Raw genomic sequence first — 72,089 nt, 5'->3', positions numbered from 1 at the left:
GATCGGAGATCCTGGATAATCTTGGAGGCTGTTCTGCGTCAACTCTAGAGCATTTTGTAGGGGCAGACGTCCTATAGTAGAGATCGTTTCCCTGACTGCTGACGACAGAGCTAACACATTGCGTAAACTGCATGCAATGACTTACGTCAAAGTTGCGTTTCTGGTCTATTTCCCGAAACTGTGTAAAGCAGACTGAAACATTTCAACACATAAAATGTCAGTAATGGTTTTCCACACTTCACAAACACGTCCTGTAGTTCTGTGTAAACCCGCGGTCAGGTTACGTCATTGCTGCTGGCGTGTTTCCAGAGATTGTCTCATCCTCAGAAGTTCCAGGTAAAAAACGCCGTTCCCATATATCTCTTTCTGCCTGATACATAAGGTAGACTACTGTCTAATTTCTTCGCTTCATCGGTCCGGACCGCTGTATCATGATCTCCATTACAGTGTCCGTGCTGTTTCTAAGGGCTCGACTTTAACTGATAGGCCCTCATGTAGTAATTGAGACTCGGCGGTCCCTGGCAGATCGCCCGAACATGATCAAAGTCAAAGACGTGTGCTTTTACATGCGTTGGTCTCCACTCGCTTTACCTGGTAGGGACATGGGACAGGGTACTGCAATAGAGAAAGTTTCTCTTTCATTCTTGACTTGGTGTCAGTACCCGTGTCCCTAGAGGTTTGGTGGAAACAGCAAAGACTATTTGCTATCACTGATCCACCCATTTGAGGAGGGATTTTTTACACAAATGTCAAAATAGTAGCGAAACATAAGGCCAAGCCTTCTGGTGGGTCAACTGTTTGTAAAACGATTTCGCGGGATTTCCTCGGGGATATATTGCAAATCTGAGTTAAGACGACGCAAATGAGAAAAGTGTCAGCGCCGGTGCCGTCCCTGCCGCAACTTCCCACGCATGTTCTACATACGACCCGTTAGGTCTCAGCAGGGTTCTGGCCCCACCGGCACGTCAATGCAAACAAACTGTGAGTATAGAGAGGAGTCTAGACAGGTCCAGATAGGTTTCATCCGCAATCTACCGACGAGACGATATTCACTTTGCTTTGTGAATAACCAAACTTGACGAACGTCTTTTGAATCTTGGCAGACAACGCAAGAATCCAGACAAATAACCTAAACATCCAGATACACATCTACAGCTTAGAAATCCAGACATGCAACCCAATCATGTGCCATGGTCATCTGTACATGTAGCAACGGAGTACGAACAACAGCGTTAACAAGTTGTAGTCATATGTTTCCCCCAAAGTACTGCCAGCCAGTTAAAACAGTTTACGGTCTTGATCTCGGCCTACAGAGGACGCCGCTGCCCCTATTGTTAGTCCTGGTGATCCATCAGATTGCCGCCTGTAAAGAGCACAGACACCCGGCTGTGGGTCTTCATCTCTCTTGCCGCTTTGATCAAGTCTCTGAACCATAAACATGGCTGGCTGACAAATGTCTGGAGCAGACATGTTTGGGTCGAGTTTTCCTGCATTCAATATTCCTGAGCCGTCTGGCGGATTTCCACCAACTTTCCTTCAGCCTGAAGTTGACAGATCGAGGAAGGTTTGAAGCCTTCATCACAATTGTTAGGTTATCTTGTGGGTGAGCCTTTCAGAAAGGGTTCCCCAAATGATATTGTGTGCTGCCTACGCTTCGTTCATGTTTGCCCCAGTATCACCTACAGTGTGCTTCCACTTTGCTATGTGAATAACTTTGAATAGTTGGCTACAGTCCAAGTCCGCCGTTTCCCTCCAACAGTTTTTGGCTGGATTTCTCATTCAAGCGGACAGTGCATGCGTCGGGCCTGAATTTAGATAGTCACTTGCCCATTACTAGCCTGGCATTATGAAGACATACGTATCATTAGTTTTATATTTTCTGTTAGGCTCAATTTCTTACTAACTGAAATTTAAGCACCCAACGCAAATACTCCCTTGATTGCTTTATATTATAGCTATGAGATTTATAATACACGCACAATGTTCAATGTGTATGTGAAACCATGATGTAGGTTTTGTCGCCTGTATGTAGTTTGGATGGTTCTAACATTATACCACAAGCTGGTATAAACGTGGGAGTGGAGAGACAAATCCTTACAATAAGCCGTTCATCTATTATAACACACAACATCCATTGATATATAGGTCTACAACGTGTAATTTCATACCGCTAGAGAGACAAATTCGGCTCAGTTTTGTAGACAGACGCCCCCTTATTCAAGAAACCCGTCCTGAAATCCAGACCGGTCATTTTGACTTGAGCAGGTCTGACATATCTCGGTCACACCCCTCTGGGGGATTCATATGTATGCCAATGACGAGTGGAAATCGAACCCAACTCGCGCATTCAGCCCACACGGAGCAGCTAGCGGTAGTAAAGATCACACTCAAATCACACGGAGATTTTCTTGGCGATGTTTTCCGCGCCAGTGTAATATCCAGCCGCGAGGGTGCCAATAATGGCCCACCCGATTAGACTGAAAATGGTGCTATTATCATGCACCGTTTGATGGTAAGCGCCTCGCGCCTTTATCATCGCAGTTCAATGACTTGTGGCAGGGGAACGAACAAATCTGAGCCGCATCGCACTCCAGAGTTTCACATCACATCGCTGTAACACTTTAAACGTGTGCAAATCACAGCAAAGGTTTATCAAAAGCTGAGTCTGCATTCCCTGTAATCCACTAAGACCATCTCTCCTCCTGTTATATGCAGATCTAACCCCATGTCTTATTGGAGACCTTTGGTAATCTCAGTGTAGCAATAAGAGACGAGAGTTGTTGTGTAATTGGCAAATCGCCGGGTTCAACAACGCAGCGGATTCCAAATTACCAACTTCCCCACGAGAGTAGAATCGTAAAGAGTTCGGTTGGCAAGAAAAGTCTTCTTTGATGATTACCTATCTGCCTACGGGCCCAATCTTACCTCCTTCTGGCAATATAATCTCCTACAGATTGGGGTTATGGTGGATATCAAATTGGAAATCATAACCTGCATAACAAGAAGGGCAGCGGGTGTGGAGACTGGTAATAAGTCTATTTCGCGTGGCCGATGACCAGTGTAAGGCGTGCTTGGTTATGAGTTGCCTCCATCACTATTATCTTCCACCGTGTTTCAACGGCTCTTCTGGTCTGCCGGGCATGGACGTGAACCGTAGTTTGGAGCTGTTTGCGATTGTTTCAGATTAGTTAATGCTTCACAAAACTATCTTGCCCGGGAAATGGCTTAGAAATCAAGAAAAATGTTCGCATTTGACCAAACTAGCCCGGGGGAATTTACTCAGACCTTGTATCGGCATCAGTTCTCTTTTATCTAAGAAAGGCGTTATTCACGCAGGCTGCACAGCGCACCGAGCGGACCTCTAAAGAGCAGATAAATGTAAGATGTGAGGAGAGCCGCGTGGAAATTCCATCGCTCTGCAGCGAGGCGGCGTCCCAGGCTTCACCGCGCAGCCCTGCCGAACATGGCCAATTGCCCAAACTCTGATTATAGATCGCGGATCTAAAAGCATCGCTCGGGCCAAAGTCGTGACAGGAACCTGTAACCGCGCGATGTTTACCAGTATTGAACCCCTCTTATCTTAGAAATGCAGGGATCTTCTATACACCTGAAACCGGCCACATATAACAATGGGTGATGGCGTCTAAAAGTGGGTTGACCAAATCAATGGTGACAGGCTATTTCTGGGGGAATGAAAGTCCTGCTACAGTACATTCTCCTGTCGGTTTGAGTGAAGTCTGATGTAAAATGGATTTGACTTGCCAGGCTGTTTAGAACTCCCCACCACACACACATGTACACATGACCAGTACAACTTTTCAAGTTGCTGCCAACTTCACATTATATCGTGATTCAACATATGAAAAATAAAACTCGTTTTACGCAGACGCTAATGCCATGCATTGACGTCAGCAAGTATTGAAGTAACGTGAGATGAAAAAAATATTACCGAGGATACTTTTTCATTTGCATCTTGACAGAGACAATTACAATGTGGCGCTGCACTCAAGTTAATAACTTATTTTAACAGCGCCGCATACAAAGAGCAAAAATGAGTTAATCAATATATACAAAAATAATAACAATAATGATATAGAATAATAACGTAGTATATCACCGCCACATCACCCTAAGGTATAATTAACTAATAAACTAATAATATACAATATATATGTATAAGTACAGAACGAATTGTTGTGACGTCTAAATCTACTTGAGGGATATGTGCATCAGTCAAATATAGTTAAAAGTGCTCTGTGTCTCCGCCGTGAAATAATGTTGGAAAACTCTTATAGCTGTAACTAGGTGTGTAAAAGTTCCGGAACGACAGATATGAAACCTCTTGAGGGAGGGGGGAGGCGGGAAACCGGGGAAGTTTAGGAGCTTGGGTGTGTGATTCGGGTTCTAATATACCCGGCTTGTGAGATAATGTTAAGTTTTACCGTGTTGTATGGATGCATGTAATGGCTTGCAAGCTGTGTCGCCTTGTCTCGACCATATCTGCATAATGTGACGCCCATCAGAGCGGGAAAAACGTTAACGCGGGAAAATCAACCGACCGACTGTAATTTCTTTACCCTAGCCTTTCTTTCTGACAACTTTCTTCCAAGCCGGTCTTTCTGATTACTGCTGTCCCATAGAGAACGAAGTAATTGAATTCAAAACCAATCCCGCAAAAATCCCCCGGCGTGTGGTAATGGCCTGGGCGGGAGTGCAGCTCGCCTAGCGCCGTAGAGATGCTGAGGACCTCCCGATGGTCCAGGTACCAGGCTAAGATTTCTTCTGTCAAGGCCGATGTAGAGTGTTAACGTTAAAGCTTGGCAGATGTCAGAGGCGGGGAGGACAGTAATCGTTTGACGCATTGCATCCAGGGAATACGGGATGGGGGACTTATCCCTAATTTGAGACACTGACGCCACTGCGCCGATGTGTCACGCTATCGATGGACTTCTGACCTTGTTCATCGTTCGTTGAGCGTAAAGAAAAGTCCTGTCAGCTAAAGATAGACCCCAGAGGCCCGTTCACCTATATCTGTCTACCAGACACCTGCTCACCTGGATCTGTAGTAAGACAGGTGAGGTTCAGGATCTTGTAAAAATCTCAGTTACGTAAGAAGTACACATATAACTGAGATGAGGTCACTAACAGGCGACATGTTCAACTGCAACAGTGCGGTGCACCGCATCCAAATGTGGAAGTCATGTCTGCAAATGACAACGTTTTGCCTGATGATGAATGGCATAACGATATCCCATATTTTAGTCCATATAACAGGATCGAAAATTATATCATTCTATTCTATTAATCTTAAGTTCTATTTTTTCTCAAAAACCTTTTAAATCAGGGAGTAATTTGAAATAAAAATTTGATTGGTAAAAAAACTACATCATATTTGCGAATTGTATCCTTTACTAGTTGGTGTTTAATTCAAAAATAACGCATTCATACTAGACATGAAACAATTCAAAGAGAATTCAGACAGTGAATAACATACATTATATATACATTGTTCAAAATGCTACCAATTGACATATTCAACCATTGGAACTTTACGTGGTTTTATACCATGGCCTTTATTTTCCAACATGTTGTTTCCGATAACAGTGTTTGCTGTTGTGTACACCATATTTCAGGATTATTAGATGTGCCGCCATGTTGACCTTGGGGACGTCGGAATCGTTATTTTCCTCACGTCGCCTTGACCGGTAACGTCCGGTGCTAATGGCGGGGAGATGATAGCCTTTGTTCTGCCGCACAATGAAGCATTCCCGGTCACATGACAGATCTGCCCGATAACGCGCGAGACTTCGCGGGGCTGATACCATCTTATACTGGCGCTGAGGAGAACTATTAACGCAGATAGTCTGACAGGAACGTATGTAAGGAGAGATAGCTTCTCTTCGATAAAACAGCTTTCACACAGCTTAGATTTTATCCCTATCATAGATATTACATGTACATGCTAGATTGTACAAGTGCCCTCCCTCTCTCTGTGTTGTTTCCTCTGTGTGTGTTTGTGTGTGTGTGTGTGTGTGCGTGCGTGCGTGCGCGTGCGTGCGTGCGTGTGTGTGTGCGCGCGCGCGTGTGTGTTTGAGTCTGTGAATATGCGTGTAGCTGTGTCTGTGTACTTGCATGTGTGCCTATGCATCTGCCAGAACCATACCCACAAGAATATCTGGAAACGGACCAGAATCACTAATAGATACCCATGGACATTACCCCTCCAATAACCTAATGTTTGATCGGCAGCACCAGACATTGAAGTGACGGGTTTTAGGTAAAAAGCCGGACCCTAGAGGCCCTTTGTCTTCTGTATCCAGATAATGAAACCGGGCTCAGCTGTTGCTTCTCGGCGGATTGGGCGCTAGAATAACAACCGTATGCCGCCTGGATTTGGTTATGGCATAAAACAAACGTACCATTTCTTAACCAAGATAAACTGTAATTACTCCCATCTTAAGTTGAATGTTATCAGCGTCTTGCCATTGGCAGAAGACCTGACGTAACTGACGATATTAATGCCGACAACATTAGTTTGATGAAGCCGGGAACAAAGGGCCCCCCATTAGTCTGAATGGTCCCATTAGTCATTGTCTCTTAGAGCTCTGCCTCTATGGATTATCGATAAAACCCCTGACAGGGGAGAAAGAACGGCGGACGGTAGGAAGGTAACGTTACTGTGAGTCTATCTGATGCCAACAGGCTGCACGCAGTACTACAGCTTTCATGTAACGTTACGTGCGGCGGATCGAGGAGCGGATTCAAGCGACGTCATTGGGGAATCCTGTGGTTGCGTTTCACTGTCAAAGCGCGCGTGTGTCAAGCGTTCTCGGACATTCAGAGATATTCTACTAGACTCAAACTGTGCATCTATAGTTTAGAGGTATTAATATACTGTATTGGAAGGATTGTAACGTCACATATTAATACTATGTCTCTAATATACATGATAGTATTACATACCAATATGAATAGTATACGTAACACTAATTTATAACGCATTCATCAAAGTAATCATTGTCAGAATCAAGAATAATACAGAACAAAAACAATTTTGTGTATGGTTGGTACACGTGGGTTGGTATCACCAACACTGGCACTAGTTCCAACAATCCATGTTACTAGAAACGTTAGCTTATCCATGTATTAGCTTTCTATGAATTAGTTACGTTGCCGAATAACGATTTCTGATAATTTTGATTCTTACCAATAAGGGAAAGTCAATTTCAGGCACTCCCACCCACTTATTACTGCCGCAAACTAATATATCCTAACAGTAATTGTACTGTGTTTGAGGATTGTTTTAGTTTTCTCATACATCAGTACATGGTTTATGTCCTGAGGTGTCGGCAGATGACGAAAACAAAAGATTGCTGAAGGGTGGAAACATTAGCAACACTACCTGCGCTGTTTTTCTGACATATCTCATGGATTTCCTTTGTCTACAGGGAGACTGAGCTCAGCTTTAAGTTACGACGAACGGTAGAGTGAATCGGTCTCAACAAAGGCTGTGGGTCTGCTCATTTGTTCGGCTAGCACGGTGTAGAAAATGGAAGCGGTAAGCTCGTCTCTCAAGGTGTTTCAGGCAGCCAATTAAAGGACTCGTTTTAGGGGCGTGAATGGTTTATCATCTTCAACGGCAGGGCGAGGTGTTTTATCTCAATATTCAGATTTGACAGTCTGGCGTATCTACAAAATAGGCCAGATTTGCCAAAATTCCGCTGTCTTATCTGGATTTTTCTTCTATTTTGGATGATGGCGCATCCATTAACACACACGTGTGTTCTCAACTAGAAGATTTATCGTGCCTTGTCTCCTGGCCTTGACGAAAAGTCAGATAAGCCTGTTGTAATCGTTGATTGTCCTGAGGGAGCACGTTGTGGCATTTCGTCAACATTCCCCTGGCTATTCACGGTGGGAACGTGACGACGTCAGCGGCAACTAACAAGCCCAAGCCAGAACCAACGCCGTGCACAAGGGACCGATCTAAGATTTGATTTGCCGCTATCCTTATTCCTTATTCACGGTTACATTCGCCGAACGTATTTTTTCAAAGCTATGACAGCCAACCATGCCCTCAATTTTCTGTCGCGTAGGTCTATAGCTACCGCCCTTTAAAATGAATGAATGGATGAATGAATGATGGATGTAAGAAGGACCTTTATAGTACGTTTATGCTCTTACAAGCTAAGTAAATTTTAAAGTTCATGTATAAAGCAGAAGTAAAGTAAAATTACAGTGATATCATACTACAACTATACATACAGACTAATGTGAACTACTATGTATGAGGTTTGTACTTCTCCTTGCTTTGTACGGCAGCTGTAGATGTATGGAGCTTATTACATGGTTTGTCCCATTCCAAAATGAATACGAATGACACTCATCCTCAGTTTTATCTACATTACGATATAAAATGTGACCATGCCTTTATGAAGGCGTCTTCGCAAAAAAATCAGATGACAGTATGTCTTGTGGTAATGACTATTTACGGTTATGGCTTTACTTGAAATATCCTCTTGTTGGTCGTGGCCTTGGGGGAGGATGAGTAATAAGCTCCTTGTGATCATTTGTCATCTCTCACAGCTCATCTCAATATTTCTTCTCAGCTCCCTACCGTGGGTTCACATATTTTGGGTAACAAGATGGGTCTAAAATCAAGAAACCCGCTTCAAATCTGACCCCGATGTCAACACAATCAATGCAAAAACCTTTCATTTCATGTCGGATTATGGTGGGCACCATTAGCATGCACGAATGGATTATCTTAGATCAAAAGAAAGACCGTCATGTCGCTCCTTGGCCTTGAAGAAGTAGTGCTTAAGCTTCTTGATACCATTAGTCATCCTTACGGACAGGTCCCTAACGTCTGTCACAATTCTCAGCTGTACCTAGAGGCCTGATAGCTGTGGTTTTACCAGAATCCTATGGGTCGCTGGAAAACAGCAGAAATTGGCCAAATGGACTGAATGAAATGCCAGAGGAGTCAGCCAGTTAGCCGGCCACAGTAGTGCACTTTGCAACCCGCGGATGACAAACTGTACTCCTCTGGCATATCATTCAGTATGTTTGCTCAATTTCTACTACTTTCCAGTGACCCATTAGAGTCTGGTAGTTACTGTGATATCAGGGCAGTAACCTGACTTGCAGTTACCTGACTTGCAGTTACCTGACTTGCAGTAACCTGACTTGCAGTTACCTGACTTGCCTACTTTTAAAAGTCTCACATACAACGGAAATAAGAGAACATTTCAGACATTACTAGAGGTACTATGCTGTGAATAAAGCACAAACTTATTCCATAGGCACTTGTAGTAGAGGGGATTCATTCCTCAAGCCAAGCCTTGTATAATGTCCTTGTTCAAGCTAACCGACATCTCGTACACGCAGTCGTCCCTCAGTAAGACATCTGGAGCCACATAGTTCCCGTTTAGAACTTTTATTCAGCCTGTCACACATTTAAATCATGTATGACAGCGTGGTTGTACAGAACATGTGTAGTGACAGCAGAGGAAATGCGTAAATATCCGATGCACGGAACATTTTATCGTCTTACCTATAAAATGTTTAAACCAGGAAATGCAATTAGATAGCTGTAAATTTGTAGCCCCCTGTGTCTTAAACACATCGACCAGCACATTTAAAACATCAATTTTTCTATTTGGCACACACTTGCAAGAGTCCGTGCCAAATGGGCTTACTTGAAATCATATTAAAAGTGTAGTAGACTGTGCCAGGCTTTCTCTAGTTTCTAATAGCTATCGGCAGCGTGATGTGCGGTGTATGAAACACAACAAAGTTACCGCGGATGAATTCTCAATTATAAGTAAAATACAACTCGCGAGGGGCTAGTTACATGAAGGATTCGTGCCGTCGTGTGATGAATAGAATACGAAGTTTTTCAACTTGAATTTGTGTCTCCGTACATCTGATAATCCTGGGGGGAGAATCTTCAGGATTAGTTTATAGAGTAGAAATGTGGACATGAAACATCAGATGAAGACGGGTAGCTCTCCAGATGTCGTACTCACAAACAAAGCATTGAGTCCTGCCTGAATGTGGCACCAACATGTCTAGCGATTGTATCTTTTAAAATCCACATAATTCTTATAACATCAAAGCAAACGTATACGTACGTAGATCATGTGTAAACACTAAGGAGAAACCTGAAAAGCGCGGCTCTTGTGTTGAACATACTGTTTTCTTGGAAAGAAGTGAGAAACTCCTTACGGAAATCTTCAAACACTATCACAGCGGCTCCGGTGTTCGGCATTTATCTTTTATCCAAATATGCATTTTTCATCTTGAGGTGAAATAACTCGTAATGCCATGGTGGTAAGCAGCGTCACGTTTGGAAAGGAAAAAGAGAATGGGGGAGGGGGGCAAAAATGTGCAGGAGAACGGGGAAGATGATTATACACTCTCACGTTTTGCAAAAGATGAGGAACGACTCGTGGACAGTCCTGATGAATATATCATCTATAAGACCCGCCATAAGAAATTGTTCGTGGTGAAACAGATGATACAGAGTAGGGCGCCAGGGTAACCGATCGGTCTGCAGCAGGACTCAGGGCCCGCCCTGATAAGGCCACAGCAAGTAACTTTTATGGATGACATCAGCGCGCACAATAATTTTCGCATGATTTAAAAATAAAATTACCCTCTGACAGTGGTCAACATGCAGAAAATGGACAAAGATGCCTGTTGCCATGTTGGAACTTGGATGGCAGATAAATATGAAAGAGGAGAGAAGACAAGGCTCTGATTTGTTGTCTTGCCTTTTATTTTGATCATAGAGGTAGCAGTGATGTATTTCATTCCTCTTATGATGTTCCCACTGAATCAAAACCAGTTATACAATGATTGAAAACGTAGACAATGAGAAATGGATGTTGTAATAGTTGGCAGCAAACTATAAGCACAATATAGGTATATCATTCCTTGTTTAACAAGGTCTTGTTTTTTTGGCCCGCCCTTGTTTTTTTCGTCCTATCGCATTAGAGTTGGAGTCTGCGGAGGATATCATCCACAAAATTTACATGTTGTGGCCTCCTAACTGTAATAACTTTTAGCAGCGTTATATAAGAACACGTTCCCGCTGTGAAATAGATGACGCAGGGGTCCGTCTGCTAGCCGCGCGGCAGCCGAACCGATCCGTCTGCGCCCGGACCCACAGGACCTTCCGGCGGTTTGTACCGGCCGGCTGTTATCCGTTATTCACGGCTGGGCCCGCCTGATAAATGGATTATGAATGACGATGTAGCCTGGACGGTTAGGATCCACATAATCCTATGCATGTATGGCCGGTTTGTATGCATGATCCCAGGGTCTATCTGCTGCCCACCACTCGAGATATCCCGCTAAAATGAAAGGATGAATGGATAGATGAATAAATGCTGAAACGTGTGGCAAGAGAAGTATCCGTAACTGGTGTTGTTCGACTTTGTAGCAATCGTGACTAGATTCGTAACATGCATGTGTTTCTTTGGAGGCATCAATAAGGTAATAATCATCATTAATTTATCAACCATCATTACCGCATATGAATGACAGGACCTCCCATTTCCACTAACCAGATAAACCCAACTTAAATCATCTTGACACCATTAACATCAACCATCATTAACTCGTATATACAGTATCAGGGTCTAATTATTCTCCCATAGATCCACATTTTATATCCTTAGACACATCGGCAGGTGCAGGGTAGCACCCACGCATACCAAACTATCTAGGTAGAGTTCAATGCCTCCTACTAGTACTGTTCAGGCTTAACACATCTGTAAATCTGTAATACATAGTTTTGAACTATAGGGAACATGAATGAATAACAATCAGTGGTTTTCAGATGATGCAAACTATTCTAAACTTTTTGAATGCCTGTGTACAGTGTACATATAAAGTTTCCTGTAACCATTTGTAGTACGAGCTGTAAGTTTTTGAAATAGTAGTAGTAGTAGTAGTAGTAGTAGTAGTAGTAGTAGTAGTAGTAGTAATAGTAGTAGTAGTAGTAGTAGTAGTAGTAGTAGTAGTAGTAGTAGTAGTTGTAGTAGCAGTAGTAGTAGAAGTAGCAGTAGTAGTAGTAGTAGTAGTAGTAGCAGCAGCAGCAGTAGCAGCAGCAGCAGTAGTAGTAGTAGTAGCAGTAGTAGTAGTAGTAGTAGTAGCAGTAGAAGTAGTGGTAGAAGTAGCGGCAGTAGCAGTAGTAGTAGGCAATCGTCCGTATCCGAGCAGCCCATTAATGAGGGCAAATTCCTTTTTTAAATAACCTACAAATACAAATTTCTTCACAGTCACAGTCGCCCCCCCTCCCCAGTCAGGCCATGCATTGATCGGTTCGACCACCGCTCATCACTGAGATGAAACCCTCCACATCATCCCGATGAACTACAAGTTTCACCTGCACGCCGAACGATTGCCAATGAAGTTAACGCCTCTGTTATCAATCTTCTGAGCATCCGACACCTTTAATATATTTCCCCATAGATTAAAACGGACACGACTTTCAAAACAAATCTAAAGCTCCACGTACATCGTTGAACTCGTAATGAAATACAAATTCTCTTGAAAGCTGAGATACTGTATTAATCTATCGGCAATGCAGGCCCAGGCCAGGAAGTTGGTGTGTTAGCAAAGGGCTGTTGAGTGATTCAAATCCAGATTGCCAAAAGACATGTCTATTCTTTTGAAGATTATGAGAAGACCCGAGAAATATGCATTTGAAATTGATGATCATTGTGCGAAGTTTAGATCTTATTCGACATATGGAAAACACTTCCTTTACATCAGGCGTTTTAAAACGTTTCTGATATGAACAACTCCAGAATCTGTATCCATTATTTTAAGAGTAAGTTGAGGAATGACTAACTCTTAAACTGCAACAGAAGGTTGCAGTACGTATTATATCCTGAAGGTGTCGCTGTACTGTAGGCCGGCAGTTCAAGCGCCCCTGTGCGGCTCAGTGTATGATCGCACAACGAAGTAATATTTTCCTAACCTGTAGCAGTTTTACTGCTTTTTCGTTGATGGCAAGTCTTAGCTAGTAACGTGTTTTGAATAATAACGCGTTCAGATGCCATTTTACTTCTCTACGTTTTTTTTATTCCTATAACAGCGTTAGATGCATTAGAAAATTACACATAACCACTTGGTTGTATTACTGTGTACTGTCTTGGGGTTTCCCACAGTTCGATTCATTTCTGCTAAGTGTGTACTTGGCTGCTACCTTGACATTGAACTTGCCATTACCCCGTACCCCATCATCATATCTAACAGCCGGAACAGCGTTTAGTCCCGCACCTGTTCTGTCAGCGCGAGTGTGCTGGTCGGAGATATCACGACTTGAGGGCACCCACATGAGATGTTCATCATTGCCAGTGTGAAAAGGACGCATGAAATCGGTTACGCATCCGTGACCGTGACAGTCAGTCAGAACAAAGACTCCAGAGATCGGAAACATCACTCTCTGCCAGTGTCCCTGTGATTGAGACTGTTGTTAATGATCCTTCTCCTGACTCATAGCTGCTCCCATCATCGGTCCTATTTCATCGCAGCGGGAACAAGCAGCAGAAATATGACTGTATGACGGGATTACGTCTATGTGCGGGCTAAAGATAACGAGAAATCCCTCGTATATGCTGTAAAAATGACACCAACCCATAATTTCACCGCACAGGCGTAATTGTTACCCACATAAACATTGTAGCTCAAACATCAAACATCCTTGCGAAATCGTGACCGACCTTTCTAGAAAGTTCTGAACAAGTTCATTAAGAAGTTCTGAACAAGTTCATTAACTTCCCAACAGTTCAGTTTATTTTCGCTACCCCGTCCATGCATGCGGACCTTTCACAGGATCTTAATTTTGCCTTCCGGTCTTTTAAGTTTTCCATGATACGAACGTCAATAAGCTGAGGCCCTTCCCTGTGTCCGTACCATGCATGTGTGAAGGGCGTCCTTACATAGCCCAGAGAACACGGAGAACCTTCTGACCCAGTGTCAGCATCATTGTTAGGCTTATGACTGGCCTGACATTTGCAGGCCATCGTTTCATCCGTGATTTTTGATCCTGAGTCCTCTTCGCATCCAGGGCATGTACCCTGAACGTGTTGTACATGTCAGGCAGCTATGGGAAGCCTTCTCGACCGCCAGTACATCTTTTATGTCAATCAGACGTGCGTTAAGCACATTTGCCGGTAATTCGCACCAGCCGCCGGTAGTCTCCAGCTTTCTGTGGACCCAGACTGATGACTTTAAACGTTTTGTACATATTATTACTGTTCTGCACATACTGTTGAACATGCACACATACACACACGCGCGCGCGCGCGCGCACACACACGCACGCACGCACACGCACGCACGCACACACACACACACAAAACAGTTCCCTCTCTCTCCTTCCCTGTTTGTTTGACTCTGCCTCTCCTTCTATCTGTCCTTCCAGCTACTAAATTAAAATCTGACAGTTACCCCAGCCGTATAGCAATGTCTCTCCATGCATGCTGATAACAGGTAACGTTCCAGAAACTTATCACGACTGCCGCCTTGTGGCACACAGTTCAGACCTCTGCCCTTTAGAATAAGATAACACTTCCAGTAGAAAGAAAGATGTTAAATTTTCTTTGTAAGGGTACGTGTTGAATAGCAAGGACGTCTAAATATTGCAACACGTCTGTTATGGCCGTTGACCCTGTTCAAAACAACCGAAGAGGGCGGCAAGTAAGGGTTTGGGTTCAAATTAGCCTTTGAGGCAAAAACGAGGCTGACTTTAGCGATGAATAGCGGTTGCCTCTGTGTTCACTGGGGAGTTAGACAGGGTGTTTAACTGTAGAGGAGATGAATTGACAAAACCCGTAGGAAACGAATGGTCAGATTCAACGCCCAGTTAAATAATTCTATTTAAGGCTGAATAGATATTCCCTAAGAACCTAATTAGCAACTATCTCCACAAGTATAAGTTATGATGATGATAAATTAAAGTAGAAATACATACAGCATGACATAGAGGAGGTCATGTTCGTTCAAATCACAAGGAAAGCTCAACAACTGTACACCGAGTTCCCAACACGATGCTCTCTCCAAAATTGACAGACGAGTTTCTAAATTAAAATTGACCGGTTTATTAAGATGGACACAGACCAGACCTAATCTGTAACAAACCACGTCAAGCGTAGCCTTTTCCACTTTCTTCCCAGGCTAATCATAACGCATGATTGAAGTGCGGCGGCTTTGATGCGAAGGTCATCACGTTAAGACGAGTAATCGGCAGATGATGGAACCTTCTCGACAGTAATGGCGCCCCATCCATCATCCGGGACATGGCGGCGCAAAGCTTCATGGGTGACGGCTCCAAGCTGCATGGGTGAATGCGCATGCTCGATAGATGGGTAACCACGCCTCTACTTCCGGTAAGCAACGTCACTATAAACTGCCCCGGGATTTTAGTTATGTTTCCTTCAGTGTACCACAACATTCCAAAGCCTTTTTATGTTCCACTTTCAAAACGGGTACATCCGTTATTTCACCTTGACAAGAAGTTAATTGTGAATTATTGATGTGATTTGGTGGTGAAAGCCCGCAAATATCAGGTGTCATTTGAAAAGCAGAACCTGTAATTTGAGCCAAGGCTATAAATCAAGTCGTGACGGGTATGGCCTTGGTGGTTAGAGGTCGTTCATCATGGATACAGAAGATAAACAGTGGGCTAACTATAGCTCCGATAAAACTTACTTGAGTTTTATAACGAGCGATCGAAGTGACGGAACGGCCAGCAAGTGGTAGGCAAAAAGCGGGTGACGGTTGGCTGGTTTGCCTACCAATAATTTGCATATATGTCTTCAAATAATTTGCATCTATATGATGTTAAAAAAAAACGATCACGGATGAGAATTGATCTAGACCAGGATAAATACAGGATAAATGTGAGGAAGACACTTCGCTCCTGTTTTGGACATTTTACTGGAATATTGCAATTTCTTATGTACTACATGTTTGTAAAATAATGTGTATAACTTACTACACACTACATTATGTCCTGACAGAACTGTACTTCAATAATGGTGCCCAGTGATAACGAAAGTACAATATAATGATACCATAGCATAGTACTGTTCAAAGAACAAGAAAAGTCACCTGTTGAAAGTGGAGGATGGACGTTGTACGTTCCTCGAGCTCTCTTGGTATATCTCTCAACAAACCTTCCCGTCTATTCTGACAGTGTTATTACGAGCGACCGCCATGATGTTACGGCCAGGTAGTGGTAGCCAAAAGTGGGTGACGGTTGGTTGATTTGCCTACCAATAATTTGCACATGTCTTCAAATAATTTGCATGTGTATCATGTAAACAAAACCAGCTATTGCTCGTCAACACAAGCACCATAGCAGCAGCGCCCCCTGGCGGCATTTCGATGCCTTGCCATCAGAACGTTTTTGCACGCGCCACAATAAGTCGCCAAAAAGACAATAGCCAGTCTCAACCGTCAAAGGAGTTGTCAGATAAAGTGTCTCCTCCGAAGTCAAACTTACGAGTTCTGAACAGGTAGACTGATTGTTAGACACAGAAGCCTTTGTGTGGAACGTCAGCGATGTAATGACATGATCGATTACTTCATTTATCAGGCGTCCAGTAAATCATCTGTTCATTTGTGCCCTGTATGACTGCTGCTGCCTGACATGGCAGGCCCATTCTGCTGCCCTGTGGTTTAGTCTGGATGATGAATGACCTCTTATGAAGCGATATTGTCCCGGCAATTTCTGCCGCCTTGCTGTTTGTCATAGTTGACGTGTGTACTTTGTTTCCTATTGGAGCATATGAAGAAGAATGGCAGGGTTTGATTCGTAGCTATTAACCTGCTCCAAGATGGGCATCTTTAGCTCTTTTGTCAGTTTGGATATAAGACAGAAATAGTTTTGTATCCAGTTCTGCTTTTCCATTATGCGTACAACTTTGTAAGATGGATACGTAGGTTGACAAGAACTCCAAAAGCAGCACATGCATATTTTATTGATGTATGTGCCCCGGTGTTCTCTCCACATCTTCAGCAGTCATTAAGTCCTTCAAACTGCCACAAACAAGACATAGATAATCGTGCTAATCTGTTGCTTGCGTGATTTGGGTGGGTATTTCCAATACGTTAGAAGAGACCGAATGTCCTAGTTTCTAAGCCACGAGATCTACAGTCAATTTGGCCAGAAGTAGGCTGGGATGAGTGGGATCTGTACCGGACATTTGTCACAACTTCAGTGTGACCGTAGTGTGGAGGTGTCAGAACAAACGACATACAGGTGTAAATATTGCTGGAACATGCTATGATAATAGAGCCCTCGCCCTTTCAGTTGTCCTCTTATGGTGGTGCAACAGGGTGAAGAAGGGCTGCTCATCGAGCTAGATGACGTAAACCCTAGGTGACCGCTAGAGACCTGGTCATGTCAGTTCAGGTCAGGACACCCACACGCCGGTTACCGTACGTAGGAGGGCTGCCAGATACAGTATAAACCTTACACGAGATTTCAGAAACAAGTTCCCCTCCGACTGTGCCGCCATGTTACCGCCCGCCACGATCCCATTACTCCCCTATAATGAGTTCTACTGGATCTAAAACGGCACAAAAGACGGACTTCAATGGGCTGATCGATATCTACTATAGGCTCCTACCACGGTGTGAATGTGTGATTAGTAACATACTTCTATCTCCACGGTACGTGATATCAGCAGGGCGAGGCACATTAACACTGTCGTAGGCAATTAGAATGTAAAGGGCACCAACTAACTCTGGCATCTTTGAACTCGGAAAGTCAATTTCCCAACCTCAAGGACACAGGTAGTATTTGCAAGCCCCGTATTCCAAATCTTACTTGATGTGCACTTTGAAAAGATGACTGATGGGCAAATATGCAGTGGGATACACAAGGGAAGAGAACCTAGGGAAGGTGAAGCCCAGTCAAGGAGGAGACACGGCGGTCGGTTGCTAGGCTAAAAGTTGCATTACTAGGAAGGTATCGGGTTACAGAACGTGTTCGAACGTGGCCGCGCGGGAGTCCCAGGCCGGCCCGGGGGTAACGGGTAAAATTTGAAAATAAACAAAAGTAATTGGAGAGTAAATACTCGTCAAAATAAAATGTAACAAGTGATTATGTTAACCTTAAATGTTATTCTTCCACTGTCTTTGCTCAACTTTGTGTGAATTTGCTTCCAAATGAGATCAATTTCGGATTTCAAAAAGGGTTCACGAGAACCAAACAACTGATTTTAAGAGGCCCCGAAAATTAAAAATAAGGTTAGATTTTTGGATTTTTAGAAATATTACAGTAAATTTAAACTTTCTGTCTTAGGATTTTTTTATCTTTTAACTAAAACTCGACTTACAGTCAAAAGAAGAGCTAAAAACGCAGTGTTTTAACTTTAAATACCGATAATTCATAATCGCGGCCATATTTAAAAAATCCCTAAGACAGAAATCTGCGGAAATCGTTGCTCTTCCAAACAAGACCTCAATGAGGTAATTTGAGCGATTTTTGGGAATGGTTAAAATACCATGTTTGCACGCATGCTGTGCCACTTGGATATGGGGACCTGGATTTTATAACAGCGTCAGCAAGAATTCTGACCTTCAAGGTCACCCACGATGACGGCAGTAGCTTCGTTACATGTTACATATCCACAATAAAATCACGGCATAGATGTAATGTTTTAAAAACGGTTCATATTTGTGGAAAGGTGGATTTTTCCTGTTAGGTGGTTCCCAAGTAAAAAAGGGCTTGAAGTAGCCGGTTGTAGCGGCTTTACTGTAAATGACCGCGGGTAACCCCGGATCGAACGCCCGTTCTATTCGAATGACGTCATATCGAACAAGATTCGCGGGTTCGGGGGATTCGATCTCCATAGTAGCGGAGTGGGACTTTTGGGCCCAAATCTGACCATCGTGAGAGGCCTCAGCCAAGAGGCGAAACTTCGTGGCTAGATTGAGATGACGACCGAACACAGTGGAGAAACTGGGCGAAGGGGACCAAGTCAAGAGGCTTTTTTAAAGTGCCATAATATTATCTACGAGAGCATGCATCTTTCTACTTCGTATCATCCTTATTTACTAGCGTCATGTCATAGCTTATGCAGAGATGTTAAGAAGGTATTCACTTATTTATAGTGTCTTTAAAATCTAACTTGTCTTCAGAATATGTACATGTTTCCTTCCACCAATGACCTGCACTTTACTATCCATATTGAACACTGTCCAAATTGACTCCCACTAGTCATATGACATGTCTTTGATACTTACGTACCATGGGTACAGATAGGGATTAGGAGTCACCCCCTGAGCTCGTTATATACAGCCTACAACTGCGGCACTTCTCACTTTTCTCCATAGAAGTAGCTCTACACTCTGCCGTGTGATGTATCAGCTTAAACATAATCTGTACGTTCGTTACGCAGCTTAAACTTTCTAACTCCAAGTACAGAGAATTGTTACTCCATGGGTACTTAAAAGTACAGAGAATTGTTACGCCATGGGTACTTCTAAGTACTTAAATTTAACTTCAGACACACTCCGCTCTACTTGTACTGAAGTTCTGACATCTGAGGAGACTCAAAAACATATTTTGTCTCCATGCATTCCAAGATAGAACATATTGCCTCGATGAAATTTGGCTTACATCAGTTCCAGATTTGGACATTAGAATGGACTTTCGTTCGTTGCCAGGGGTGAAGCTTTTACTCTTAAAGCGATAATGTAGAAGACGTTAGTCATGTGCCGACTCCTTAGTGTGAACGGCATGGTAACTGTACTTCCATCAGGGATTAACATGTTGGAGTCTAACCTGCTTTGCGTGTGGAACCTTTAGTGCAAAACTGCATGAAAGGACGGCATCAACTTTCTCCATACGTCTAAGCATACGTAGCGGACACTTCTGAAACTTTCTGAAAAGTTGGTTCAGAGAAGTTCCATTTCACTTGAGGTGGAGTTGGGTAGTCGGAGCATAACAATTGGATTCATCGGATTTATGTCTCAAGTTTTGTCTACCCTGAAACAAGATTATAGTCGACAAGATCTGCAATACAACCGTGTCTGCAATAGCGTTTCCACTTTTAAAACGTACCGGCAGCCGCATAGATTTTTTATAATGCATAATTACAGTGTCGGGGTTACGCCCGGGTACTTACAGGTCCTGAGTTATAAACCAATTAAGACTTGATGTAGAGGGCAGATGGTTTGTTTGTTCATGATGATAGGTCTGATACAGATCATTGAAAGTCTGGAAACTGTGTTAAGACGTGAAGATGGCAAAATGATGTGTATGAAAGACACTTTCTGGAGACAAAGGTCTGGGAAGATCGCTAAGAGCCGGTGCATATAAGTAGATTTGTCTAGATTGGCTACCAGTAAAGTTTTTATAATCTATTTACTCACAATAGACAGGATTTTATTGGATAAGTCATCCCAGCTTTCACTGATTAATCGGGAACAATACAAATTCATGGGCACAACTTTTCCTTAACTTGGAGCGATTCACTTTCAACGGAAGATTCACGGGTCCTGCACATCCACTTTGGAGATTTCAGGGATTCAATCTTGAGACTTAATTGACTTGAGGCCGCGCGCCTACAGAAAACGTCTTGATTTATCGATTTTCGTTTTCTTACGGGCGAGGTGATCAGTCACAAACCTCTTCTGCACCGGGGCTGGAGAGGCAAAGTGAAAGTTGTTACGGCTGGCAACTAGGGCCTAATGGTCAGGGCAGGGTCGACCTTTCTCCCACTTGTACTTATCGGCTGGCGCTCCACACTCCTCCCAGACGCTGAAGAATTACCCAGACTCGGCGTGTGGAATGTGGCGCCGTTAATCTAACTTTGCGCTGAATCAGTGGAAACCTGCTACATCTGCTGACCTGTTCATCATCTAGACTTTCCAGAGGTCAAGTGAGGACTGTTTAACTGAATTAGGAGCTTCTGCCGCTGTTGAGTCAGATCTATAACGTTATCACCCAGAAGGTAGTTGACCCGACTCCTACGCAGGTGGATACTTTTGCACGCCACGCCTGGTTAGAACAACACGTGCACGTGATAGCTTTGTAAGGACCATGTGACTGCACATCTGGGGCCACAGTATAGTCGTCACATAACACGTGATCCTTAAGGTAGAGTCGGTCTCTGTTTTATTGCATCTTACATCTGTTAGAAATCATTCCCATTTCGCAGCTTTGTAAAATCAGAGTGACGTACATACACCTCCGCATCTGTCACCACAGACAAGCCCGATGAGTCCCTCCGGTCTAATCGCGGGATAATAAACCGCGATACCATCTCCTGACGCGGGTCTCCGCGATGTTTGTCAAGTGCGCCTGTCTGATACAGTTGTCACATCCGCGTCTTTATCACAACAATCTGACGTCACCCTGCCCGCGGGGAAATCTAAGAGGCAATAAAACTAACCATAAAACCCGTAATGAGAACAGTGGCAGCAAGGTCGGCATTCACACGGTGTTCATCTCATTATCTCGGTATTATCCAGGCTTCTTATATTGATAATCCCGTATCGGTTGTATCACTGCATGTCTTCAGCACGTCAAGCTGTTACCGAGCCGGCCCAGCGCGACCGTGCTTCTCTCTTTATCTCCACAATAGAATTTGTATCGGTGACCAAGCCGGTAAATCAGGTTAGATAATGGAGGGTTCTTTCCTTTGTTCGTCAGCGCGGTTCATCTCGACTTCGACCCCGCAATTTTCTCTCTTTCAGGAGAGGCAGATTGACTCTGGGACTCGCTCAGGTTCAGCTGACAATCTTCTCCGCTGAAATCCAATTGCTTTCTACTCCTTGCGGTAAAGATGAAATTGTACTAAACCGAGTCTAATCGGCCTTCGCGGTCCCAAGCGTCAAGGAAGGATGCGCCGTAATCAGCGCCTTCTATACAGATCAAGGCATTCTTAACATTGTAAAACTTTGTTAGATCATACCACAGTGCTCTGAACACGTGGATTGGTATTATTAGATAGTCAAGCTCAGTTCTGACCTTTAGATAATCACATCAACTTTGTTGTCGACACAAAAACACAGCAAACTTATCAAATTTCTTGCATTCCGTATGGCCTCTCTCGGGTCAAGCCCTGAGGCAATCAACTTGGAGGAGGGCAGGGGTCGGGACAGAGAACAGACTCGGCGAGTCTGCGGTTTGAGTTCTGATCAAAGTAAACTTGATTGTAAGATAACCCTTCAGCCCTCAGGCATCTACTGTGAGCTTATACTACGATGGACTTTGTTCACTCATCAATTCGTTAAGTTTGTGTGCCATGTTTTTGTTCACAGAGTTCGCCTACACTGATTCCACTTCGTTACTTGCTAAGACTTAAACTTAGTTTCTCCTGTTCTTAATTAGGACATCGGTCAGTTAGTTCAGAAGTTTTCCACTTCTCTCCACTCGTCGCCACGATGTTGGCTCCCTCCCAACTGAAGCCCTTCCTTTCATGTTATTCTCTTTCATCAGTGCTCTTTCTCATGTCCTAACAGTCATTACATTCTGTCTCTCGCCATTTTACTGAGAGTGCATGGTGCAGAAAATACATTTTTTTCAGATTCCTCATAGGTTGTTTTGTCCGTAAAGGTTGAAACGACTAACCTGGAGATGACAAAGATGATATATCATACTATGTTAAGCCTGTGTTATCATTTGAATGCACACATGAATCCTCTCTACAATAATGTGAAACTATGTAGCTTTTAACCTTTTTATCCAGCTTAAGTGTGTTTGAGGACGAATCGTGGAAGGCCTCTTTCGACCTTAATAAGCTACCATAAGTGTGACAAATGCTTCTGACATTTAGAATCGTGTAAGGTTGATGTTGGGTCAGTTTTCCCCACAGGTGCTCCCTGTGGCGGGTGTATACAGGTCACCGGAACAGCCTTAGGAGTTTCTACCTCAGGGTGATTAGAAACGCCTGACTGAACGGGCAGGTTCTTTTAAGATCGCAGCAGAAGAATCTACTGTGGAAGCACAGATTTACAATGATTTTGTGCATCAGATGGGCAGACATGAGCAAATCATCCACTCACACAATCACGGCTACAGATTCTCAAACGAGCTTCGAACACGTCGGAAACGATACTCGTCCTTGCAAATGAATAGAGCGGCAAGACTTGAAAAATTGCCAGAAAGTAATGCCAAACTATAGCGACTGAAGTCTTTAGAATTCTCGCGGTGCCGTTTAGATTTATCCGAGGTCCGAGTGAATGGATGTCCGGACCTTTAGAAGTAGCCGGGCGGTGATTCGTCAGTGCCCGGGCCGCCTGACAGCCCCATCGGTCACGGTAATGACCCTGGGACCGAAGCGATCAAATGATCAAAAAGTATGAAAGGGCTACAAATAACCCTCCCGGGGGCGGGCTGGTCAGCACGACTACAACAGAGGGACGGGCGAAATGGTCGCTAAAGCTGGACCCGGAGCGTGGGAAATGGTCTTCAACCTGTCAACTTTCTATTGTCAACTGTACATCTGATCATAGTTCACCGGCCGGGCACTGTCATAAACCAATGTGTGTGTACATACTGAATGGTGTGAATGTCCGCAGTACTTGTCATACTTGTAGTGGTCAACCTAGGCTTGAAAGATACTTGTATGGTGTGGCGGAAAGGAGAAGACCATGCAAAACAAAAAAAACAAGATACGGGTCTAAAACATTGATAACTGGGTCTCATCTACGATAAGAAAAGAAAAATGTCACTGAGATCAATGCCTAGGCAGAATTGATCTCAGGCCTTCAATGAGACTCCAGCACTCGGGAATCACGTGCAGTTGATGTGGTCAGCAGCAAAAGCTCCCTCGACTTCCCCGGTCAAGGGACCGGTAAACGTGAGCGGACATTGAGGGACCATTAACTCAAGTTTGTGCTGAGTACGTTAAAGGGTGCACGATTGTGCATTGATTTAGTGAACGCCGGTTCATTTGTCACCAAGGCCTTACAGAGGCTGCTTGAGGCAGTCTGAATGATGAATTGGACGTTGGATTCCGCACATATATTCTACTTATAGTTTCAATCACGATTAGGTCTTATCTTTGTCTTCCAGTTTACCTGATGTCATTGGACATTCCTGTGCTTGTTGGCATTTCGCCCGACTTTGCCATTGGACATTTTCACTGACATTAAACACGTTTAGTGCAATTGAATATTATATGCTTCATTGTCCCTTCCCTTTGCATCATCGTAAAACAAAGGCCAAAGAAAAATTACCCTCCACGCGAAGCATCATCATATCATAAACATTCCATCACTATACATCTGATACGTGTATGGTATAACATAACCGACATTAGTCTCAAAGGACGTTCATACATGATAGAGTATAATGTAGACTATGAGGATCAAAAGGATTCGTAGCGTTTTTACTAGATGAATTGCCACGAATGGAAAGATAGGTGAAGGACCCAGCGGCTGAAGGTGAAGGCCCTTTCTCTACCATAACCAAGTTGATCTTTTCGTTTGTATCAACCCATGTTTATACTTGATTAAGTTATGTGCGAACGGTAAGGCGTAAGTACGTATTTTGTAGTGCTGTTACTAGATGATACCAAAAGAAGCCAGCGGCTGCAGATGAGCTCAGGCTCTTGGTCAATGGGAACCAAATCGAGCTTTTCGTCTGTATGAATGGAGGTTTGCACATAAGAAAGCAATATGCAAGTTTAAAGTGATAAAGTGATTTACAGTGTTATCACTGCATCATTTTGTCTGCGGCAAGATCAAAGGCAAAAGGAGTAAGTCGCTGCAGGCCTCGATGACTTCAGTTTCTTCCTCAGTGGGAATCTGCATCAATTTATGTTCGTACTTGACAAAGTAACATGTGAACTTTAAGATGGCTTATAATGTTATTACTAGATAATTAGATAAGTAAGTAGTAGATAGATACATAAGTAAGATCATAGCAAAAGAACCATTCGGCTACAGATGAGCTGTTTCTCTATACGGGGGACCAATCGAGCTTTTCGTCTGAACCAATGCATGTTTATACATAACAAAGTAATATCATAATGTTATTACTAGATTATTACACCAGAGGTAAGATCATATAGCAAAAGAACCCTTCAGTTGCAGATGACCCGAGGCTGTTTCTCTACCAACAGCGAGGGACCAAGTCGAGCTTTTCGTCAGCAATATGAGCGGCTGTGTCTCTATCCCCGGGCCACCCATCAGTACCACTGACGGGATTATTTTCCACGTGGCTGCGGATCTGGCCCGTGCGATATTTCACCTGCCGCGGGGAGGAATTAAAGCGTTCCTGATCCCCCACCGACGAGCTGCTCCGTTCCATTTCAGATATCTTAATGAGGGGCCACTGCCGCAGGCCAGCCACTTAGTGGCACGCAGAGCCTGTTCAGCCTGAACTGAGCACAAACCGTGGAGAGTAATGCGAGCATGTAGGACAATGGACCGAGTGGTACACACGGGTTTCCTTTTTGTGCGGGTCACTCTATACCTGTAATCAGGTGTAAATATTACATGAGATACGGGCTGAGCTCCAGGTAAGCCGATTTGTTTCCCACCTGCAGATAGAGCCGCGGGTCAAAGGTGCGAGAAACAACGTCGTCAATGTCTTATCGCCAGATCTGCGGACTACATCCCTGCACAAAGCCCGCCTTCCTACCCTAATAACCCCGGTAACGGCGCTCTCCTGGCGGACGGTTCAAACCGGGATCCGACACCGCTGCATATGGACGAACCACATCACGTCCGCTCGGCCAGGGTTAACGTGGCGCCGGGTGAACCCACGGACATTAGGGAAGAAATACAGCCGGCTGTTTTCGAGGTTCATGTTTAGATAATGCCCGAAAGAAGACCCGTTTGTTACCGGCCAGCCTTAGAAAGGCAATCATCAATTCTACACACAAAACTGAACACTATATCCGTCACGCAGGCTTTATAACTTAGTAAACTAACTCTGTTGTCTGCCGCTGGGGGACAAGGCGTGTGTGAATACCCAAGTATTGTAACTGCCCATTGGCGTGACAAATACGCCTTGAGGCTCGCGGCGGTAGCTGGTTATATTACATAATATAAATAAATGACACATTAGATATGCACGTTCAGTGAATTCACAGACAATTTTGTACAGTTGCCAATGCATCTGTTTTCTCTTGCTCCAAACTCCTCAGTTCTTTTGGTCTTGTTTTCTAATGTCTCTGTAACTTCGAGTCGACTTTGAAGTTTTCTTAGTGTTTCCTGGTGCCGTAGCCTGGTATCCAGCCTTGTTAGCTTTAGTCCGCTACCCAAGATGGAGCGGATCTTGGGTAGCGGACTAAAGCTAACAAGGCTGGATACCAGGCTATGGTGCCGCCGATTTGACGAGCTGTCTGATTGTGCCCTTGGTTGTGAATGTCAATGAGTGTGTTCGGTGTGCAAGCGTAGAGGTGCCTCAAACTTGCTTAATTAAACGTCGACGGGGTTAGAGTAGAAAATATTAATTAGAACCGTCTGCCATCTCTGTAGCCCTGGGCTGTATGTGATCAAAGCGGTAGGATGTTTCTCATTACCAGCGGCAGTGTTGGAACTAGTATCATATTTTATGTCGCCGATCCATAAAGAAACAACGTGACAAACAGAAAACGGCTCATAAAAATAGATTGATATTCTGAAATGAAATCAGGCTCTGAATTGTAAATTATCATCTGTCGTTTGATCTGTCGAGTGCAAACATAATTTTAGACCGACCTGGGATAACAGGGTATTTTTTTACAGTAGCTTTGTAGCTCACTTCTTCAGCAAGGTTGTCGGCCGTCCTGATTAAGCATTAGCGATGTGATCTGGAAAACTTTCACAATCATGGACACCATAAAGGCTAAGATTAAGAACACTTGAGAAGAGACATCTTCTGATTTCTTTCAAGGCGGCGAGAGGTCCTTTCGGCCCACTGGTATTACGTGGGAAGGAGGTTATCATACGAACAAATCCGTCTGTAAGTGAGAGGAGAGGGGAACCGATTACCTTGGTGATTGGAGTCATTACGGACTCTTACCGGGGTATGAGATGTGACTTACAACTACAGATGCTGCCTCACCCTTCGTCTGGTCCAGAAGGTCGATGTCGAAAGTACTGATTCCTGATGCTGTGACCCATACGACTTGCCAAGTATTGAAAGGACTAACCGTTTCAGAGACCTTGTGTGTGTTGAGAGTCCATTAATCCTCAGCTAACCGACATCTTTCGCATCGCAGTCATATATCAGTCCCTTGGACCGATCCACTGATTATGCCCATAGCGTACATTTTGAAGACGCCCGCCCACCCCCAATACTTTTCTTGACGTACATAGACAAGGATCTGGACATTGTTGTGTAGGCGTGATTCAACACTTGCCGCCATATCTATTCTTTCAAGAGAGTGTTGAATTCTCGTCTAGTGAACCTGCACCGGCAGTCTGGTAAAGTAAACTATGGGGTCCATCTGTAGAGTTCAACCGTACTGTCAGCTGGAGCAACGGCAGCCTGCAAGCAAGCTGGCAAAGAGAATAATTAAAAGGATTGATGTACGTGGATTATTGCGCACTACTACTATAAGTGCACACATCATCTTGGATTACAGGGTAATCCTACAAAATGAACGGTAGCACGGGCTGAGATTTACGATGATGTGTTTTAAACCCGGTCTCAATGATGCTGGCGCGATGACAGTTTCCAATCAAGGCTGGGCTTCTGAAATCATCAGAGCAAAACGAGGAATTAAAAGGCTCATAGTCTGTAAATTATTTCGTTCTACTTTATGAATTTACACTGCATCTTGGATTTAAGTTTAATCACGCTAAACAAATGCTTATATGAGACAAGATTAATCATCGTTTGATTCACATGCAAACAAAATCTTTGCATGATGACAACTAACGCTAGACTTAGTATTCCCTAAACTGCAAAATCATGGGATGAAATATCGACTCTTGTCATCGAGTGGGAACTTTTGTCATGTTGTTAAACACAAGGCAGCAAAGAACACCCTCTAATTGATGACTGATTTCCTTCGCACAATTGGTGTGCGGATGTGATGAATTACAATCATGTATCCCTGTTAAGAATTGCCGCTCTATCTTCTTAAGTGTACCCCTGCGATTGGTGGGGGAGATGATAGATAGAACCTGTACTGATCCTGTGGGAAAGTAGGATCATCTACTTTCTGGGGAAATAGTCAGCATTCATGCCAACTCCCTGTTGCATTATATTTAGATATTATCCGGACCCGTTCCTACATTCAGATTTGAAACCGTCGCCAATAAAATACCTACATGTATGTCAGGGTTGGTATTTTCAAGATATAAAAGACGAGACAAACTACATTTAAAACCACGAAATCCACATATTTTGGTGGGCAGTAGTAGATGGATGATGGCGTAAAAAGCAGCGACAGGATTCATGAGTTGCAGATAAGATTCCAGATAAGCGGCTTCGGGAAGTTTTCCATAATTGAGCCTGAAGCCCAGCTCTAACAAAACTGTGCCCACAGGCGCCACAGAAGATCAAACCAGCGAGTTCTGTATGATGATTTCTCACACTAAACTGGACTGTCTGGCCGGAAAATCCCTCGCAAACTGTTACGGCGAGTCAGCGGAAATTTGCTTCGCTACTTTCCTAAAACTTTGACCTGTAAAGAGACCTCGGGGATCGACGTGGTCTCCTGGGTACATAAAGAACTGTTCTGTATGGCGGGTTTGAAAGAAGTTTGACACTCAGAACAACAGGAAAAAGTAAAACCCATTGACAGCGAGCGCTTGTAAATTTTTCATAGCAGTCCTCTGATTGTTTCCGTATAGAATGCTAATTGCTTCCACCGCTGAAGCCACACGCAAGAATAATGCACTTGTCGTATCTGATCAGCTGTTCCTCCCAAACCACTGGTAATTTTGTATCCCTGGAGACCAGGGGAGTGGGCCTACTCCATCATGCACCGGGCAGAGACAGGTCTGGTCTTTGACTGTAGAGGATGAGAAATTTGTCTTGATTTCCGTCTTGTCTTGGAGTAATCCGGTCCGAGGGAACGGCTGTTTGTACAGGCGCGGCAGGACGACACATGTCGGCAGTTTGACACAAGATTCAAAGTTACAGATAGAACAAACGCCATGGTCAGACTGTGAATACTGAAGGTACCGTCCACATTACAAGTTAACTTCCGACTGCTGCAGTCAATGTCTGTACCCATTAGTTGTAACTCTCAAAACAAATAACAAGAAATACTAGATATTGATTAAACATTGGAATTCGTCAGTTATTGTCCGACGGGGTCCAAATTAGCCACAAGTTGTTTCTTTCTCTGTGTTTGTCTGTCCTGTCGCTCGCCATATTCCTCCTCCCTGATGAAGTGATCTCTGTACACCCTGCCGTGACCAGGTCTCTGCACATCCGGGCGGCGCGGTCGCGAGGACCGGGGTCTATTAGACTCGAGCTGCTGGCGAGTAGCCCTGTAGTCTACATCAGTAATATCTCTTGTTTGTGATCTTTCAGGGCTGTATTTTCCCGGTGATCTGTCCCCTGGTTTCCCCCCGCGATCTACGTGATGATTCTTTAGGTTCTCATTGTATGCTGTACCAGAGTGCGGCGGTCTGTTCTCGGCTCTGTAAGTTCGCAGTTTGCGCTGACTTTCTGTCCGCGGGACGAAGTCCGGGCGAACTCTGTGGTGGTCTTTTAAAGTGGGCGCGTCGACGTGCTGTCTGGAGCCGGAGCGGTCCAACAGTCCTCCCGCGTCATGGGCGTGGTCTGAGCGTCTTCTTGACGTCGTGCCGTGATGCTTCTCCTGCGGAAATAGAGATAAGGACTTCAAGATTGAACGAAATGCATTAATCAATATTCCCCCATGTCTACAGGTGCTTGAGCATGTCTACACGTACAGGAAACGGATGGGATCACTGTAAGGATCTGCATGACTGATGGTTGTACAATCAATCAGATGCTACTGGACATGTTTCCTGAAGTACGCTAGATCTAGACATGATGAATAAAATATCTATACCGCGATTGTACTCTTTTGAGATGACTGCATTGCATAGCGACTGCATTGTACAGTCTCAAAAGGGAAATATGCAGAGCATTTCCTCATTTTAACAGCCTGTAGAATCGCATGGCGCCGGCATTGATAGAGAGCAGAAAGGTGTGATCTCGTTTAGTGCTAACTCCTTAGACATCAGCTTCTGTGGAAAGTTTCCCCTCAGCAGCCATGAGTTTGCTCCCACATCCCCAGTAATGAAACTTTGTAGAACACATCTGAAGCTTGCTTGACGTCATTAACCCGACTGAGTTCCGAGCTCTAAATCCGGGGTTTAGAGCTTTTTGTCAACCTTCATTTATAACGGAACAAACTGTAGGCTACGCATACTTAGAACTTAGAAGTTGGCACATATATCATCTATAAAGGAAACTTGAAAGGAAAGGAAACTTAAGTTACATGTTTGAGAGTCAAGATGGCGACAGGGCGGCCATCTTGCTTCGTGATACAACCTTCTCACCTTGGTACCAGTGTTGGTGGGCAGTTTCTGAAGTTCCCGGATGTAGTAGGTACTGTCCCAGGTCAGACTGTCGTCCTCCCCACACACCCGTCTGTCTAACGTGACGTACTCTTTTCTCACTTCTGTTGGGACTGAATGGACACAAACCAGCGTGATATGTTATCGTAACCATGTCACACACACCTAGAGAGTAAGACACCTAGCTCACACACACTCAAAATTACTCACACAGACACACACACAGACACAGACACATTCATACACGCACAAAGCACACTCACACATACAAACACACAAGACTGATATGCAAGCACAATAAGCACACACTAATATCCCGAAATATGTACCATCTTTATCAGCAAGCTCATTAGATTAAGTATTGGGTCAATCGCCCTGACGAAGGCAGTACAACCGTTCGAAAGATCACCGAGTTTGCATTTGTCAAAACTTTGATAAAAGGTTGACTGACTTCTTCTACATCACAGGCTCGTACCATCAGTTCAGTTGCTTTGATTCTAACGTTTGTAAAATTTGGCTTGCTTTGTTTCTACCCTACTGCTGCAGGGCTACTCTGGACTCCGACGGGAGATTTCCTCCACATTCCGCATCGCCTTGATGCACTAGTCGCCGTTCCATCAGATAGCATGTGCAAGTAATCCACTTAGTAATGCATTTTGCCTGCATATGTATGTATCTACTTAGGTTAATCATTGCTTTATCTTGTTCTGGTTGTCATTGACGATAGTTTGATCAGCCTGCTACTCTTGACCCCTGGTCTGACATTATTGATCGTTAATGTAGAATGTGTTCATCAGTATGTAATGTTGATGGGGCGCCTGTTATCGGCTGCCGCTGTCTGGGCGGGTAAGTCTCTGTAATGCACTTTGTCGCAGTTTATCAATACATAAATCCATAGGAATGATACATCATACCATAGATCTGACTACGTGGTCTACTTTGGACGGAGTCACACATACATTTCCGGCGGGCCTGTCCGATTAACTAGTAAAGGCTGAACAATATGTATGGTGCAATGGTACACTTTCAGGATACAATCATTCTTTTGGTACAATATTATAAGCACACTCACGACTATCTGCACAGTGAAGCTTACTTTCTTGACGGGCGCTCCGTCTTTGCGCATATCTTTTTCTCCTTAGAGAAGTAAAGTATCGATCATCTATACCAATCACCAGATGTTGAAAGATGTGACGTTCTGCCCGGCCTCCTTCGCTTTAATAGCCAACGGCCCATTTGTCTTATAGATCCCGGTTTTCCAGACACAAATTTCGCAGACGTGCTTCCGTCGACCTTGTCGATTTGCCATTTCAAGGAGATTTTTTAAAGAAATTCAAATGACTCGGAAGAAAATAAAATTTCAAAGCTCTATCACGTGAAACTTGATATGCTAATCACTCTAATGCCACTTATATATTTTGAATTATTGATAAGCTTATTTAAATGATTTTGTAAAAGTTACATTTAGCCTACATAAAGAACATGGGATGAAAACTCCCGCTGAAACCAAATATGATACATGAAACCCTATATATGCAATTAAGTGTAGAAATGTAGCTGGTCAGTTCTGGTGGTCATCAGAGGCTGTAGCAATGTGACCGATGAAGGATTACGGACACTTTCAGACGCTGATGAAAAATTACTTGTCACCTATTCATAGGACGGCTACGTTGTATCTTATTTTACACGAATGTCACTGACAGACATGTATTCAAATTTTTGTGAAGATTTTAGGAAAAAGTCTGCGCTTGGTATCGATTGAAAATGTCAAACTCCACACTTTGTTTGACATACTAGTACATATACCCTGTGTTACACAATCTCCCGCTGTCAGGAACTGATTAGGCCCCCTCTTCTAAAGCTTGCGGCCATACACCGCTAACTCAAGAGAGCTAACGTAATTCCCAGAACTGCCAATAGAGGCTCAGACCTCTTTATCACTATGAACACCAGTCCAATAGGAGCTCAGAATTCTCTGTCACTATGGAAACGAACCATCATAGCCGCCAACACAATCGCAAGAGATTGTTGTCAATCTGACAATAACTGGCTCATGTTAGCATATAACCATAAATCAACAGGACTCAGATAGTCCCGATTCTCCTGACTAGAAGTGTTGGCCATCAAGCTTCCAGGGCCATGAGCAGTGAAGAGGCCGGTAGATACGCGATGTAGTCAGGCTACTAGTACTTACAAGGGAAGAAGAGCTCATCACAGGGTGAGTCGTCGTCCACAAGTGTTGAGCAGGTCCGCTGCTTCAGGGCACCATTCAGCTGATGGACCTCAACCATACTCGCCTTTAACCTGCGAAATTACACAGCCATATTCAGAAGCTGCAGTTCGTATATAACAAATTCTTTTAACATCATCGGGTCGTACATTTTACCTTTGTCCACGAACTTAATCTACAAACATTTACTGTTATACCACTAATGGAAAACTGTCTGGGACAATGCAGCTTTTAGGGTTGCCAGCCGCTACTACCAAATCGTTTACTTTCACTGCACAGTTCGATCGTGGAAAATGGCACAGAATTTATCACTGTCTGTCAATGTTACTCTACATAAGAGGCAAAGCAGTATCGAGGTTGTTTGGCGGATAAGACGAGAGTTCCCTACTATGAAGTCCCTACAACAGCCCGCAACCACAAGGATAATCTTCTGTAATACTGTTAGAAACGGGGCTCAGTTTTACTCCTTGTGTACACCTGATTATTGGCTCCCCCTCCCCACGTTACAAACACCCGCAGGTACTTGGGATTACGTGGATTATATTAAACCCCGGTAAACTCACATCGCTCATAAGTTTCCAGAAGCACCCGGGGCGTTAATAAATGCGTCAAAGTCTTTACTCCTGTTAGAGTTGTGATGGGGAAGGTGTAATAAGGAGTATACTACAAATGAGATTTGATTAAAGTGAAAAGCCAGAGTTGAGGTTGTTAAACCAGATTCCGTTCATCAAAGCTCTCTTAGTCCCAAGAATACGGTGCAGTTTACGAGACATCTGGGTCTTGGAGCCAAAATGTTACATAGACATTATTGTCTCTGATGCTTAGACATGTCGTAAAGGGCATAAAAGTCAGCGTATTTTCCTCCATTCTACTTGCTCCATAACCAAATGTAAGTTTATGAACACCCCGATAGTAAAGGTTTACATGCAACATTACGGCATATCACAAAGGTCACTTTGAATTTGGGAAGTCGTTTTCCAAACTTCAGCGGCGCCATGTTGGACGTGCTACATTACAGCTTGTTAGAGGTTTGCAGCTTCATACGTTTCTTTCGTCGTTATTTTAGTGTCTTCTGTCTGGATTTGACTTTAATAACACTTGGCCCAACCTTCCAAATTTCTAGTGCCATTCCAAAATCAAAGTTTCCTTACTGAATGTTCATAACAGTACAGCACATATGGCCGTTAGAGTGATGTGCTTACCTTGGACTTTCGCAGTAATTGTTGACTGGTTTCTTCATCTCTGAGGCCGGGCAGCGGATGAAAGCTTCAGATGTCTTGGCAGCGGTGGCTGCAACACAAAAGAATACGTTGGAGGAGTGGCGAGTACAATTCATTATTCACACATAATCTTAAAGTTTCAAGGCAGCTCTTGCCATTAAAGGATATCGTCTAGTTGCATCAGGCAAAACGTATTTGACTACATGTATTACAATATATCCCACTATGCTATTGAATTTTTTTATGGTAAACTTGTTTCAACGTCACGAATGAAAGTAGTTTTCTCTTGATACCCAGCATTGGTTGGACGCTCACGCCTGCAGGTCACATGTATCTCTTCATCCTATTACTGCAGCAACAGTAGTTTTCCAATCTACTTGTTTCGGCTTTTTCCTAGCCAGGAAAGGCGAGAGATAGATCTCGTTTCTCGCCTTGAATGAAGGCTAGTCAATCTTTTGATTAAGTCCTGGTTTTAACCCTGTCGACCTTCCTAAATCCCATCAGATCCGGGTAGATACCTTCCATAACAGCGTCTCCGCGCTCTGTCCTGCAGGCCGCCTTTGTTGGCGTTCATTACCGCCGGGAAATATAAATCATTCCCTGACAACCTTTCATCTGGCATTTGTTTGAAGGTTAGGCTATCAGTCCGGGCTCAGGCGCTCCACGCGTGCGGCCCGCCCGGCATCACTCCTCCGCAGACCGCCCTGTGTGGCCACGGTGTTCATGCCGTATTCATTTCTTTCACGGAGATCAAAGATTCCTTTTAAGTCATTCTTTCCCATGTTTAATTCAGATCAGCTGTGAGTTTGCAATGCATGATATAAATGCAAATATGCACTTGTTAAACAAGCACAGTCTATCGTTACTTCACAGGAGGCAGAGTACTCTGGAAGATACGTCTTTCAAGGGATCAAAGCAGCTCTTCAAGGCATACCTTTTCTTCAGCAAGTTCAAGACTTGTCTTATTTCAGACAGTCCGTGGTCACCTCTATAATGCCACCATTAGTCATCTCTTTCTTCATTTTTTTCAGCACATGATCTAAGTCTTCCGCCTTGTCACTTTTGACAGTCTGGGGCAGTGTCCTGGCCGTAGGCTCGTATGTATTCTTTGGGGCAATGACCTCGTATTCTGTAGCTTTTTCTCACTCTCTTTAATAGAAACGATGTTTCTTCAGATTTCTAAAGCACTGTCTAACTGTCTATGGTAATAGCGTACCTGATGTTTTGCGCCTGCGCAACCACCAGCGGAAACAAAACACGATCATGATGAGCAGCAATGTCCCGGATGCAGCTGCCGCGGTGGAGATGGCGATGACCATGGTACGGGAGGCTGAAACAGGTCAAGGGTCATAGGTTAGAACCTCTATCCGAGAGGTCACAACGGGTCATAGGTCAGGCATACTTCGTACATACGTCATTGCAATAGCAAAGTGTGTACTAACACTGGGCAAGTGGTAGTCATTGTTAGTGAGGCTGCAATAACTTTTGATTGATTGATTGATTTTTGATTGATTGATTTTTGATTGATTGATTGATTGATTGGTTGATTGATTGATTGATTTTACCAGAAGGTTACACTCAGGTCATTTAACCTGTTTTCAGGTAGTTCTGGGACAATAGAAATACACAATCAATACGAGAAGTACTATATACAATACAGTTATAATACAGGATAAACCTCTGAGTACATTGTCAGGTGGAACAAGTCAGAGGTGAGTCACGTTCACAGACACTCGACACGTACACGTCCAGACCCGACCCTACATCTCCTCCCAGGCACACATCCATTACACTCTTACCACGGCCCTCGGAGGACCATCAACTTGGTAATGAATTATCCACAGCTCATTCCGCCCTGTTCCAGCCCGTTTCACTTCGCAATGTTAAATCTTTTAAGATAGCTGTCAATTCTACAGGAAATGTCGATATTTCTAACGACGTGTACGGAGCCCGGGGAGGGAGAACCTGGTTAGCTCCGTGCCGCCGACGGTTCCTCTGTGCCGGTGAAATCTTTTCACCGTGAATCCCACAGAAATATGTAGGTATATACCATTGAGCAGATCTACAGGTAGGCTTTTCTGCCTTGAAATGAAGTTTTAATAACATAATCGTTCCTAGCTTCGGTTATGAAATCTAAATTCTAGTGGGAATGTCAGTCGTAACAAAGATGGCGACATTCACCGGTGAAGGAAGCACGTCTTGTGAATTGGACCTGTCAATTGTGACTTTTCTGGACTCTTGAGCTACCAAACAAAGTTTATTTGTGCAAATACAAGGTATTGCAGTTTGGATACATTGTTAATAAAGTTCATTATTTCACTATACCTCCCTATTTGCAATAAAAGTACGTCGTATAAGGGAATTCAACGGCACTATGTTTCAAAAATACGTCTCTTTGCCTGTAGCCACTTTAAAATGTAATACATTTACGGCAGGTTCAGTAAGGTCCGCTGAGAGTGAATACATTTTACTGGCAGGAAGTTATACTGCATTACAAGTTTAACCGCCGTGCTTCTCCCTGGCGAACATTCCATAAGTTGTTATCTGTCTGTATCAATCATACGGCAAAACCGCCCTTCGGCGTAACACACCGGCTTCTCCTGGCACGCAATGCCTGCTCCGCGTATGAGATCAAACAATTTATCATACATAATATAAGCCCTGCAAATCTAACTCGGAGCTATCTCTAATGACAATTCCCCTGTAGTATTCGATGATAACGAGTTAATACAATTTGCAACTGATAACGAACTTGAACTCGTGACGTGAATGTAAGAACAGCTATATCAGCACCTTGGAGAGGGACACCCAATCAAACCAGCGATCTGTTCAACAGCCGTTACCGTTCTCGGTTCCGTCTCATGTCTTTTATCATGTTTTCCCTTTTGTATTCAGTGGTGCCATTGATGTAAGCTTAAGATATTTTGCTGGAATGTGGCAACACTATGTACTTGAGTGTTTTGAATGTTGTAATAAACAAAATATTATTTTGACATCTAACAATGTGAACCACGAGACTGCCAAAGCCCACAATTCAGGTCTGATCTGTACAAGTAACGTGCAAAAGTAGGTGTAAAGTTCCTTTCTAAGGGTCACAACAATGTATTCTTCCATGGATTCGAACCCAGAAGTTCATATTTTAAGTCAACGACCTGAGAACTACATGTACCTTTGACGCTAACTCTGAACTCCTGCTGGTCGGAGCCGAAGATGTTGGTGGCCTTGCACATGTAGTCCCCCGCGTCAGACGCGTACGTGGAGTCAATCCTCAACTCGCTGCACATGACGCTGCCCGCATGCGCAGTGACCTTGACGTGACCCGTCTCGCCGACCTTGTACCTGGCCTCTCCGCCGTCAGGCCTCCTCAGGATCCAGGTGACCTCTGACACGGGGTCAGCCGAGATGTTACAGGTGAGGATGACCTGCTCCCCTTCCGACACGGATATCACTGCCGACTCGCTCAGAACGTCCGGTCTGCCTTAGGTGACAACAACAAACAGAAAAAAACGACAAGTTTGTGATAAACGGTTGTACTGCTAGGGGTGTTCTATCGATCCAGTGACCTGTACTGACACGATGATATTGCTTTTACAGTTTGATCTTTGCCGGGGAATTATAGCATGGCCTCCCGAGAAAGTCTCGCGCACAACTTTTATTTGCCGGCCCCGGAATTGCCGAGTTGTTCGATAAAACTGCCCCGTTTGGCATCGAGCGTCGGGTGAAATATGGATTGCCGCAGCTTTAATCTCTTCAGCCTTTTCACATCCAAACAATTTCGGAATTGCGTCATGCAACATTTCCGGAGGTATCCACCGCCTGCTTAATGATGAAGAAGACCCTGTCCATACCTATTACATCAATTTTGGTCCGTCTTCTCGCCTCCAGGAACGCGTCGTTGTCGGCCACGCACTCGTACAGCCCCTCCGCTCTGTAGTCCATGGGAGACAGGGTGAGCGGGTTCTCATACAGACTGTTGGTGTCGTTCCGTCTCCACCACACCCGAGGTTTGGGGTTCCCGTCAGCCACACACTCCAGCCTCAAGACGTCTTGGCCGTACAAGACGCTGATCTCTGAGTCGAACGTTCTACTTATCGAGGAAGGGTCTAAAAATAGGGAAAGGATTAGACGCGACTCAATAAAATGAAATTGATTGGGAGGATAAGTCTGAAAAAGAGTGGCTATAACAAATGGAAGCTTAGGGTATACTTGCCTAAGCAACATGCATAGCCTTCTTAAATGTGAAGGACATTCTTACAAGAGTCTTGTACGAACGTCCTTCACATTGCAAAAGACTCTGCCAACAAATGGACTTTATCTCCCACCACTCCTAACTACACTCGTGATGCCAGCGCCGAAGCGCCGTGACAAATGAACTTTTGGAAATTGAATGTCAGAACTGCTTAAATGATAATGATTATATAATGCCCACAGGTGGTACGCAATATCAAAGCCAATCAACTCTATGTATATCAAATGAGATCAGTCCCCGCAAACTATCTAGGAAGGAGAGTAGGTCTGCTTGGCGCTAGTTGGTAATCAGGATAACTCGGAAATATAAGTGAATTTTGATAGTATCTTACTTCTGAGGGAATCTTGACTCATTAAAGACGGTACAGATATGAATAAAGATCAGTTCCAATTCCAAAAGATGTCTCTGAGACCTATCTTAATTCAGCTTGCAGGCATAACGGATTAGGTAATCTCATGCACGGGGATTGCTATACAATATCCATACACGCAACCGTGAAGATTCGGATAATAGTAGAGGATGGGGAGGAGGGATGCATGAAGCCCTGAAAAGTAGGACACCTACTCAGCATAGCCTAGTGCTGTTTAGACGTCCGGCTCTACATGTTTGAAGGATGATTGTCCATTACGGGTATGGTTAAATGATATATTGGTGGGATAAGAATACTTTGATTACTTTTTTTAAGTTCTGAATGAAATCAAATTGCTATGTTCCAAATTCAGTATTTCAACTGCGTTGTCCGGTAGTTATATGTCTGGTGAATATGTGCCTCAATGTAATCATGTAAAATTACAATCTATGTGTGTGACTGGAGCAGATGTCAATTCAGAATCTAATAAACAACCTCTGACTAGACCCCAAACATCATCCACACATCTGATGATAGATCCCTTTGGCTCAGTGTGTGCGGTGGTATTGATGACTTAAAATGACTTATAAACCTACAGAGAACATTTAGGTTGATGAGTCCCCTGGCGCCCTGCCCGACACTGCTGTCCGCCTCACACTGGTACGTGCCGCTGTCTGACCGGGACACCACCGGGATGTGCAACTCCTGGCCTCTGGAACATCAAGGACAGATGGTATGAACACAGCACATGATGGGACTGGAATATGGACTATGTACATGGATTATGGTACAGTCTGCAAAGTCTTGTGTATGTATGTAATTGTTATATACAATGCCATGTGTAACATGTGTTGCCTAGGGCCCCTCTGTAAATCAGTGATATGTAAGATGGGCCGCCATGGCTAAAGAAAACAAAAATAAACCCATCCATTATTCCCATCCATTCACCATTCCGATAGCCGTAGGGGCAGCATAGCGTTCAACTAAAGATAAATACATGAATAGATAAATAAATACTAGTTCTTTTAAAATGAGTACACGATGCAAAATGTAGACACTTTGCAGATGACTCTCCGGCATTTTTTGTGATCCTAAAAGGTAAATTTGTGACCCTAGCCATCGGCAAATGTTACGGAGTGAATGAATTTAAGACACAGATCCTATAATTGCGCGCTTGTCTGCAGAAGCTGAGAGGATGTACATGACGTTGATGCTGCAAAGTACAGCCATTTCATCTGCTCCGTAATGCTGTATGAACCTCTCCTCAGGTAGGCAAGTCTCACCAATCATACGTATCACCGAAAACCACTGGGGACGAATGACGAGAAATCGTTCGAGTAGTCTATCTCGGAGTCTTTCTTCTCCCCATTCGTATTGATTCAGCCTGTAACAGGTATCGTTTACATGGATGTCTAGCCTTTACAAACGCACCCTACCCTGTTATTACTGCGCTGATTGGAACATGGCGGCCAGCCAACGTTAGAGCGCCATATGGGATCGACCTGTGTGACGTCACTGCCAGGCGTCATCAAAAGGTTGGATAGCAGCTATGGCAGGGAAGCTCTCGGGCCTAATGAGAATTTCGGTTCCATTGCCAATATTGGAAGATTTCAATGGATGATGATCACTCAGACAACTCCGTGTGATGTTAGATAAAGGGTAAAGGTTAGGGGAATGATTGAAGCCATTGTGGTTCTTACTTCTGGTATTAGTCAAGAAGATGTTTGATGTTCATGCCCCCCGTTCTTTGCTAACGTGTTTTATTTTGTTCATCGTTAGGGCAAGTCCCTTGTCATATTCACAAGATAACTCGGAAGCCCTGGCTGCATGTCCTGTTGGCATTTTTAACACTTTTTTGCAATAATTTGATGTCTTAATCAGGTCATAGACCCTACTTTTTTTTGCCCTGCGATGGCATAGTACCTTTCGCATTTGTTGCGGTGTGATGCGTTGCACGAGAAATACCCACCCACCCCAAATCCTACATATACAGAAACCCATATATATGGGCTCCACAGGACAAGGGTTAACAACCGAACCAATGAAATGAAAGTAAGATAATTAGTTTACCAATACGTACCTGACCTCCAGCCTTGGGGGTAGATGGTCCCCGAGTCGTGACCACGTGATGTCGGAGACCGGGTTACTGTCCACCAGACAGGTAAGGTTGGCGGAGCCGCCCTCCACTACTGTGATCTGGGGTCGTGGCACGGTCACCGCGGGAGGATCTGTGAGGAAGGGCAACAACATTTCTAAAACCTGCACAATGCACTCTAATGGCATGATAATATATTATTTGTTTTGCACTAGAACATAGGCACACTTTTTCTAATTCACAAATTTGTTTCTTGTATGTTCAGATCTAGACTGAAGGATGTTTATGTCCTTATATGACAAGTCGACCTTACTTTACCAAGCTGATAACCAAGTACTTGAACCATACGAAAGCATGCCAACCTCTTCAGGCAGTTCTCAATATCAGGAGCACTCCATGCCAAACCCGGGGGCGAGTACTCGGTCTCCATTTGATAACGTCGCCTCATGCATACTTGAAACTTCAGAGGATAAGGAGCAAGAACTACATATCAAATAGACCTTACGAAACTTTTTGGACACCCAGCAGCGTTCACTAAATCTTCAGCCCCTCAATATCAAGTATCATGTAGTCCATTTGTGGATAAAAGTGTCCCGTATTCTTACTTCTTTCCACTACTGCACAAGGCAAAGAAATTGAAGTAGGCCATGGGCATGACGCCAAGCCGATCTCTCCAAGCGCCAACCTCAAGGGAAGGGGGCGGCAATGGACCATCTTTAGTGGATGAAGTAATTCCTTATTCGCAAGACTAGAAAGAGACGAAGAAGAAGCTAATCTATGTACAAAAGAACAAAAGAGGCAATGACAAAATCCCTGAACGTTCAGCAGCTTTTATACTTTATCTTATCTCCAACACTGCAGTCTATCTATGGCTGATAATAAATGAAGAGAAACTTGAACTTGAGATACAGGGTGTGACAAACACCGCGTGTGCATTCCAGCTCTCTTGGCGTATCTCCATCTTCCTAACTCACGGGATCCAGCAGCCCATCTCTAGCTAATAAAGTAACGCCCTCGCACAGCTACACACATCCAACACCCGGGAAGGTGAAGAACTTAAACTTCACATGAAGGAAACGGTGACAAACTACGCGGGCCCATTCGAACTCTTGTGCTACATGTGCGTCACTCCAACCCTCGGGGTGTGATAGTCCATCTGTAGCTGAGAATATGAAGAAGTTGAACCCTACACCAGGAAGACCATGACAAACTCCGCGGACGCCTAGCGGATTCTGTGTAATATATCCTGCACTCCAACCACCGGGCTGAGATACTCCATCTCTAGCTATACCACTCACGCGTGGTGAACTGTAGCCCAAGGCGTGCTCAACAAGGATCTGACGCTAGTAGCGAGGAGGAGACCTTAATGGGGGTAATGTATTAAGGCGCAAATGTACCATCGGCAGCGTGTATCATCGACGGGACTTATCTGGTGCAAACATCAGGCTTATTCATCTGCAGTAGTGACTGATGCTGATTCTGGTAGAAGATACTGTTTGTCAATAACACTACTAGAGGCTGCTGTCCACATAATTGGCTAAGGCCGCTGTTGGTATAAGATACTGTTTGTCAATTACGTTACTACAAGTAGAAACTGCTGTAGAAGTGTCTGAGTCCAGTACCGGTAAGAGATACTGTATAATACTGGTTTATTTCTTTCATACTATGCTGTACAGAGTAGCAGGGTCCCCGCAGGGCCCTGAATTGATCTGCCGCATTACAAATTGTTAAAAACGGTTGGCACAAATATTAAAAGCAATTATTGAAGACAGTTAAAAACAGCAATTATTAAAAGTATTTACAGTATGTCAATAGCACTATTCCAAACTGCCCTCTGCAGACGTGGTTGATGCCGCTACTGGTAAGATGTGTTGTATTTCAATATTGCTACTACATACTGCCCTCTACAGTAAAGACAGGGGCCACCACTGTTTAGAGATATGCTTGAACATGTATAATACTGACCAGCCGATATCTCTGGCCTAAGGTGATATTGCTACGAGATACACTTGTATGTCCGTCAAGTCCAGTACAAACAGCCCTTCACGACAAGGTCTGTCATATACGATTATGTTTTCTTGGAATATCGACCGGAACGAAATATTGTAATTTGTACGTCTGATGCGTCTTACATCTGATTCCTGGTGAGAGGATGGGAGCTATAACCACCCGACACTTCTCCGTACTGACGTCCTTCAGGACTAATAAAGCATCAGTTTTATCACAGTGTGGGGGAGAAAAGTATGATAAATGGTGTTATTTTAGCTATCACGTGACGTTGTCACCTCTCGGTAGGATGATCCATGGCGGTTTATTATCTCGCATCTCGTTCCCAATGGTTCTGAGTGAGTGCTACAGACCCACCGACACATCCACACGAAGGGATTGTTCAAAAGTTGCAGTACCTTAATGGAACTTCCTGCGAAGTTCGCACGAAACATAACCCTCTTAGCAAGATATAGTGCAAGTCATCTACGTATGAACGAATTACACTGTACGCCGCGGGGTCTTACACTCATAATAGCTGTTGCAATCTGACATCTGAGAAATCTATCCGCAATCGATAGATGTTCCTACTATAAATCACTACAATCACTACATTTCAAATGTTATCCGCCATCTTTTTGTCAGGTTTTTTTTTTTGCTGAACGTACATAACTCGAATTCGGAATGGAAAGCTGGTTCGCAGAAGCTGTAACTGCCATCCTCTGCTATTTGTTCACCACGACTGATGTTATTGTTGTTAACATTATGTGTTATGTGAACGCCCGCGGCTGGGGCCCAGTTCTATATGCATATCTATAAGATATCATGTCTGTATCCATGATACTTATCAAGAGACTCATTGGCGAGGCCATAACAACGCAGACAAATCTCCGGTCAGTTTGGTCAAGGCCATACAGGCTGTTGAGAATGTATGGCCCCGTTGATTGAGCCCCACTGATACATAGAACAACTCTGACTCCCCCTTTCCACAACTGTACATGGTCTGGTCCTGTACAATTCAAATCACCACCCCTCCTCCACAGAGACACATGGTTCGGTCCGGGGGTTTCATGTACTTGACATTATATAAACTTCACACTCGATTCACTACCATCATTGTACCAGGTTAGAGTGTAACTATTGACCACGGCCTTGTAAAATATATTCCATACTGAAGATATGATTTAATGTCCAACTAAAATGACTATAAAAACTACAGAGCAGAAAAAACGACTGCATAAAATGTATCTGCAACGAACTGATAAATCTTTTGATGGGTTTTTGTGCCATAATATTTTCTATCAGCTACAAAACTGGACTGGGTACCAGGAAATGAAAATGAAAATCTTTTGATACCGGTAGAATGATATGGCCCTTTTTCATAAGAATGAACCTACATTCACCTGATAGAGTTTTAATGGGTTTTGAGTCACATTATTTTTTGATAAGCTAAAAACGTATTAGAAATAGGAACTACTTTATTTTTAATTGCTTGGAGTAATGAGGAACAGAATGCTGATCGAGTTTGAAGTAAATTTTTATGTCACAAAATAACAAGCTCTAATATTGTGTATTAAAAGTCATCACGGTGCCAAACAGTCCATGTTATATTCTGATTTATTAGCTAACTATCAAGCTGGCCTTAAAACGTGCGGCAAGTTCCAAGAAAATGAAAAAGAAAATCTTTTGATACCGTATTATAAGGACACTTCATACGATAGTATCATAGAAATATATCAACTGTAGTTATGAACTGATGTGTTGGTGGATACTGTACTGTGTTTTAAGATTTGTATTTCTATCAGCTCTTCAATGTCTAGGAAATTAAAACCATTTATTTTCTTTCAAAAGTAGGGATTTGGAGAGAAATTATTGTTGTTGTCATTAGCAAAACTGTATTTGACATGCTCATATGACGCCGTCATTGGTGCAGAACACTGCATATTGGATACTAGTTTACTGACTAACAATTAAAGTGACCATAAAAAAAACTAGAGCAGATACGAGGAAATGAAAATCCTTTGATATCGGGAAAACACGACACTCTTTTCATAAACATGTATCTATAATGAACCGATTTATCTTTTATCGGAATTTTGTACCTTGATGATTAAGTCTACAAAGGAAAATCGTTAATTGTTTGGACAAGCACATAGAAAGTCGCCAGTGGTGCAGAACACTGCATATTGGATCCAAATATTCTCTCTAGGAACGTTGTAAAATTACATGTATAAAATAGTAAAAACCTAAATCCCTTGCTGCTTTGACGTTTTTGTTGGTCATTTGTGCAAACATATATATGATCAGATTGATAAAGCGTATTGGAAATGTTGATAACGGCGAGCATACTCAGCACGGCAAAGTTTTTGGTCGTATACCAAATGTGAAACTATCGCCGTCTGATCAGATTTGATATAGAATATATTGGACACGACCATAATGAGTCAGTATTATTGTGTAGAATACTTCATAACGGATGCTGATTTATTTTCTCACAGTTAAAGAGACAATAAAACTCACAAAAAGCACCAATCATATCAGAAGTTAGATCTTTCATTACTGAAATAGCCAATGTTTTTCATAGGACTGTAAAAGTCAGCTTCGGTAGTTGACTGATGCTATTTATTTGGTATTTGTGCCGTATCGTGTGTTTCATCAGTTCCACAACGTGTTGGGAATAACACTTTGAACGACTCATCCTATTTCTTTCCTTTATAGCCAGAATGTTCAATTTGGAAGCAAACTTTTCCCTCTTAGTCAGTCTGGCCACTTAGACACAGTAGAATTACACAGTCGCGGTGAATGCCCCGGTACAGTCATTTGCCTTGCCCTTCAAAGTTTGATCTCTAGATACCGTACTGAAGATTCCATGGGTGTTTCTACTGTACAAATTGAGACACCTGCAAAGTCCCCTTTTCACAGAATGGGGACCATTGGGCAACCGACGAGTGACTAAAATCATTGAGATGATTGGGAAGTTATTGGATGACCAGAGAAATAGTTGAGACATCTTTGGAAGACCTTGCAGCGGCGTCTCAACAGTCTCATTTCAGCAGGAATCTCCACATAAGTACTCTGGGTACGTAGATGTAGATGTCGTACGTCAGTGGATGGTGGGACACACACAGAGAGTACGAGTCACCAACAGGGCAAACCAGCTGCTCAGATGGGTCAGAATCAGCCCCTCGCACCTTTATTGGTGCCCAGGTCCCTCATGTGTCCCTCATTGTAGGTCAGTTACGTAACCAAGGGCAATCGAACGTACCCGGGGCTGTGGAAAAGAACCACCTACGGCTCACAAGCCAGCTTTCCAACCCAGCAAGTACTACAATCAGGCTAATGGGTTTCATAACCAGGGGACATGTAGGGAGGGGATAGGCAGGTAGTGACGTTAGGGATAGGAGGACAACTGGTGAATAGATGAATGAGTCAATGAATGAGTACCTTATTACCAGGCTAGGGTATGCGGAATGGCCCCTGTTATGCACAACGATTTGGAGAGCGGGTTAAATTAAGGTAATGTTCACTATAGATAGGCATGTATGATGCCGGAGTCTCATTTCGCCCGGAGGTTTGTGGGAACGAAAATTACGATATAAAAGACAACAAAACACACAAAACGTGTAAAATACCATCATCAGCATAATTTATGCATGTTCTTGATATGCACTTTTTATTTTCCGTTCATTCAAACAGCCCGGCCGGGCCCCGGCTTAGAATTGTGACTCCAGCATAACTCGGGTAGCTCAAACTTCAGAGTTTAGCAACAGATAAACCAATAAGCCAGCTTTGATTACGTAAGGTGCTTTATGAACCAGCTAGGGTTTAATTGTTTTGCCTGATGTAGTATTCACGCCATTCTGTTTAAATTACCGTAAACGTGTCTGTGTGTGTGTTCTTGTAATAACGCAATTACAAGAGTTCACATCTGTCTTCATGTTGCGCATACGGATACGTAGTTTAACAGCGGGGCCTATGAACGTTCCTTCATGCAACACATTTTTCTCCTTACTGCCTGCTTTCTTTGATACGCATCCGCTGCAGCTCAGGTGTTAATAAAATTAGGAGACGGAAATCGTAGATATTCCATTTACTTATCATATGGTACAATGTCGAAGGCCATTGAATCACCAATAGATGAGTTAGAACGTGATTCTTATCTCGTATGTGCACGTGTGTGACTTAGTCAGATTTAACACCTTGATTTAGCTTAAGCGTCTTCTTATGACAAAATTGCAAAATCTCTCACATAGATTTACATCACAAGTTCGATGCTTTGTGCAAGATAATTCAGTCCTTTTCTGGGTCGTTTCTATTTCCTTGTATTGATATTTGCCCTTTGTACATTGTAGTTAAGGCGTTTGGGGGCCGTGGGAGCTTGAAATCGTTCAAGCCTTAGAAATTTAATTTACTTATCATAGTGTACAGTATCGAACGCTATAGAGAAGTCAATAAATCAGTCAAACAGTGTTTTTTATCCCGCCTACATGGGGCTAGGTTTTGGCATGGTTTACTAATCTGGTCGTTACATATCATGTTCTAACACCTTCTGAAATTAAACCACATACATTTAGATTTCCACTTGTTTAACAAAAGGATCGACAAACCTCCCCTAACGGTAGCTCTGGTTCCTGCATTGATATTTGTCCACTTTAGGTAAATCATTCTGGCGAGAGTGGAATCGTTCATGCCTTGGAAATTTAATTTACCTATCATAGCGCACATTATTGAACGCCATAGAAATGTCAATGAATCCCCCCACAGTGTGTCGGCTCGATAGTATCAATGGCTGCTCACATCTTGCTGACGGGCTGAATTAGTTCCACACAAGTGGGATGATGCTCCCAAACTCGTATTGATTTTATACAGGACGGAATTTGTGTTGAAATGTTCAAGTTATGAGGGATATCGTACCTTTCAATAATTCATCGAAGCTTTTTACACTGACCGAACATAATCTGTGACATGCCCTGCGTTCAAAATTGAAATAACTTAGATCTTTCAACTAATAGTAAATATACTATTTCAAATTAAGTTGAAACCATAAATTAGAAATTCAACAAACACTGATGCGACCCGGATTTGCAAGTGTACGACTCTTACATTCTGAAAAGCCGATAAAACTTAAAGAAGTTCCTCTTCTTTTTACTGACTTTATAACGTTCTATATCAAATGAAGGTAAAGTCAGATGGTCAATGATAAGACCTTTTTGGCGCTGCACCCAAGTTTAACAAATGTGCATATGAGTGGTTTCTGTTCAGTGGCAATGACATACAAATGCTTTCACAAGGCGATAGATAGACCTTGAAAAGGGCGGTTGAAAAGGTGCAAAACGGGGCTAACTTCTTATGAAACATTCATGAAGACTATGACATTATCGATGGTGACCTTCCGTTTTTTGCATACATGGACAATCTGTGTCGTGTACGCCATTGCTCGGATGTTCCGCCTCGCAGCCTTTCGAATAATGTCAGTTAGTGAGAGGTCATTCCATTCCAATGACGAACGACGTAAAACAAACTTTCATTTCCAAAGTCGTTTGCATAGCGCTGTTTAACTACTTGGTATGGGACAGGTGTCTCTTATAAATGACCATCATTAACCGCATTATGGTGTTATTATGGCAATATTTCACACCTATCGGAGACGAGCAGAGTGCAGCTTATTGGGGTCTGTAATACACAGGATCAAGCAAGGTTGTGAAAATAGCAATTCCTCAGCCTCCACACTGCGTCAGATATAGGGCACAGACGTGAGGTCTGGAGGAGGGATTTACCCTGGAGGGAATCAGAACGCGGGGAATCTACTAAATGACTGAATGAGTGTGGCAGGTGGGTTTCAACACACGGACAGCTCTCAGCGATCAATCATATCATCCCTGCTTGAAAGGAAAGTAGGACGAAATCTAGTAACTACATCTCAAATAGACAGAGTGGTCTGACGATGAAGCAAAATGGTTATTATCGCAATGCAGCGACGCATGATGAAATGAAATATCTATGTATATAACTAAAGGAGATGTCAAAGCAAGTTGACGAAATACATTCTACAGGACTAAAACTGCAAAACGAAGTACTGGTGAAACTGCTATTAATGTTTGCCAGTCAAAACAGTCTAACTGTCAACTAAGCAGAAATTCAGCTCTCAACTAGCCAGCAGTAGAGTGCACTTAGACGAAAGTTCACGTTCCCAGACCAATCCAGGAACATTAGTCAGATGTAGTAGGCTTATGTATAATTCCCGAAGATTTCGCCTCAGGCAAACTGGCGACGGGAAGACATTTCTTCTTCACAGGGCTTATACCTGGCTACACTAACATGACGTCATCTCTCCGCCAAAGTCTCAAGTACGTGATGCTTTTCTCAATCTTATCTTACGGCCGTCTGTACTTTATTTATTCACGCCTAGATCTATGTGACATGTTTATGTATGATTATTTTCACACCGGCATAACTACATGCCATCTGGGGAGAAGGGGCTGTAGTACTCACCTCCATGGAGCTAGCTCCATGGAGCTAGCTCCATGGAGGTAAGTACTTCAGCCCTGCGGCAGATTTTTTACAGCTCCATGGAGCTAGCTCTACGCACTATGAATGCATATGCCTGGTTCACGTCACTTTCAAGAAAAATACATATACATGGTTCACGTCACCTTCAAGAAAAAATGGCATGGCCTCTATAGAGCCAGCTCCATGGAGGTGAGTAATACAGCCTTGCGGCAGATTTTTTCCAGCTCCATGGAGCTAGCTCTACGCACTATGAATGCATATACGTGGTTCACGTCACCTTCAAAAATAATACATATACATGTATGTCCTCAGAAATAAATGGCTGTACTAATCGCCTCCATGGAGCTAGCTCTACGCACTATGAATGCATATACATGGTTCACGTCACCTTCAAGATAAATACATAAACGTGCTTCCCGTTGCCTTCTAAAAATACCACGCTCCAGAAAATGGTTAAGATCGGTTTATTGTTTAATTATTTGTAAATCTTGGATAATCGTGTTTGGTAGTGTTCTATACGGCCCCACGCACTGAGAACGATACATGTACACACAGTGTCGGTCTTACCGAGGCTGTTTTACGCACAGAGCTAGCTCCACGCACTTTGAATGCATATACATGTTTCACGTCACCTTCAAGATAAATACATAAATGTGCTTCCCGTTGCCTTAAAAAAATACCACGCTCCAGAAAATGGTTAGATCGGTGTATTGTTATTTGCAAATCTTGAAAAATCGTGTTTGGTGGTGTTCTATGCGGCCCCACGCACTGAGAACGATACATGTACACACAGTGCCGGTCTTGTCGAGGCTGTTTTACTCACAGAGCTAGCTCCACGCACTTTGAATGCATATACATGTTTCACGTCACCTTCAAGATAAATACATAAACGTGCTTCGCGTTGCCTTCAAAAAATACCACGCTCCAGAAAATGGTTTATATCGGTTTATTGCTATCTGTAAATCGTCGTCTGCATGGCGTTTTCTGCATAGAGAAGTCAGTGAGGTTTATTTGACCTCATCCTGACCACGATATCGATGTCACCTAATGACCTTTGTCAACGATTCGCACAGAGATGCGATTTTCCGCAATCTATCGTGGCTCAGCTTGCGAACAATGGTGGCGTTCATTTTAGAACTGACATACAATATGATATCGAAACGAAAAAGCCCCGTTGAGGCCATTGACATTGTGAAATGTAGAATTTTCAGTATTCACGGTGTTGGTTTCCATTACGCCTTCTTTAGTTGACAAATAATGAACGGTCCCCGGGCCCACAAACAAAGGGGACAAGCGACACTAATTAATAACAGGCCGGCGCGAACAAGGATGGTCAGAACCATGTTTCACGTCACCTTCAAGATAAATACATAAACGTGCTTCGCGTTGCCTTAAAAAAATACCACGCTCCAGAAAATGGTTAGATCAGTGTATTGTTATTAATAAGAAATCAATAAGAAATACCACGCTCCTGAAAATGGTTTAGTTCGGTTATTGGTATTTGTAAACCTTTGATGATATTCTTTTGGTTTTGCGGCCCTTTGTAGCCTTTGTACTGTGAATGACACATGTATACATACGTACACACAGTGCCAGCTGCACAGCGCTGCCCTTCCTAAAATGTTTTGAAGGTAACGCGAACCATGTATTTACATTCATTCTGCTAGCTAAGCTGCTTCTTGAATTTTCTAGATATAAGAAACCATGGAGGAGTCTACCTCCATGAAGAAACGAACACTGCAAGCTGAGACACGAAAGCAGTGAAGGAATTAGCACTTCCGTGCCAATCGACCCTAAGCGGTTGACAAATGTCATTAGGTGACGTCTTGCTTTCGTGGTCGGGATTTAGCCAAAACAATGAAGTTAATCCTCCTTGGCCAAACGGATAACCTCCTTGATTTAGCAGAGCTGAAACCCCGCCCTTTAAATGAATTCCCTCTAAACACAAACACGATAGATTGCAGAAAATCGCATCTCTGTGCCAATCGTTGACAAAGGTCATTAGGTGACATCGATATCGTGGTCAGGATGAGGTCCCGACAACTTTTAAACTGGAGAGCTCAAATAAACCTCACTGACTTCGCTATGCAGAAAACGCCATGCATACCACGAGACAAGTTATGGTGACTCCACGCAGTATGAATTCCAACACATGGTTTGCGTCACGAAATTTAGTATAGTTATACAGTCAATCAATACACAAGGACAGCCTTGCCGTAGCACTATCAAACACGATAATCAAAGACAAATTTACCAATACCAATAGTAGTAAACCGATCCAAACAATTTTCTGTACCATTTTCTGGAGCGTGGTATTTTTTCTTGAAGGCAACGCGAAGCACGTTTATGTATTTATCTTGAAGGTGACGTGAAACATGTATATGCATTCAAAGTGCGTGGAGCTAGCTCTGTGGGCAAAACAGCCTCTGAGAAGACCGGCACTGTGTGTACATGTATCTTTCTCAGTGCGTGGGGCCGCATAGAACACCACCAAACACGATTTTCCAAGATTTACAAATAACAATACACCGATCTAACCATTTTCTGGAGCGTGGTATTTTTTGAAGGCAACGCGAAGCACGTTTATGTATTCATCTTGAAGGTGACGTGAAACATGTATATGCATTCAAAGTGCGTGGAGCTAGCAAAACAGCCTCGACAAGACCGGCACTGTGTGTACATGTATCGTTCTCAGTGTGTGGGGCCGCATAGAACACCACCAAACACGATTATCCAAGATTTACAAATAACAATACACCGATCTAACCATTTTCTGGAGCGTGGTATTTTTTTAAGGCAACGGGAAGCACGTTTATGTATTTATCTTGAAGGTGACGTGAAACATGTATATGCATTCAAAGTGCGTGGAGCTAGCTCTGTGGGCAAAACAGCCTCTGAGAAGACCGGCACTGTGTGTACATGTATCTTTCTCAGTGCGTGGGGCCGTATCAAGTTTAAACACGATATATTCTAGAGCGTGATTTCTTCATTGTAGGTGACGTGAACCATGTGTGTTCTCTTTGCACGGGGCTGTTTATTTCTCAAGACATTTATGGCGCTGGTTTGTTTTCTTGATGTGACGTGAACCATGTATATGCATTTTTCTTGAAGGTGACGTGAACCAGGCACATGCATTCATAGTGCGTAGAGCTAGCTCCATGGAGCTGTAAAAAATCTGCCGCAGGGCTGAAGTACTTACCTCCATGGAGCTAGCTCCATGGAGCTAGCTCCATGGAGGTGAGTAGTACAGCCCCTATTGCATCTGGGGAGCGGGGTTGGAAATCCAAAGATGATGAATGGTGCTATTCTTGAAAAAGTCGATAATTGCGCTAATGTTCTCCTCCGTCTGCCTATAACTTGACCTATACCACAGTATATAATGCAACCATAAGTGCACAGTTGATCACATCATTAGTCAATGTTCGTAATTCACTTTCAGAATGCCAAATGTAAGCATGAATGTTTAAAACCGCGGGAGAGGCTGTGATATTGTTCAAATGACTATGGATTAGCTTCAGAATCATCTCATTGTATTGATATGGACTGATAAGTGCCAGAAAGAAAACAAGAAAGAATCTCACTTGCATATAGCTGCTAGGGTAACCGAACCAGAAGCAGCTCTTTGGAATCGATTGGTTGAAAGCGTTCACATCAAATGTGAGCAGAAATTTACATACCAACAGTTGGCAACAGCATGATATATAACTCTTTTATTTTCGCCAGTTTTCATATGTCAAGTTTGCCCGAAAGTGTGCGACATTTTTATTGTTGTTACAATCTAAGGTCATCGGCAATCAGCCGATTTACTCTCGGCCGGCATGAAAAATCAATGCTATCTATCAACTTTATCTTGTACGTTTTGGGCGACCGTGATCGAACAAAGTTGTAAATACGATGGTGTGATTTCTTGAATTCTTCGCTGGTTTCAGAATTTGAATATCCCGTTAGATATAAATGTTCTCATGTAATAAGGATGCCCTACACAATCAACTTGGCAAACAGGGTTGTTCTTTTTTTTTTTACAGTTATGAAACACTACAAACTTTTGAAATGCTTTAATTTATTTATATGACGTATACAGCTTGGTTGGCCAATGGATGCTGCCTGGCCAATTTGATACTGCCTTTTGCCACCCTAGGATCTGCTTGGAGATTACACCGCCCCGTCAGGTCTGAACAAACGCAGCCGCATTTTGGAAGCTCTAGCTGTAAGTCGTAACCGTGTGGGTGCCGTGATCTAAGCCTCAAGATGTATGTATCTTCTATGTAATACAGTATTCATGACACCACAGCTGCAGAAGACGTATTTATGCGGAATGCCATCCAAAAACTTCCGAAGTACTATGCCCGACCGTGACCGTTTGTAGAACTCATCAATAAGACCACCGTATCTGTGTTTTTCCCGAACGCTGGGCCATAATTGCTCCGTAAGTTCCGTGCGTGCCCGGCCACCCCCGCCGCCCCGCTCTCTTCTTCAAGCGGATCTAAGGCAACTCTCGACCCGGCCGATTTACGGTTATAGCCGGCGGATCGATACCAACCCTGGCACGGGTCTCCTAACTGCTGACAACAAAGTCCTCAGTTCAACACCTGACACCGCATGATACTGCTGTTCTCCAGTAGTTAAAACTGTACATGGCGGGGTCTCCACATATCATGGTAATCAAAAGAGCACTTTATGCACCATGGTTGACCTTATGTTAGAGAACAATTTAGCTGGCATAGCAAACAATCCTCTACCGCCCTTGCAACAAGATGTTCAATATGTTCAGTTTGAAATTCACCACCTGACACTGCTGATATTTCTCAGTGCTTCAAGCTTTACACGGCCCGATCTCCATATACCACTGTTCTCCTAAGATCATTACATCGAGTTTCGCCACTCTAATGTTGAAAGAACATTGCACAATCTATAGCATAGCAAGCAAACCACAGAAAGGCAGATTTGTCCGTCGGTCAGAAGAGTTCCAAAACAATATAAAGTTTTCAGTAACGGATGTAAAGCGGGGGATAAGAGAGCGCTGTCAGTTTCTCTTCTGCAAGAGATCAATCACGGGCAAAGCATTGCAGGGAAGAGCCGACCTTGGGGTCCGTTAGAACCTGATGGATAGTTTCGTGCTCACATACTTGACGGTGCGGTAAATGGCAGGCCGCAGTCAAATACGTTATTAGCGTACACTTTTGCATATATATAATTCCATTTTTCACAAAGGACGATATCTGGCCATTATCTTGGTGTACTTCAGTGCAAGCCGCGGCGGCTGTCTTTGATTATGGGGTTCAGTTTGTACTTTTTGAATGTCGCCATAAAACATTTCAAAATGCCGAAATGATGTTTTATGTAGCGGAAGATGTGCCTTTATCAAGCGCGCACGGGAGGGAGGTAAAACTTCATCGCGGCATGCACACACCAAACATACGTCAAATTGCCTGACATATAAAAGTTAACCGTCCTGATATTTGACGGGCGGCTTGGCCCTGTGATAAACTGTTTGAGTCGGTTTTACAACCACCCAGTGCTTCGCTAACACACAGGCAACTTTTCCCATAAGAAGCAGCCGCCAGTCGGCCGTGTGTGCAAATGGTTTCCAGGTATCGAACTCCATCAACGCTCTTAAGTGCAGCCATTTCAAGTGCACGCCCGCTGGTAAACTCCATATTTCAACATTCGTGAAGGTATTATTTTATTATGTCTACAGCAGAACTGAAGTGGTCACGTAAGTCGTACCAGTTTAGCTTGCTTAGGGTGAGATATTCTCTGGCCGGGGGAATGATGGAAAGGCGTTACGCCCAGTCCGCGGATATAACGTGGCAATTCCCACAGCTCCCTTCCACAGGTACAAAGAAATACGCCACCCCCACGCCCGTTAATTTGGGAACGAAGCATTGATTTACTGTTTGGTAAAGTGACACCCAGTTTACGACTTTCTCGATGAAAGGTCGGACCATCGGGCTGTGTAATCAGCTGATGATGGAAACTTGCAGCAGATTCTCCGGTCGGTCAATTACTCCGACAGCGAGCCGCCCGCAGAGGTTATTATTGACATGTAAGGGGGTTTCACTTAATACAGTCGGCCTGCTGGTGTACGTTCAGTCAATTTCAGGGAGTTCATGTGGACTTGTGAGAGTCTTAAAATGTAATGAAAAAATCCCAGAATCACCCCAGCAGGCACAGTTCCAGCAACTACTTTGTTACCTGACTACTGACGGTTCCAAGAAATGTACTAGTATACCTTTCTAACCTTATGTGGCGTTTGGGGTGGTCTTGCGGCTATTTATCCTGCTTATGAACCGAAAGGTCGACGTTTAAATCCTGGCCTCTTGTCACTCACCGGGTACGATAGTTTGCAGTCCTTAGGAAGGCGTCGCACTGTCGACGACCTTTTGGCCGAATTTTGGTGATATCGCCAGAAGGTCGCAGAATTTCAAAATCACCGGGGATCGGAGTCGGCGGTATTTTTCGTCTGAAAATCTACCCTATCACATTGGACAGACCTAGGTTACCTAACAGCTCCGAGAGTCGCACAGTGATTGAGGGGCACGGCCATACTGTTGCAGAAAATCTGCTATAAAGCTCGCAAATAGACGCGTCTGGCCAGCTAGCTATTTTCCTGCTGTGTGATGTCGACTTTTCAACGAAGAGTTACACCCAGCTTCTATGCTGATTGCACCTGGTACGTAGAGCCTGGGCATACTGTGCTGAATTTGCCTCTCACGACCAGCGGGAGATTAGCTCTTCAGTAAAAGCCTAAGCTGGATCGATACACATTCCCATTCCATGTGCAGTAGTGTGCAGACCCCGTCCACTGACTCTGAAGTGCAGATGAGTTGATAAATGGAGCCCCGCCACCATGCTCGCATCACCATGTCACACGTGATGAGGTTCGCGGGGTCAGGCTTGACCTGACTTGATTAGATTTTACGGTCAGCGGCCTTGTCAATAATTGCCGCCATGGTCCTGGTATTGGTTTAGGCTATTCGTTCGGAAGGACAACTAGAGGGTGACCAGTAATGGTTTGGAGAAACAACAGCTGATGAAGAAGCATGTCTACCGTAACCTTGCACAGACGCTCCGCACATTCCGATACCGACATCCCTCAGTACGGCAAATGGGTTCCCAGGAAGGTGTGGGTAGTTTCACTACACAATACAGATGGGAAAACAATAAAAACGTAATCCCCATGCTAGACCAATAAAAGTAGCATCTACAGGATGGATCGAGGTGTTTTACAAACAGTCCTAACGTTCTCGTAGTGGCATCCATCAGTTTTACACAAGCATTCTCGGCGAGGTGTAAATATCTATATCATCCCAAGAATGGATCGAAAAACCTTGAGAGCCTAATCCCCGTCCGTGCCAATAAAAGTAGCATCTCTAGGCATAATCGGAAAACGATGTCACCCCGTTCAGCCTGACATTTACAGAACCGGTCGAAGGTCAGTGACAAACTTAATCCTCATCTAGATTAATGAAAGAATTTCTACAATGGATCGAAAATGTTCCACAACGCTTCAAATAGCCTAATGGCCACATCAATCAGCACATGTACAGCAAACAAATTACGGGTAGGGCGTGAGCAACATCGACAGAATGGATCGAAAAACAAGACTTTTACGAAGGTAACAACACTAAAAAGGGCCGGAAACAGGAAAAAAACTAATAGAAAGTAGCATCATTTCCAGGACAAATCGACCACTCATGAGCCGTAATCCGCAGCCGGAGATGTGGAACCCCAGGTGGGCCCGGGTTTCTCGTGCGGTTTCCCCGAACTCACACCGTCATTCCACCCGGTGATTCAAACCTGGGGAATCCCGTGTTTTCTCTCACGATCTCTATGAACTCTCGGAGTCATTATTCCCAGTGATTCATTGGATGACCTGAATGGCGGTGTCTATTTCTGCCCCCATGGAGGCGGGTGTGCTTATGTACAGGTTGTTGCTTTTAGTGAAGAAGCTCAACATCTCGGCGAGGTCATCTGTCTTGTGGATTAGCACACTGCTCGTGTGGCGTATCTGCTGCAGCCAGACTTCCTCTGCGGTGCACTAAACATTGTTCCAACACTTACAAATATCTCCTCTTTGTTTGGATAGCGAAATCCTCTCGTCTTGAGACACCAATGTTGTCACAAAAGGCTTCTGGTATTACACTTCTTTGCAATCGATTCTGGAAAGTTATTGTATACATTTTAAAGATAACGTGTTGGAAGGTCTACATTATGACTTCATAATCATTTAAACCACTATGTTTCCCGCTGTATCACAGTACCCCCATCTCTGTCAGACGACACATAATTTTTCAAGATGACACTTTTACAATCGCCTGAAAACATACTGGTATCTCTGCTATACATATCTAGTTTATCTCCATCAAGTGTCTTTAATAAGTCTGAATTATAAAGTACAACAAAACGTTTCATAAGAAAAGACGCTATTATGGCGATTATAAGATGCGGAAATGTTTCCTTACGTGCGGAAGGCTACGGTGGGATTACAAAATGTACTTAGAGACGTTCAGTGCAATCTCGGCTAGATGGCTGCCATCAATAACCAGATAACTCCGCCCTGAACAGGAAATCGGTGGATTGATGGAGGAGGGCCCTCCCTCTCCTTTGTACAACACTATTTCACACAGCGGCGCAATATACTACCAGCAAATCTATGCTTGGCGTTTGTAATGTTTCCCTAAAGGGCACCTATACGTTATTTTGGCACTATCACAGACATCGGTGCAACGCATTATCCACAAATCTAACACATCCTCGGCGCTTTGTCATGTTGTCCTAAAGGGCAGATATACATTATTTATCTTCCTGTTCCCGATACCTTAAAATAGCTCACTTTCTTCGAGTGTCAGTCGCAGGCAGTCAGAAATCTTATATTATTTGATAATTACATTTTTTGAAAGAGATATTTGTCGTGTTGTGTGTTTTCATCAAAACGACCAACTACACCGTTATTCCTCAGTTACTTTCCTTAACTACTATTACAAATCAACACACCCTATTACAAGGACAAATATGCCCTTTTCAATTCAAACAGGTCATCCCGTGATTCATACACATACGACAATTGGTATAAACGTGCCTTGATCTAGGCTTCAAACAGTAACAAGTACACTTTTAGATTTTAGCTATTCATTAATATTTCAGAGTTCCGACGACGCGGATGATAACTCAGGTACACCCATCAGCCTCATTACATTCCGCGTGCGTTGTACATCCATCTCCCCACAAATATACTGCTCCCCAAACAGTCATACTGACAATTCTTAATTTCATGGATATTAAATCGCAGGACGTGACAGAATATCTGCTGATTTGCTTGTTACACATCCACAGATATTTTACGAGAAGGGAGAGAGGGACTAGTTAATTATACAACTGTCATTGACTGGTTTATAGACTAACCTATTATATTAACCCAAAAGGTGACTTTCTTATAGTTAGAGCTGGAGTGACTAATCAGATTGAAGAAGGTCTAACTAGCTCTAACATTAATCTCGGGAATCCCAAGTCATTTCCTTTTTCGTCGCCTTGCTCGCGGAGGCTGTCTACTAATTTTCTGCAGCTGGACTGTTCTGGACCATCACCCTGCCTCACATCGGTTCCCCACAGCGGGTTCAACCTGGTGTCGATGAAGCAATGACCTCGTGCTTCAACAACAGCCACGTTTGTCTGCATATAAATCGATCTGGCAGCACTTTTCTGCTAGCGGCAGGGTCTTTATCGTAGCGTCATATGATAAATAATTCTCAAGACAGGAGGCGCGTAATGTCTTAAAGACGAGATGACTCTAATAACGCTGAAATACAACATTTCCTGAGGACCTTACAGGTATTATTCAATGAACAAAAACACACTCGTCTAATGTCAGGAAACATCGAAGCTTGCAAATCCTCCTTTCAGTTCTTGATTTCTGCAGCCAGCCGACTTTAACATGGAAGTCCTTTACTGTTCATAATAACTCATGCACACGAAGTTCTTTAAAATATTGGTCCTTCTTGTACATGGAGAATTTGAAGTACATGTACTGACCGGATGCAGGTCATCTGCAGCTTCAGCAGACTGTATCATTGAGGTGATGTACATAAGACTCCTTTACACAGATACATATACACGCAAATCACAACATCCCTCTCCCTCCCACACACAAAGCCCAGGCCACCACACACACACACATATATCCCTCATGGTGTTCAACCAGGTGTCACTAACGTAATGGTCTCATGAATTTACTCCGGTCGCGTTTGTCTAGTACATAAATACATATGCATTGATTTTGTTACATTTTCTTGGCATCAGGCAAGGTTACGTAATGCCACTATATGAATCATTCTCAAGAAAGAAAGCTCATGTCTTGTGAAAGAAAAAGACCCACTCATCGTATCGAAATAGTTGTTCTTCTTGTTGTACTTTGAGTTGAAGTACTAACCAGATCTAAGGCACATCAGTGGAAGCTACACTTTGAAGCTGCAGACTCTCACGTGACTTTCTTTCTTCTTGAACGAGTTCTCCCTGATATCGCTGAAGCCATATCCTCGCGCCTGACGTACAGACACGTTTGTCTGCATATATATCGATTCCGCTGCACTTTTCTGCTTTAGGCAGGATTTTTCCGTGGCGCAATATGACAGATACTGCTCAAGACAAGGGGAAGTCCATGTCCCCAGAAAGAGACCAGGTAATGCATATGATAATTCCAATGCCATGGCCTTGCCACACGTGAATCATCGTCCATATTGGGATTTACATGTAACCTCCTCGCCCACCAGTGATCGGGCAGTAGGATCTACATGAATCGGTTCCACATGGCCGTTCTCCCGCCAACCTTTCCGCCCCGGGGTCGGAACTAAACCCCTTCATGCCGCGGCTCGTAGGCCGATGCCCTTTAAGCCGCCACCCTCATCGATATAGCCTCCAGGCGGTCGAAGAAAACCCTCTCTGATCTGAGAAGATCTCTGGACCGGCGCCAAGCATATTCTAAACAAGTTAAAATCGAACTCAACTTTATAAAGAGATTTTGCAAGATTCTAGACGTTAAAGTATCAGATTACAATTGATATGTATCGGGTTACATCTGCCATCTACGTACTTTGGTATCAGTTCACACCTGTGAACCTCAGGATCACTTTACAAATCCTATGTACGTTTCACTGTCAAGTTGCACATTCTATGTCGACAGGTGAAGGCCCTATAAGACATATTCTGGACGCCTGTAGCTTAACCTGTCATTTTAGGATTTGTGAAACCGCTGTGAGAAAATCCCCTTCTAGCTGTTGGATACATGCATCTAACCAATACCCAGGCTTTGTCGATAGAAAAGACCAAAAGCGAGCATTGGAAATTCATTTATGACGTGAACTCTGTTATCTATGGGGCAAACACGAAGCGTCTGCCATTGTCCCATTGTACCAGGGGCGTCTGTATAAATTACGCATCATCCTAACTTCAGGAGGTGTCTACCACCTAGATTTCGGCTATGGCCAGAAAGCCATGATCAGGTAAAGAATCAAAACAGTAACAGAACAAAAAGTTAACGAACTGTTCTAAATCTATCTATAAAATGACTGTAATGTAGTAACCATTTCAGTTAACATATACATAATACATGGATACGATATGTCGTACTTACACTGCACGTCCAGGATAGTCCAGGCGACCTGAGGTTGAACGGTTCCCGGGAACCGCTGGTCCGCCCTGCAGCTGAGGTTCGCCCCGTTGTGCCACTTCGTCAGCAGCGGCACCAGGAAATTCACCTCCACCCCGTTCCCTGACAGCTTCGTGTCCGACTGGTTATGCTGTACCGTACCGTTGTACCAGGACAGGCGGGGGAGGGGGCTTCCTCCCTCCGAGCGGCATGTTAGCACCGCCCCCTCCCCAATAAGATGAGGGTTGGAATTACCCGTTATCCTGGGTGGTTCAGGCGGCGGCACTGCAAATGGAGACGGAGTAGCAGTGTTATTAAAAAGTACAGAGTGTCTTAATGAGCCTATAGTGGGGAGGGCAAATCCATTTGCCATTGATTGCCGCTATTTTGTTAAACCAAAGCTGATTATTGCCGCTTATGTTTCCAAATTAGGTGCCGACCCCGTTTAAGGTGCTGATTAAAGGTGCTGACTCAGCGGCGATGATCTGTCTCCTGTGGATCAATCAAAACCGCTACATCTAATCCTGTCGTGATCAATTCTGCAGTGCGGTCTTAATCTAACCTCCAGGGAGATAATGTGAAGATACTGTCAACTGAGCCGGATCAGCAACAAGCTGCTCACGGGATTGTCTAAAAACTATTTCATATGTGGTGGATTAATAGACACAAATATCTAAGAGAATCTTGGTTTTAGGACTTATGTGTATACTTTGTAGTATTCAGCGCGCGTTAACATTTTGTTCCATTATGTTGAATCTGATCATCAAGAGTATGATTATGTATGTGTGCATGTATGTATGTTGAATCATTATTTGATTAATTCATAATCTGGCTGCTAATCACGCACGGGTGCACACATTCAGGCATTGTCCTTGGATCTGACAATGAAGCACTGAAAGAAATATGTTCTGCAGATTGGAGCTCGAGGGTCTCCTCCATTGGGACTGTAGTCGGGCAGCCTGCGTCCAATTAGTAGCGCAATGATGTATTTGTTCTTAACAGACTGTCACTGAGGCAAATTTGTTACCAATCGAGGGAGAAGAAAATAAACATAATAAGAGTCCTTGGTAACTCATTGCCCATTGCCTTGTGCACATTCACCGAGCAAAACAGGGTCATCGTTGTTGGACTATCTGGGTCGATTATTCCAAAGCAACATAATTCATCAGCATGAAGTTTCGACTTTGTCTTACTTGAAGTATTGTTCTAGGTTACAATTTGACCTCTCTCTCTCGATATATTTTCTTCATAGTAAAGCTGATAACCAAATGCTGCCAGGAGATCCCTTCTGTTGGCAACGGGACATCATCCAACAGATGCGCCTCTCATTACCAGTCAATACAACATTAATATCACTTTACTAGACAAGCGTTTCTATCCCCAGATTTGTTACTAATTTAAGGAGAAGACGCTTTTAGTAATAAACATTAATCAGTTGCACATTGCAGATTGTTGTCTCCGCCTCATTTTAACAGTAAGTCCGAAAACGATCTTTGTTAAAAACAGCGGTGCGACATATTAGGTTAAGAGACTAATGGATTGTAAAATGTGTTTATTTCTTTATTGCGCTGCAGGTGTATGAAAATTAATAGAAATTTTAACTGAATAGACTAAGAGCAAAATACTTAGTGTCGATTAACTTGCTCATGATTTCATCCTTCTTTGACGACCTGTTTTGATCGCAGCAGGTGTAATAAGTTAAGAACCGAGTATGGAATACACGTACAATTTCCTCCACCATGCATGTAATTTTTATGGCATAGACAAAATAATTGCTGCATGTTTCCCATCGATCTCCATATTTACAATTAGCAAAAAGACCTCCTGAATGGGTACCCCACGTATTGTCGATTAGAGTTGCAGTAATGTCACTTCCCTTAATGCGCTGCCAGTGGAGAGACAAATTGTTACTAATCGAAGACGAAGAAAACTCACGTAATGACCCCACCGTGGCTCATTGCAAATTGCCGCATTCTCGGCTTGACATCATAGGGTAAGTCATTCTTCTTTGGTAACCTTTGTTGATCACAGCGGTACAAGATATTTCAGATGGTTCCTAGGGGGTTTCCGGGGCAATATATGATATCAAGACGAAATGTTCAGTGCGAGACGTTAATAGTGTAATTTAAAAGCAGTGAAAGACATAGTCATTTTCCCTGCAGATGTTCAGACAGTGACAGAAAGAGATATAGGGTTAATAGAGGACTGGGGAGAGAGTTAATAGAGGACGTTGTCAAAGTGTACCCTTTACACATTTATCTACTAGTTTTAGCACACAAAAACTATCCAACTTTTCAACCCGGAGCATCGACGTATTAATCGTAGCAAAGTTGGGTGCGCCCTATCTGAGGCTTTTAACAAAGAAGTCAAACTCCACAAATTCGGATTTATAAAACCATTCATCACGAAGCAGCCTGCTGTTTTCACTGCATGGTATCTGCTGTATCCATCACTTATTATTACCTTGCAATTAGCCCTCGGGCAAGGATATGCCATAATGTATGTCCAATATTTACAACTTCCCAGCCCCCTTAATATACTTCTCTAGATTGTGAACGCTGACGTCCAAGTTTAGGCCGCCCCACGGGGGATCCATACAGATATCACCGACATCCTCCATAGACATGGCACTCATTGACCCCGAGACTACCCGATTCCTCAGGTTACGGCCTCCTCCGCCCCAGGGATTACTACAGAAGTGGAAGCCCGGACTCCATTTTACGGAGGCTTTACTCTCCTATCAGCTTTAATACAGCTACAGGCCCGGGTATCTTACGGAGACGACACAGAAGATGGGAAGCATTTTTCTCCTTCCTTTAGCGTATCAATAAAGATTTCTCATGGCCTTGGCTTGCCTTCCTATCAGCCTTGAAACATCCACAGGTCTCGATAGAAAGCGGAGATAATATGCATATTTTTTCTTTCCTCCAACGCATCAATAAAGATTTCCTGTGGCCTCATGTAGAGTGCGAGGCATTTCCTTTGTTACTAAGACAGAAACATGACCGGAATCAAGTGAAGATCATCATTCTCATCTTGTATCGAAGATTGAGACCCTTCTTACCGACCTTTGGCCAGAAGCATACCTGGAGGTCAGGCAGCATGAATAAGAACAGCAGTGATCTGACTACCAGGGATGATCCGTGCCAATATCTCATGTCCCCTGCAGGGTTATGTCTTCAGACATGAAATATTACACGGCTCCCCAGACCCCAGCAGGGCGCAGGGTAACGGATCATGCCTTGTAAGCTGACTCGACTGATATCTTCTCCGGCTCTGTCTTTCCTGGTGAGAGGCGGCAATGCTAGGGAATACGCAGTAGGTAGTTGGCATTACGGTAGGCTAAAGCCACCATTGGCCTAAATTACTGCCTTATTCTGCTGTTTTCCGGGTTTATGTGTCTTCCAGTACTCTATTTTGATGACCTTTGGCTCGAATTCAAAAGACCAATGAAGCAGAGAAGGTGGAAGTCGGTTTTGGTTCATAAAAAGGTAAATAAATTTTTGTTGAGTTTCGCTTGAATGCTAAAGTTCAAAAGAGCCTCGAGACAGGTGATATCATCAAACGATCTTACGAGAACGTAAAACCTCTGTCCGACATCGTAACCCAGACAGATCCTTTTGTAACTACCCGACCAAGCATTAGCAAAATGGCAATTACTTTTGACGAGACCCGCTCAAGTTATATTTTCAGGGGAGCATCAAAGTTCCTCATATCTTAACAATCTTAATGACTTACAAAATCTCCCTTCCGACATCGTAACCTACATAGATTATTCTGTAGTTACCAGACCGAAAATTGGAACGACTACAAAGTTCCTCTACCGTTATCACGGGGCTGGAAATGCTACCTGCATGAGCAAGTTAGTGCAGGTTAAAATCAGAGATGAGCCGAAACTACACTACACTGACCTATGTTTAGTACAGGTATTTTCTTAATGTTACCTGCATCAGTACTGGTATGCAGTAATTCAAGTATTTCAAGTCCTGGTTATATATATCTCACAGCTGTAACACTTTATCTGTTATATCTGAAAGATGCTGTAAGGTAATAAAGCTGACCTTTGTCGCGACGTCACATCTTTACGTTTGGAAGTTATCAGCTGAAATATTGCTGATTATGGCGTTGGTGGCTTCTTTTACGTGTTTCTCTTTTGTGTTTTATGACATAGCCCATACTCAAAGGGCAAATATAGTATCGGGAGATGGTTGACATTTTTTGGTCAACAAACGCTAAATCATAGTTTTGTTGCTATGATTCTCTTCAGCAGTCAGGTTCAAAGGAATAATAATGTCAGTGATATCCCAAAACAAACTTAACGACGCGCCAGTTCTATCCTACACAGCTTATACTGTAATAACCCACCTGGAATTAGCATGGCTACAAAGTGTCCTTTTCTGACATGAATAGCTGTAATCTCCCAACTGGGAGGTGCGGATAACGCTGGCGGGCAATAAAAACTGGTCCACGTCGTAACGCCACGTGCCATGGTCTTTATTGATTGAAATTATCAGCCTAATTCTGCTTTATTTCTATGTGACGTCCATTGAGGTATTTTGATGACTTCTGCTTCATGTTCAAATTGTTAAAACTGGGAAAGAGTTAACAGTTAAAATACGAGTTTTTGATGAATACAACTTTAGATTGAATTTTGTTGAGTCTCGCTTGAATGCCAAAGTCCCAAGGACCATCAAGTTTTGTGATATCCCCAAACAATCTCACCGACGCCACAAAACCTCCGGTCGGAATCGTAACCTATATAGATTATTCTGTAATTACCCACCGAGGATGTGCAGGGCTACAAACTTTCCTCCTGTGTTACAAGAGCACAATAAAATTCGTCATTGACATGACATCACGTGCCTTTAGTCTTTATCGGTTTGAAATTATGGCTTTAAGTCCTGTCTTTTTTGTATATTTTCCATCAGTCCCTGCAATACATGTGGCCCCTTTGTTAAGGTTAAGAAAAAAGTGAACATATTTCTGGTATAAGATCATATACATTCTTACGTTCAAAGTAGCCTCAAGACTGGTGCTATCTCCAAACAATCTTAACAACCCCTCTGTCCAGCATCGTAACCTACATAGATTACACAGTAATAACCCGGCCAGAATTAGCATGGCTACAAGGTTGCCTTTCCTTTGGTGACGCAGTGGAATGTTCCGACAGGGAGATGTGGATAACGTTGTGAGGTAATAAAACGTGTCCTCCTCGTGACGTGAGGAGAATCCTCCGCGCTTCAGTGGCTTTACTGCCACTTTTTACGGCCGTTAAGACATCAGACAAAACAGTAGATACTCCAGCAGTCTTTAAGTGCAGGTTGACACACCCATAGTGATGCTTCACTCCCGGTGGGGGTGTACCCAGGTAATCCATCACGGCAGAAGCCATGCAGGGACCGTGCCGGCAGTAGGAAGCCGGTCCCTCAGCGCAGGCCTCTGTCACATCGCGCGGAGACACGTGCCAATGATCTGCTTTGATCAGGCACGGTGAAAGGCAGGCGCGTGAGTTCCCTGATTGTGAGAATGAATGAGATTCTCTCCGAGTGGATTCTGACAGAATCCACTTGTCCTAGCCGTGTCGGGGGCATTACGTCTCTCTGCTCGGCAACATGAGGACCTAACCATTGTCTAGATTGGATTGCCTTTCCCGCCATCTCTCTGGAATGTATACATTAGATATCTGCTGTGAGTATATGGTTAGGATAAATAGATCCCCCGGGAGGTTGCTGCGTTAAGACCCGCTGTTGTTGCCAAAGGTGCAGGTGTTGGAGCCGCTGGAGCTCCTCGGAGACGATTTTTCACATTATTGCACTGAGAGGCATTTGTCTCCTCTGAGGTCTGCTGAAGACAGAGTACAATTGGAAGCTACTCCAAAACCTCCCCAGGCGCACGGAGACACACTGCCTATCCAAGGCTACAGGACATCTCTGCAATTACCCCTATCGTTCTCTGCGCCTTGTATCTGCTCTGTGCTCATCCACCGTGTTTCCTGATATCTTTCCTTCTATTGTAAAGTACGGTTTTGGCACTTAACACTCGACGGATTCGTATTGAATTTGAATAAACACGAGTCATGTCGTGTTTTCACCCGTTCTGAAAGTTTAATAGACATTACTGTGTCATATGTTCATGATTAGGAGTACCCAAGAGCAAAGCCTACTCTTTATCTGCTGCACAAGGCAGCTGTTTATTGATGGACTATTGCTTCTTCAATTACAGTCAAGGAACGATTGTTTTTATTATAGTTGTACATGCACTAGCTACTAAAAATAAATTTAGTTTGCAACTAATTTAAATTCAGTTTGCAGCCAAAATGTATACTTTCGACCCGCAAACCTCTTATGTAAATGAACGTACGTTTCAGGGGTTAACACGTCGACAAGAATCCGACATGTTGAGTTATTGGGCAACAGCTGACCTTATTTCATGCAATTTCAAAGATATGTCATGAAAGGTTCTGTAAATCCACAGCAAAATGATGACAAATGGCTGTTAATTTTAGATTTCCTACTTTTCAACGATTTTTCACAGCCAGCCTTCCCCTATGAAAGGTGAGATTGGGTGCGGTATTCCATCATATTACAACCTATATCCGCCATATTCCGTCATGTCGTACAGTTTCCTGGCGTACTCAAAGGTATAAACTGTTTGACTTTCCCATTATATCCGCATAGTTTGTACTGGAAGTCTTTCTTAAGAAAATCAAAGTCATTACGTATTCAAGTAACCTTGCCTCGTACATTTCCTTGTCAGCGCTGATTGTCAGGTCTATTGGCCTGCCTATGTTACGTGCACAATCAGATGTTTTTCCTGTTCGTATGACCTCGGGCTTAAGTCGATATTGCTTGCACAGGCATTAGCTCTTCATCTTTTACCCTAAGATGTGGGGATCTCCTTTGATGATATTTTTGGATAAATCTGGAAGGCCATTTGTCTACAGAACCTCTAATGGTCCCCTCTCCTGAGCTTATGAGCTGAGTCGTCTTTGATCAGCGTACGTCACTAGCAGATTTATGTACAAACTAACGAAGAGTGCTATTTGGCAGACCTCAAACCAATTAATTTAGTTGTATCTTGTACACAGATCTCCTTAATATCATATGAGTCTCTATAAGCGTGTCTCTAGACGTTTGTTGAAGGCAAGGCGCTCCCTTGGCCCTAACCTGATGGATCCGCCTATTCGGCCCGACAGCTGATGCTTTGTGTTGGCGTTGATGAGCTTCAGCAGTGGAATTACATACATGTACGAACCGATGGTGGAATAAGTAGCAAGATGGACTCCAGCCAAACAACATTCCCAAACAGCAATCTGTGAACCTATGATTTCGCCACTTTAATGCAGCCCCCAGCTGGCGCCCTTTTGTTCAAGCTGTTCTATTCCTTCCGTTTTCCTCTGCACTTTAAGTTGAGGTTAAGCAGCGTTCTGGGAGAATTATCATATGAGAAATGATTGGTCCAATGGGACAACTTTGCCGCCGCCTCCTCCATCATCGCGGATTACTCTAATCTCTGCAGACCTGGGAATACGTCATATCATTTCCACATCACTATTGAAGGATTTGCTTTCGGACGCTCCCATTCGAGAAGACATTGGCGTGAGTTGTGGGTTGATTTCTGTCTCTGTAGAGAGAAAGCTGACTCGGCCAGACCAGGGATGGCTCAGCTTCCCTCCCCACAGCACCTGCTCAGTGTTATCCGTCATCCCAGCGCGGCCGGCTGGTGTTCATCATTTCCGACCACCTAATGGTTGCCTCGTCCTTGTGGGATGTGCATTTACATATACCACAAACAGAGGAAATTGTTCTGCACCTTGTAAACGCCCGTTGCTATCAAGTCAGACTGTTTAATCATGTCCCTATATGTTTTCTTGTAGCAGGTTGAACCAGCGGGCTCTAAACTCCTGGAGATGTATTAGTCCGTACCTACAGCATCTCCTGTCAGAGATGTTCATCAGCTAGGACCACCTAATGGCTGCTTTGTCCTTCTGGGATGTACATTAATAACATAAACGAAAAGCAGAAGAGTTTGTTATCGCCTATCTACACATTTCTCCTTGCCATCAAACGAGTCTGTTTATTGATATACCCGGAGTAACCCAAACCTAATATCTCCTGCCCTACAGCTAGATGTTTTAGAGTTTACCATGGTGAGCCTCATCTCACCTTTTGGCAGGATTTTTATTACAGTAAACACCACACGGGGAGCATAGTGTTACAGCGAGCTAAGGGCCGGAGGTGCATCAGCCACTGCAGACAACACCTGCTGCTCCTGTTGTTCATCAGGTCCAACCGCCTAATGCCCGGGCTGTCCTCCTGGTCGGCCCATCTAACACTCCCCGACAGCTGCCCGACTCTGCCCATCGTCCCGACATGAATAATTTACACCCCAAGCCGCAGCGGTCCACATTCGGCCTCTTCCATCTCCTTACAACAAAACTCGACACAAACAAACCCGAAGCCCTGGACACGGCCGGGTCGGGGCGGCCACGGAGCGGGATAATTCGGCTGAGATCTTAACCCATTGCCGGGAATGTACGACCTTCGGCGGGGGGATTTCGAGATTTTAGTTATTGATTGCCTGCCTGTAGTAACCTAATGGAGAGAATATATCAAGTACATCCATGTATAAAGGGATACAGCAGGCAATAAAACCTGTACTATCCACGGGGTATCCTTTACCTCTCCCTAACAAGAGCAGACATGCCGCTAGGCTAGCGCCCTGCTCGCCGTACACAGGCTACTTTAGTCAGAGATACGGTCTGCTGTGATGCTCACGCTACTAATCCCCGTCTTCAAACGTATCTGCCTGATCTCGGCGATCATGACTAACTTGTACCGGCTCCTCCGACGCTTTACAGCGCCAAAACGAGTAAGTGGGTATTAGGATGCACCTACCAACGAAAGCTATTGATCGAGTAATCAACGTGTGAGATTGTAGCTCGTGGATTGCGTTCACCTGACCACAAATAGGGATTATATCAGCAAGGATATTACAAAGATAAGGGATGTTTCTCACGCGATGACGGCTGCTTACCCTTCCCGTGGGGCCGGCTCCCTGCGGTTATATAAACAATTGCTAAAGGTGGTGTCCCCAGTGTAAACACTGCGGAACGGAGGGGAAGGGCGATATTATAGTGTTTATTCCTTATTCCATTACATATTTCACACTACAGATTGTGGTGACGAACTCAGGCAACGCTACTATTATTGCCCCCACCCCATCCATTGAACTAGAGCAAGATAAAATGTACATGCAACAATGAAAGAGAATACATTGTATCATGAAACAGATGACAATATGGAAAGTGAGATAAGCAGAAAGTCTAATTTCAGAATTACATCCAATTTCAGAAAAATGAAGAGGTATAATGTTCATCGTATTAATCACGGGTAAAATAAACCTACTCACATGAAGAAACGTTTACTTCCAGGTAGATGCGTTTGAACGTGCGGCATAATTTGTGTATCAGATTACAGCTATCATACAGGGAATCAGCCCGCGACAACGGCACAGATCCACCCACACACTATTGAGATTGACATGTGGGATTAAACCGACCACAAGGTAGAGCCCCTTTTCCACAATTGAACAGTTTTCAATGCAAATTCCTAAAGATCAATCACAGTTCTTTAATCACAACATTTCTTTGTATCAAGGAAGAAGGCAGTTACCGTTTAAGACTATAATTATCTAGAAATATTATATCAGGCAACAATAATGGGTTGACTGTTGACCAGGACTACATCTTTGTTGTCAGTAATTCACAGGTGAATGAAGTACGTATATTTTACTTCATATTTTAAAAGACGGTGTTGCCTTTTCCTTGACGTCCACCAATCTGGTAATAAATATTGTTGTGATCAAAGAATACTTTGGCTTACTGCACTACATGGTTGCATGAGGTTAAGATTCTAGACACCGCCAAAGACCAAGTGTATGTCATTATTGCATTGTTGACATTCAAAGCCATAGATGTTGACAAACGATTTGTACTCACCGACAACCGTTAACTTGGCATCCCTGCTGACTCCGTCCACAGAGAACACACTGCACTGGTACTTCCCCTCGTCCTCCAGCCGGGCGTTCTGTATCCTCAAGTTAAACTCCCCTCCTCCCGTGTCGCCCACGATGGAGTAGCGGGAGAGCTCGTTCCTCACCACACTACCGGCCGAGATGTGGCGAAACTTGTCCTGAGAAGCCCGGTTGTACCAGTGCCAGTTGACCACGTCCTGCTCGGACAGTCCGGACAGGGAACAGTTCAGAGTCACGTCGTGGCCGAGCAGCACAGCTGTGGACTGGGGCACCGTCCTGTACACGGCAGCGTCCGCTACAAACACAGGCAACACAACAACTAAGAACACGGTCTGATACAGGTCACATTCCATCCGGGAGGACCGCATCTATGTGTGAGGTAAGAGGGTTTGAGGTGTGAGAATCCGCGGGAAGCGTCTCCACGCGACCATCGCAGCGGCAGGAATAACGTTTGCAACACCGTACTGCTGCCTGCTCATGCCGAGCACGTCTGGACCCGTCCACCTCACGCCGCGGGGAGGGGCAAGGTGGAAAAGTGCACCGGCAACTGTGGCAGACTATTGGCCCCTATCTTGTAGTTCATCCCATCCAAGTATTACTAATCAGTGCTTCAAACCTGCAAAGTTTGAACCGGGAGGGAGTTTAAAACCTGGAATGTTGCATCCCTTCAGAAACAAATGTTCGTACACGGGAATGTTCAACTGACCGTGAAACTGTGGCTATTTTAGAGACTGCCCAGCAGCAAATATCTACAAAGCTAATCGCCCTTAATATGCTTATAAATGTCGCTTTTGTAGGCAATTTTGCATTGCTGGTTTTAGATGGCGCCTGACACGCCGCTAAGGCCAGCTAATGAATAGTAAATGGAGGCGGATGATGTTCAAAAGAAAACCGATGCTCACGTGTCGCGAACCTCTCATCAATGATTATTGAAAAATCGGCCTAATCAATCATAGCGAATCGTGACCAAAGCGAAAATGGGTTATCTGAAGCACCGTCCTTAGTTTGATTGATTTATCAGGCGATACTTATACATTATTTAGGACAGCGGCTGGAGAGAACACGCTCCCGCACTGGCCGACAGGTAGACATTGCTCCATCACGACATCATGATGTTTTCCTGGATCCTGATGAATTTGCCAAATCCGAAAGACTCCCGCTATTAATCAACCCGCCCCACTCTGTACGGTACATCGCGCGGCTCCCCGGCCCGACCGGCCCGTACAACATGTCACTCCGGGAACATGCAGATGTCACGGGCTTCACGGGCACAGATTGCCTCCGCCTGACA

At 43.7% G+C, this 72,089-nt stretch overlaps 1 protein-coding gene across 1 annotated transcript; it reads right to left on the bottom strand.

Annotated features, from left to right (window-relative positions):
• Nucleotides 1–27,894: 27,894 nt before the first annotated feature.
• On the bottom strand, nucleotides 27,895–71,218 carry LOC109481196 (hemicentin-2-like). Its single transcript, XM_019783724.1, has 11 exons — nucleotides 70,764–71,218; nucleotides 60,749–61,048; nucleotides 40,609–40,756; nucleotides 39,125–39,240; nucleotides 37,779–38,033; nucleotides 37,100–37,408; nucleotides 35,147–35,260; nucleotides 33,913–34,000; nucleotides 32,675–32,784; nucleotides 30,463–30,593; nucleotides 27,895–29,753 (listed from the first exon to the last, which is right to left on the bottom strand). The coding sequence occupies exons 1-11, from the start codon at nucleotides 71,164–71,166 to the stop codon at nucleotides 29,229–29,231; spliced, it is 2,499 nt and encodes an 832-aa protein (XP_019639283.1). The 5' UTR covers nucleotides 71,167–71,218; the 3' UTR covers nucleotides 27,895–29,228.
• Between the last annotated feature and the right edge of the window lie 871 nt (nucleotides 71,219–72,089).

This window comes from Branchiostoma belcheri, unplaced genomic scaffold (assembly GCF_001625305.1).
Source record: "Branchiostoma belcheri isolate BF01 breed outbred unplaced genomic scaffold, Haploidv18h27 scaffold54, whole genome shotgun sequence".
Taxonomy (NCBI): Eukaryota; Metazoa; Chordata; class Leptocardii; order Amphioxiformes; family Branchiostomatidae; genus Branchiostoma; species Branchiostoma belcheri.
Note: the sequence above shows the minus strand (reverse complement) of the source record. Positions and strands in the feature narration are given on the sequence as shown.

Bases quoted from the DNA above. Each gene is read 5' to 3' on its own strand.
- LOC109481196 (XM_019783724.1), bottom strand. From the start codon at position 71,166: ATGCGGTCCTCCCGGATGGAATGTGACCTGTATCAGACCGTGTTCTTA. The intron at 38,034-39,124 runs GTAGGTTTATAA...CCCTATTTTTAG, and splicing joins CATCAACCTAAATGTTCTCT to ACCCTTCCTCGATAAGTAGA. The intron at 29,754-30,462 runs GTGAGAAGGTTG...CTATTTCCGCAG, and splicing joins CCACCAACACTGGTACCAAG to GAGAAGCATCACGGCACGAC.